The sequence below is a fragment of the Channa argus genome, chromosome 1 (assembly GCF_033026475.1).
Source record: "Channa argus isolate prfri chromosome 1, Channa argus male v1.0, whole genome shotgun sequence".
Taxonomy (NCBI): Eukaryota; Metazoa; Chordata; class Actinopteri; order Anabantiformes; family Channidae; genus Channa; species Channa argus.
Genome location: NC_090197.1, coordinates 21,903,864 through 21,975,952, shown reverse-complemented (window position 1 = coordinate 21,975,952; position 72,089 = coordinate 21,903,864). Strand labels below are relative to the sequence as shown.

Sequence of the window (72,089 nt, the reverse complement as noted above, 5' to 3'; positions counted from 1 at the left end):
TCTCATCAATCTGTCTAATGTAACAAACGGACTGGAAATGGCAATACATTCTAATTCCACAGTTTCAATGCCCAACATATCAAATAGCACTGCTTTCTCAGTTCTTTGGCATCCCAAGATACCACAGGAACCCTTTGGTTTTCATATTGGATGCCCCACTAGTAGCACCACTATTTGGCACCATAGTAACAATGGCGCTTGTTGAACCTCTCATCATGACAATCTCTATTACAGTTGTGGAAATATCACACACAGAGTAAGGGACAAAAACATCAGGGTTAGGGTAAGTTGAAAGTTACAATACATAAAATCAAAGGTTTAAATGCCTACATACAGTGAAAACATTGTACATGTAATAACATGTGCATACTATTGTGCAACATAAAATGCAAGTCTTGTGTCTTGTTGTACTGTCCAACCACCCCAAACACTTCCAAATGAGGAATTTTTGCTTTATATAATACATTATTGTTTTAAGTCAAATATTGTCCCTAGTCCCTAGGTTTCCACTGTACTTTACTAAAAGCCCTGTGCATCTCTTACTGATGTTGTATCCTATATGTACACAGCTTCATATCTGTTTGTTTATGTGTTTTATCAGTGCAGTACATTTATATCACGCAGGCCGCTGGAAAGATTGACTCCAAGCATGCCTATCATTTAATTGATCTCCACCAGGGGAAGATAGTACTGGTCTCAAGCACACACATAAACACATACTTTTATGCAAACAAGCACCCAACTGTGGGCACACGTGTACACACATACACACTCAGGATTAAAATCTAATTTTTCTCTTGGTTAGTGCCAGAGGGCGTGTGTGAAATGGACAGTGTCATTGCACAGTGATGTCCACCTCCCGATCTCTGATTGAATGGTGAGATTTTTGTATGTGTCTGTGTGCCTATGTGTGTGTGTGTGTGTGTGTGTGTGTGTGTGTGTGTGTGTCTGATCTGCAGGTCACTGACCGCAGAAGAGGGGGAATCTGGCTGGACTTGATTGAAACTGGCTGATAATTCCAGGGCTTCCCACTGAGATTAGAGAAGAGAGAGAGGGGGCGTGGTAAAGGTTAGAGCAGACTAGATGGAACCAAATGAATTGGCAATAGCCTGTTTGTCTCTGTGGTTGTAAAGGAGAGAGAGAGATAGTGTGTTTGAGTGTAAAGCTTTCATAAATGGAGGGGGGGCAGGCAGCAGAATGAGTGAAGGACAATATGAAGAAAGGGAAAAAAAAGTGCATGGATGTAGTTACTGTAATATTAGTGACAACAGTCTTCTGTGTCTGTCTGATTATAAGCTGTTGCATCAAATTTAGGCCAGCTACTTAGTTCTAAAGCTGTAGTATCAGTTTTCATTTCATTCAATTAAACTGTATTTTGTGTTACTGTAATCTGATTTGTTACTAAATAACAAATTATGTCTCATGGTCTCATGCATTTCTGTATAGATTACAACAGTTCAGCAGTCATTCACACTGAACTTTTCCCAAAATTGTTAACATACTGTTGACTGACATTTTATTAGACCAATTTGCACAGTCTGACATGTAATGCGTCTGAATTATCACAGTTTGATTAAGAGATGCCACTGTACACATGAATAAAGCACATGTACATCAGTTTAGAATTGTGATGGCAGATCATATGGTAATAACTAAATAATAATAAATAATAATATAAATAATAATAATAACTACAACAAAATTGTTTTGTTGTGTTATATTTCTTCCAGTCCAAATATTGCATGTCAATAAAGTAAATTCTAAAATAACATATACAGATATATTGATCACCAGAGTCTGATACTGCAGAGTCTGCAATTATCACAGTATTTAATAATACTTTGTTTAGTTCTACAGTGTCTTTATTAGTAGCAATGGACTAGGCTTATTTGTTACTGTTTATTTCTGGCACAACATTACTAATAGCAAAAAAAACCCAAGACCTGTTTAAATTGTGCCTTAACAAAAAGTTACCGTACATCATGAAATCAATCAGGGTACAGAGTACAGAGTATTTACATTTAGTCATTTGGCTCTGAAGATTTTCTCTAAAGCCTATTTCACATAAGAACTCCAGACACTGTCAAGAGAAATCAGACTTGGAAAATTGTCCAGAGAAACGTTTCACACATGTAACACACAGCGGGAGATCACGAGTGAGAAACATCCTCATGTGTAAAACTCTGCTCGACAGCACATACTGCAGGAAACAATGTTTTTTTACTGCACATTAGAGCCATCCATCTAATATAAAAAAGTTTTTATCACTCTAATGCAATGGCAGTCGAGAAATATTCTAAACATCATCACCACGTCCATTCACATTTGATCCTCCCGACAATTCAGGACAACGCAGCATGCACAAGCTCACGCACATAATATGAACATTGTACAAAATCAGAAAAGTGTCAGAGCATGTGTGAAAGGGGCTGTAGATTTACTATAAGTGCATTGGAAGTTCTGTATAAGAACTCTTCAGAGGAATAACTTGGAACCTATGTAGCTGCATTTAGCTGCTAAAGGCCACTGGTGCTTAAAAGAGTTTCAGAGGAAGTGAAGGAACATAAAGGGGAAACAGAATAAAGTAAGCCAACTGGAAGCAGAGAGGAGGAGATGTGTCAGGTAGAAAGGAACTCTGGCCTTGTCCTGATACAGAGGTCTCACAAGATCTATGTGTGTGTGCGAGGGTGTGCTTGTGTGTTTGTGTGTGTTAAAGGCACATTGTCCATTTGTTCTCAACTAATATCCCAGTCCAGGCTCAATCAATATGGCCTATTATATCCCTGAGGACAATACATTGAGTGTGAGGGTTCTATCACTGTGTGTGTGTCTGTGTGTGTCTACGTGTGTGTGAGTGTGTGTGTGTGTGTGTGTGTGTGTGTGTGTGTGTGTGTGTGTGTGCGTGTGTGCGTGGGTATGTTTATGACTAAGTGTCGTGTCAGCATGTGTCAGCACTTTTACCCAAATTGACTTACACATACATATGTAAATACTCCTGTGGTTGTGTGTTTGTTCATAGGGGCAGAGTTGCATATTTGCACATACAGTCCCACTCCAAACGTATTGGAAAGGGAAGGCCAATCAATATAAGTTGAGTTTTAGTTGTTTTTTTTTACTGGTATCTACACCTCTATATGTTAAACAACCTTTGCCTTTTGTATCACATTACCCAAATTTAAATGAGTAAAGTACTGGAACATGTCTCTGACACCCAGGGTGTCAACAACAATCTGGAACATCTAGAAAAATACTGGTGTACCCAGTAACATACATAGAACAGGTTGACATTAATGAAGTAAGCTCTGTGTCACTTGGAAACACTCATGGCAGTAATAGAAGTGCTTTTATTGGATTTTATTTTATTTTTAACCCAGATCAGCTTTAAACTGTAAGCAAGTGTTGGGAGAAATATTGCAGCAGCTGTTTTGAAGCTGACAGCTGTAGTCTGAAGATCTGATGGAGTACATGGCTCACAGCAATGTCACAGCGAATGTAAAAGCTTTATCTCTTTTCAGAAAAATTAAAACTCAGAAATTATACCGTCACAACAAAACAAAAATATAAAAACAAATGTCGTCCCCCTTTTTGTAGCCACATCATGACATGACTTTATGGGTTGACCTGCCTATACCAAGGCTTCCCATCTCCCTCCCTTATCCACAATTTGAAAAATTCATGCATCTTCCCAACAAAGAGCTGGGAATGATTAAACATTCAGATTTCAAAAAGGAGACTGAAGTGATCTCTCACTTTGGTGCTCTCTTTTTTATGTGTTTGTGCTCAATCCAAATAAGTGAAACATTAAGTTCAATGCAAGCAAGCATGTGTGTTTGTCTATGTGAAAAACAAAGAGTGAGACCAAGCAAAAAAAAGGTTGAAAGAAAAAACGCACGATGGGAAAACCAAAAAATAGTGACGGAGTTGTTTAGCCAAGCGGGCCTGTGAGAAGAGGGAACTGACTTGAACTCCCCCAGCTCTGGTGATAACGTGTGCAGGGGGAAAGGGAGAAGGAAAGATGGGTTGAATTCACACATTACTCACATTCACTTCTTTTGTAGGGACAGCAGGTGAGACATGGATGACACAGAGCAACACAGATTTCATATACTGTGACACTTGCCCACATACACACAATTTGATTTCTTCAACCTGGCATTAAGAATTATGAGGCTTATATTGATTTCTGTCTGTAACCGGAAAGTTAAAACATCTACAGTCTTTGCCTGCAGGTTATGGTGATCTGCGACTGAAAAAGAAATGATGAATGTGTCAAATTAATGTAGATTGATGAAATAATTTAGCTATCAATCTGTCAGAGTAGTCTAAGCCTGATATATCTTATTCCTTTTTCCCATTCATCTCTAGAGCAGTCCATAAAACAGCCATAGGGTTGCACTAGAAATAAGCATAAATGGGATTGCAGTTACTTTTGAGAATATTCCTCATACACTGTCCTGCTACTGTACAGTAAATATCACTATTGATTTGCACTGGCAAGTATGCATGTGATGGACAGCAGCATTATAACTACAGTATCCAGATGCTTAACAAATTAATAAGTGACTTTAAAAAATATTTGGGACATTTTTCTAACCATAACAAACATTCTTAGATTACTACTACCTTCCAATGAAATTATGCCCAAAAGCCAAAAGTCTCTCTTTGTCTCTCACACACACACACACACACACACACACACACACACACACACACACACACACACACACACACACACACACACACACACACACACACACACATACTTCATAAGGGTTGGTGCTGGTGATAGGTAACAAATATACAGTAAAAAACAGGCAAAATATGCTCTATGTTCTTCTTTCATTTTATGGTAATATTTATGTTAACTACAAACTGCAGAACCCTTTACATTGCTATACAGTATATTTTTTTAACTGTATAAGAAGAAATGGACATATTTATAGCCTGCAGACGAGGTAAAAATAATCCCTCGAAAACAGCTGATTAATTAATCAAATTATATGACTAATAGTAAAGAATTACTTTTTCAGTTTGCAGTCACTGTGAAAGTGGACAAAATGTTTTGTCTTCCTGTTACAGTAATAAATGATACAGTTGGCCTTTAATATCAGTCTGACTCAATGAAGGGAAACAGACGGACTAATGGCAGAAAAAAGCAAAAGCAGGCAAAGCTTATGTATTTGTGGATTGTAGGATTTGATTTGACATGAGAGAATTGGGTAATCTATTAACAGGCTGGCGCTATTTATCAGCCCAGTATTAAAGCTTGACGTCACATGAGCTGCAGAATAGTCTCAGATTACCGGGAATTAAGATTGGCTTTCAGAGTTTAATCTCATACAGGTGTAAGACAGTGGATAAACATTTGTTGTAATGTGTGGCTGAGATGAGTGACTTCCTGAGATGATCTTTCTGTCACTCTCCAACAACATGTGAGTTTATCCACACATGAGAACGATTCACAAAATTTTATTGGGGTATGCATACTTTACAAGTGTAGCCGTGTTTTTGACGTTCTCCCACTTTCTAGTAATTCCCCACAGCTTCAGATGACACTAACAATCCTAGACATTGTCAAATCATTAGTGAGCAGTAAATAGACTTTTGGAGTCTTACTTCCTATCACTGCTTACAGATGTAGAGCTGATCAGTGGTACGTTTTCATCGATAAGTCAGGGATCACTGCATTGTTCCATTGTCAGCAAATAATGTACATGCTAGGGATGCTACTGATTTTGTTCCAATATCCAATACGGTGGATGTTTTTACACAATTTACATTCAGACACTTGGTGGACAGTAAATGTAGTGCTATGTTTAGTAAATGGAGAGTTGTTTCAGACATAAACAGACTCAAACGTTACCATGTGAATTGAATTACAACATGCCATAACGCAGAGATTACTGAAATCCAAAAGGAACCAAAAGCGAATACCAGATTGCCATATAGAATTAGGTGGTGATGAAGTGTCATTTTGAAAAACTTTACAGTAGCTACAGCAAGTAGAGGGGCATTGTCACAGCAGACACATATGTTCAGTTCAAAAGCAAAAGCATAAGCCAAGGATATGTTGAGTTTTTGGCAAAATTGTAACTGAATTTGAGTTTAATATATCAGAGAGTCTTCACTTTCTACAGTCAGTGTTTTCTTGTTCTGTCTTCACAAAATATGTTTAATAATCAACCATTTTCACACTCTGGGCTGGTAGTGATTCATCAAATAACTGCAAACAAAAACTGTGAATGAAAGATGAATTTCTGAGCAGTCAGTGCAGAAATATACAGACTTTACTCAGGATTTATGTTTGAAATAAACATATTTTTTAAGTCTATAGATTTAAAGACATATAAAACTTACATGCAGAGAAAACAAATGTGTTTTATGTGTTTACACTATAAAATTATGAATACACATTTGGGATCATTGTATTGAGGTTAAAAAAAACATTTTCATAATTTTTGAAAGAAAGTGATTTGCCAGCACATTTCACTGGCTACATCACCCTGTCACATAAACCCACTAGGAAAGTTTGTAAACTACTCTGATGTTACAGAAGGGGCGGCGGGGTGGCAGTGGATCAGTTGGTAGAGTGGCCGCCCACCAACCATAGGGTTGGAGTCACACACCGCTCCTCCCGACCACATGCTGAAGTTTCCCTGGGCAAGACAGTGAACCCCCAAAAGCCCATCCACAGCCACGCAGTGCCAGTCCCAAGCCCTGTAGAAATTGGGGAGGGTTGTGTCAGGAAGGGCATCCGGCGTGAAAACTGTGCCAAATCAACATGCAGACAATGATCCGCTGTGGCGAGCCTGAACTCACAGGATAAGCCAAAAGGAAAAAACAAACAATAAAAAAACTCTGATGTTACAGACACAAAATGCCGATTATAGATATGAATAGGTAATAAAGTAAAATCATCGCAACATTTCATAATCCATAACATTCTCCTAAATTAACCATGTCCTACAAATCCTACATGTACAATGTAGCTTCTAAACACCCTCCTGTTCCCAGTGGCTGCGGCTGATAGAGTAGTGACCAGCGGCTGAAAGCAGTGGTGAATCGACTACTGTGGTTTACAGACAGGGCTGCATTGTTCACTGGTGAATGTAACAATAGGACCTCTGTCAGGAGGGATCATCTGTTTTCTTGGCTAGTTGGCCTGCTAATAGGGCTTCTTATGCTCTGTGAATGAGGCTGGAGCCAGGTCAGAAACAAAACAGACAAATAAATACACAAACAGACAAGCAAGCTGGCGTGGGTGTGTGTTACAGTAGACAGTGTGTGTGTGTGTTTCACTACTGAAGAAAGGGGTTTAAAACACAAAATATAATGTGTGTATATGTGAATGTGCAGAGATGCAGGGAAAACACTCTGAGAAAACAGCTCTGAATATCACTGCACATTCACCTTTAACTGGCTGACAGACTGGAAAAATTACTTACAAGCTTATTGATAAGAAAAGCTGAGATAGAGAGATAAAAAAAGAGAGAGAGAGAGAGAGAGAGAGAGACGCGAAAAAGAAGAAGAGAGAATAAGCACACGCCCAACATTTTCCAGGTCAGCCCAGATGCCCCAGGCTAAACTCGCCGTTCTGTTACTGTTTTTCCTCTCACTTTTTATTCTCCCCCTCTCATTCTCTCTCTCTCTCGCTCAGGGGCAAAGTCGAGCTGCAACAGGATTCAGCCGTTCCCACGGAGACCGGAGAGATGATGCTGCCATGGTAACGAGGCATCGCTTGCTCAAGCGGAGAGCTACTCCATCTCTCTGTATCTCTTTCTTTTCTCTTTTCTTCATATGTACTCCACCTCTCACCCATGTTTAGTACCTTTTGGATCAATCTTTCTTATGTTTTTATTTCTTCTTTATTCCTCTCAACAGGTGTCTCTCCACTTAGCCTTACCCATTCCATTCATTCTCCAAACTAAAAATATAATTAGACTGCCGCTGCCTGTCTAAATGCCATAATTAAACTCACTACTCAGACAACTGCACTTCTCGGAGAGAGAAGGCCAGGTCGTCACACACCTCACCTCATAACGTCAGTGAGTGGCTAAAAAGAGGAAAACATTTGGATCGAATCACCAGCTCAATTACACTCTCTCCATTATTTCAGGATCGAGGTGTCAGCAAAGTTGGAGTACACAGAATTCACAGCCAAGAACCGAATTCTCAGCAAATATTTACTGTATTGAGCTGGTGTGAAAATCATGGCATGTGGTCTGCACAAAATAATGACCCACAGTACATTTGAATAAATTCCAGAGTTGTGTTTCATTGATGAGATAATTAGAGTGATGTTTCAGGATTTTCTGCTCCCCGGTGTCAAAAATAGAAGTAAATGTCCTTTCAGACCAAAGCAAAGAAGTGTTTGCAGAAGAATACACACACGTCTCACAAATCTCCAGAATGCCTTATGCAAATCTTGGTAATCCAATTCCTGTTAGGAGCAGTGAAACATCTGCCACTCAGGTATTCATAAAAGTTTCAAAATCTTGAAATTAACAGATGGTGTATGATCTCAATAGAGAGAGACTTAGGTGAGATGAGGTGAAAAAACATCAAGCATTAAACCTGTGGATGTACTACAACCATATAAAAATTATGTTCCTGAGTAACTAAACTCCAACCGTAATTACAATTTTGTAGGGAAAATAATCAGTTCAGTCATGTTCCAATGCATTTTTTGAATGAATAAAGTGCTTTTATAAAAACATTTAATTTACAATTAACAAAGACGACAATCTTGTGTTAATATTGCCTAGAAACAACAATTATACATTTTACTATCACAAAAACTGAATATTGTACTACTGTGGTCAGGGAACATTTTACTGGTGTGTTCAATATCAATGTATTTGCAGCTTTCAGTTTCTGGTTCCTCTTTCCAACTAAAACATAAACGTTTTTCACATATGAACTCTATAATTTTTGTTTCACACATGTAACACAAAGCAGGGGATTGTCTGAGTCTGCTTGATTTCAGAGAGGAGTCAACACGCACAGGAGACACAAAATGATAGAAAAACCAGGCTGTGAAACAGTGTTTCCAGCACATAAAGCTGTGCTTAAAAAAAGGATGCTGAAAAAGTTGCCTAATAGAAATGTCGTTAACGTGCCCATTTCGCTTTAAATGCTCCTGACAATCCAAACTTTGTCCTACAGGGCTCGCTGGAAAAACTCTCCTTTGGACATTTGCATTCTCACTGCCTCTGGATAAAGTCTAGAGAAGATCAGGATTCCAACACACATGCAAGAGGCTATATACTGATCACAAATAACATAGTGAAAAATGTAGCCTTGCACTTTTACTTTAGTATTGAGTTTACTTCTATCACCTCTGCATACAGTTTATCACATTTTGGTGTGGATGGGGCTGTGTCAACAGGTTCTCATCCCACAGCGTCAGATATTGACGACCCCTAAGGCATCAAATTGTGTCGCTTTGTATGCCCTTTGGCCTATTATATTAATGCCACAAGTACCCTTTGGAGTTAGTATTGGACACTCCAGAAACGGCACTATTTGATGCCGTGGAACAACTAGATCCATTGATGCTGCAGGTGGAGTCAATATTGGACACTCCAGGGTCATCACCTTATGATGTGACAGGAACGAATTTATATGCATACAAAAAAACCCACTATATTAGTCATAGGAAAAACAACTTCAGGGTAAAGTTACGTTAAGAAACAACACCAATTAGGGTTAGGCACAAAGATTTCAGGGTAAGTTTAAGTTAGAAGACAAATTATATAGAAACAAAAAAACGCAACAAAAAGAGACAACAGCACACACGTGCGTCCTTAACATAGTAACCATGTGTGCCAAGTTGTCAAACAATCGTAAGTAAGCAAAAGTAAGCAACCACCCACGCTAGAGTCGAACCCCGGCCTGTATTTTGTTGTACCATGCACCATCCCCGTCCACCTCCCTATGACTCTTTTTCTAATCTTATTTTAAGTCATTGATTTTGACAGAAAATTTTGAAGTTACTGTTAAATACAGTCAAATATAATAATAATTGTATTTTGTTCTTACAAATGTTTATTAGGTGAAGTACCCGTACAATTTAGTTTACACACACAAAAAATTTAAAGTACTAATAAATTTACTCATAACTCACTATTACTACTTCAATCAATAAAATCATTCTAGGATAAATCCACTCTGTGTGTTCCATACAACACGTTTATTTTGGTTGAGCTAATTAATGTCACAATTTACTGCAACTTTGTGTTTTCTAGCTGGATTTACGAGATCAGCAATTAGATTGAAATATTACATAATAATATAAATATTATATAACATATAACTATTCAAACCAACTGCCTCAAAAATAACCGAGGAAAACTTATTTCTGTGACTTTTGTTAACGCAAACATCTGTTATATATTGCTCTTTGTTTTGTTCACATTGTCTTCAGCTGTGGTTTGTTAACCATGCCCCTATATGAACACAAACTATTTTCCTAACATCACTAAACTAAACAACAGTACAAAACTGGTAGATTTTCCATTTTTCTCCTCTTTCGCTTTCACAAGTAAGAGCGCTCCTTCTGTCGATTAGCTAAAATTATCTAGTGCTCAGCTCACACTGTAGTGCATTAACGTGAAATATATTTTTACGTGCAACAGTGCACTTTGAAAAATGTAATCCTGCCTTTTGTCCGTAGCAATTCTCAACAAAGGATGATTCAAAGGCAGAAAAAGGTCAATGGTCAACTGGACTTGGTTGATAAATTATAGGAGTGTGCTTTGAAGTTTTCCATTAGACTGAGCACCTTTTGGTAAATTACTGCCTCCTAGTGGTGAATTCGTGTAAGTGCCTCATTTGCTGCTACTCAAATGTTTTAAGTTAGCTTTACTCAGACTCAATAAGTAAGTAATTTTTATCAGGTTATTCACACTGTAATTAACTTAGTAACAAGTGCATATTATTATTTTTATTATTATTAAGTGATTTATCAGCTATAAAGTAGTAAAAGTCAGTATATCATACTGGCCATTCTACATGATGCCCGTCCTGCATTTCATGTGCATAAATATAAACTCCAGCAAAACAAACAAAACATTTGATTGCAAAAATACTACACTAAAACTCAATCATTCAATCAAAGAGAGAAGCTGTAAACTGCGTTTTCATTGACAGTAAGACTGATTAAAGAGAAGGTGTCAGTTATGTCTGGCCATCTACTTGTTTTAGACCAGGTGATGTTTCTTCCATGGAAAGACCTTCCAGGAACTACAATCTAAATCTGAAAGCTCCCATACAATGATTGAAGGTTGAAATACTCTTGTGCTTTTCCATTGACAAAGAGGACAAGACATTTATTAAAATATCACTGATTATTACTTAAAGCTCCACCGTTGATACAGAGCCTGCAGTGAGCACTACAGAAGACATTACTTCATCGAACCAAACAGTCGCTCCATGATACCACACCTTCACACTACTAGGTGATATTTAATTTAGGTTGCCCTTTAAAGATGGTTTTGTTTTTTCAACATGCACATATAGTAAAAGAAAGCCCCACTCCTCCATCATCATTTTCAATTACTTTGTTAGCATCAACCATCGGGCAGGCATTAACAGACAAACTGGACAGAGACATACGGTGTGTATGCTGAAGCATGTTGCCATGTAGATGTTTGAGCATGATGCTTGCTGTAAGGTCACTGGAAGGAAGTTTTGGTGTAAATGCGCATGACAGTGTGAGTCTGAACTTATAGATTATTTATATGGCTGTCAGGCACTCTCAGCATCACACACAGCAGGATGATGGGTGTATGGGGAGTCTTGGTGTGTCTGTCTGTGTGTGTGTGTGAGAGGGAAGATGAGAGAGGAATAAAAGAGAAAAAGAGAGAGTTTGAACTCATCCTCCGAAACCCCATCTTCACCTTCATTTGCAGTAAACAATGCCTGTAGCCTATTATTAAGTGATATGCGTACTGACAAGCCCTGTAGATGTGACATGTGGTCTTCACACACAAAAACACACACGCACACACACACACACCAGGTGTCGCTGAAAAGGTCAACGTTTTCTCTGTCAGTTCCAATCAATCAACCCTGAAGCATTTCGCTTGCTCAAATTCCTACGCTTCCTATAGATGATACAGTATAGTGGTCTCTGGGGTTTATTTCCCCCCAAAGCTGTTTACTGTTGCTCACTAATGGACTGTATAGATTCCTCCGTGTCCTCTATTTACTTACTCTGGATTTGTATTGTACCTATTACCAGAAAATTAGTGCCAAAGTTTCAGATGTCCTGCAGGCTTGTGTGATAGAATATGTATGTTTCCATATAACATAAGCTGTGTGTAGCTATTTATTATACTAATTAAAGCGAATTAACTTTGGATTTGAAAGGAGTTATATAATCAAAATGTAATGGGCAAAAACTGTAAGATTAATGCTACAATTTTATACTTTCATATTTTTTTTATATATTGCATGAAGACCATCTTGTGGCCCTTTGGTACTATGCTGGGGGGTGGGGGTTTGGGTGGGGAGTGCAGCTATAGAGAGACGAAGTAAAACTGGAACCTCTGCATTGCGTTCCAGAAATAAGAAAATCCCGTTCAAAATTTTGCTGAGATTTCTAACACTAATCCATAATGACTAAAACTCCAGCCTTGGAATGCAGCCTTTTTTTGAACAGTTTGTTGTGTAGCTCACTCGGCAGGTTAAGACAAGAATGATTATCTAATATAGATGTTTAGATTTCGTTTTCTAGTTGCCTTGATGGAACATCGTTTCCCACAGCTAGACAGAGGAGGTGAGTCCACTTGGATGGGTTGCAGTAAGTTTTTTTTTTTTGACTTTCTGTTCTGATGTAAATTGTAACAAAATCCTTGTGATTAATTGGTTATATTTAGCAGGGTTATCAATACTTGCCTGACAAAAAGACAAAGCATGCCAGAGCATTGTATTTCCACTGAATGTTTCCGCTAACTTGGGTGTTCACAGGTATATGGTGCTACCACTGCTGCAAACACAAAACACAAGCACACATTTACATACAAATCCATATTAATAAACACACCAATGCTAAAATGCACACGCATCGGACCCCTGCCAGGCGTCTAAATAAAAATCCGCCGACCACACCGGATGTGCATCATTGGTCGTCATGGCAACCGAGGAATATTCTACAGGGTTGCTGTGGCAGCAGCTTGGGGAACTCTTTGCAAGCCTGTCACTACTGTCAGGAAAAAAGAGTGGCTGAATGCCGATGATTATATCTGTTTTTGTTATCCCTGTGTGTGTGTTTGTGTGTGTGTGTGTGTGTGTGTGTGTGTGTGTGTGTGTGTGTGTGTGTGTGTGTGTGTGCGTAGTGAAGGGTCTGAATGACAGTAATACAGTAAGGGAGAGAGTAGTGATTTTGCGTAGGTGTGTGGGTGAATGGATGGTTTTGTAAAAGAGAAGCAGCAACAATGACTACAACAATGCCATGTTTACTTTGTATTTGTTGAAGTAAGACATGCACACGTATGTGAGCAGGATAGTGAGTGAGATGGGAGGCAGCGACTCATCTCAAACCAAATGCCACTCAAACCAACGTAGATGGGATGAGGGAATGAGAAAGTAGGACCCAGTTGCCATGGTGATGCATTCAGCTTTCAGTCGAAGCGTTCTTCTCCTGGGTGCTGTCAGCATTAAGTCTTACCTGCATACAAAACAAATATATGAACACACACAAGCATACTGCCTGCATCAACAGAAACCACCATAGATACTGTCAAATAGTTACAGTGGAAAACAGTGGAGAGTTCAGTGCAGTAAACCTGTAGCTGCAGGTTTCCGTGTCCGGACATTAAGACACTTAACGTTAGCATCAGTTCTTTCATATCAGACAGAGAAAATTGATCTGACTGTATTTGCATTCCCATAGCACCTTAAAGTGCATGTTTCCTCTGAACTGTCTTCAAAATAACCAACAAGCTTTATCAACTAGAGACTAATTGCTACACAGATGTCAGTTAAAATTAAGCTGTTATCTCTGCTGCTGCTTTCTTTAATCATCCGTCATTTTCGTTTGCCTTTCTCTTGCTCTTCATCCCTGTTCGTTTCTCCTTTGCTTTCTCCTGCCCTATATTCATACTCTAATCTGGTCCAGTCGGACTTCTTGTCTGACTACAGTAATCTTGTGAGGACAGATGGCCCACACACATACACACCCAAATGCATATTCACTGCACATTTGCTCTTTCAATCACCCACATTGGCCTGAAACTCACATTGCGTCATGTTTCACACCATTGGATATTTCGTATACATCTGATCTGCTATCCCTTACATTTCACGCAGGTCCTACTGTCCACCCCAGTCATGTGACCTGTTTAGAGAGGAGATGCTAATGAACAACAGGTCATCAAAGCTGCAAATCAATCTACAACACAATTCAGTATGAGTTGTCATCTTGCTGTGTCTTGAGAAATACACGCTGAATTGGATGGATGATTGGACTTGATGGTGTCTAGTTTTAGATAGAGTTTGATAAGATTTCTCTTTTTTCTTTAAATTGGAGGCTGATGTAATGAATGTCAAGTTGATGTGACGGTGCTGAATTTTTTACATTTTTGTGAAACATGTGAGGATACTCATGTCTTTTTGTTAGTAAGTTGGAGTCTGTGTTTGATTTTCTGTCATGATTCTGAAAAGCATCACCACAGTCGGTCAGGTAGTTCACAGTAGGTTAATAGAGGTGTACAACCTTAATTTGCCCCTTCTCTATCAAATTTGAACAATTTGAACCACTTTTCAGCCAAACTGAAGAAAAACTATTCTTGTAACCTATTGTAACCATTTTAGCATGGTGAGCACAAGCCTCGCAAGATGGCACCCTCCTACAGAGTGTGACGTAACTTCCCATTCTTTATTGACAACATAAATACTGTCCACTTTAGTTGATAATACAATAAAAACTCTATTTCTACTTCTTCATAAATGCTCAAACTGGTTCTGGACTAACATCAGGTTACTGCACGCTAATCACATGTGGATTGCAAAACCTGTCCAAAAATAACAGAGGGAAACAGGTTTATAGGCTGCTGACTGCCTATGGTAAAAAGGGGAACTCTATAATGTCAGAGGTGGAAGAAACCTGTTTAACAATGTTACATTTTAAAATAAGATCCTTGTTGGCCATTCTACAGATATGCCAGTCTGACCTGGGTAAAGCTTGGATATGCTTAAAACAAACTTCGACATCATCGACTATATGTAAAGGCAAAAGTAGTAATTACTGTTTCAAATGAATAAAATTCCTTCACAAGCTGTGATGGCAGAATGACACTTGTACACTGTCTACACTAGCTGCTGACAGTGGTTTGGTGCTGGACACATACATTACAACACAGTTGGTGTAAATTCAGAGTTTAAAATAAACTTTTCCATTGAAAAAACAATGAGTCAGAGAAGAAAAAGACATTAAGCACCTGAATGGAACACCAGAGTTACTGGAGTAAAATACCACAGTATTGGATGACACAAACGATTAGACTGTCAACACATGACTGAGGCTTTATGCATTGCAATAATTATCTTGATTTGCAACACTGACAAATTTACAACCCTTGCTCTATGTATGCGTGAGCTAAAATGTAACGAGTCACACACTGGCGTTTGGGTATTGATATCCAAAATCACAAAAATACAAAAAAAAAATCCCTTTCATTTTTTTGGCTAAATATGTTTATGGCTGTATATTGAGGTAATGAATGTATGTGGAGCATCATTATGCTGTTTGAATCTACTCATCTATCTCACCCCTCGATGTCTACTTCTCCCTGATTACCTTGAACCTTCAGGGAGGGGTTTGGTTAGGAGTGGAGATGAAAGCATGGGGGGGCATGATGAAGAGAGAAGGTGAAAACATAGATGAAAGAAGAGTGCCAGAGGCCAGAGATGGCCTTTACTATGAACTGTGATGGATCAGGAAGCTTGGACCGGAGCATTAAGATGAACAGGGTAGAGTGAGGAGGCCGCTTTGTGCCTTGTAGTACCTGGTGACTTAAATCCTACTTGGTGTCATACGTACCTACTGACTGAGGTCGTTGTTTGGTCGGACTGAAACCAGGAAGAGGGAAAATGTACTTCGGTTTGAAGGGAGATCAAATTTTTGATTATAGACACGCCTTAGTTATCACTTTGCCAGTGTTTACCATCTCTAATGAATGTGAGAATTATTTATGCTTCGACTGTCAGTTTGTAGTGATATCTGCCTGAGCTGCAAACACATGAGAGAATGCATGTTGGACGAAATGCTTTGTGATGATGTAGCCTTGATTTTTATTTTAATTTTTTATTGAAAACAATATAAATAGTAAGAAAGAAGCAGTACTTTGTTTTGTTATAAACTGTATAAATTAAATATATAAACTGTTTAAATGAAGACAAGTTTATTTTCATTATAAACAAAATAAAATAAACTAGTTTTTCATTATAAACAGTAGTTTATTTTAAATTCAAAGAAATTGCTCTGTTACCCAGCTACATTCCTATAGAAAGCAACAATGAAAATACCTTGTACCTTGACATTAATAAACTTATGGTTTAAAATAATAAAGTCATAGAGCAATTTTCTGCACAATGAGTACCTTACCTTATTTTCTTAATGATATCATTACCCAAATAATTCCATTCATGGAGGAATTTTACTGGACTATTTTCAGAATCAGTACTTTAAAGCTGCAGTGTTGAAGTGTTTTCTGATATTCTTTCAAGTAGAAATATTCTCCAAAACATATCTTAAAGTGGAGAGGTGTTGTCAAAGCCTCCAGTGACCCAGACTCATTAAAATAGGGAGCAGTGGAGAGGTATTAGGTTTTAAAAGATTTTGACTAAGGCTCACGGTTATAACCAATTAGAGATTGTCAAATATTTCAGCTTAACTGGTCATACTTGTAGCTTTGTTGTAATTACATAATGACTTATATCTTAAGGTTTGAGCAGAGAGGAGCAGGGAGAGGGATGACTGGGCAGAGCAGAGTAGAAGGATTCCGCGTCTCATTATACTGCTAGTTTGATTTCAGAATACTCTTTTCTAGTGCATGAAAGTAGTAGAACAACAAAAATAATATCATTAAAGTATCTTTTAACAACACAATCCATCACATAGTCAGCTACATTTTGTGTTCAAACCTTTGGGCTGGTTATTTCTGTGTGTTTTGTCAAATATCACATCTGCAAATTGTTACATGTACCCTCCCTTTGGTATCACATCAATTTTATTATCTATCAGTTTACCCATATGCAGAAAATGATGGGACAATAAAGCACAGTGATTTTTCCTTAAAACATAGCAACAAGCATTTACACAAAAGCCTATTTCAGAATTTAACTGGATGTTGCTCCGGTGCAAGTAAACACCACTGAAAACATCAGCGTAGTTGTCAGAGCAGGATATCAATGGTTGACAATATATGCAACATTTTGTTTTTGAATGAGAGTATGTGACACTACAAGAAAATTCCCCTCTCTCCCTAACCTAATCAGAAGCAGTCACACGTCACCACTATCACCTACCAACAACACCCACCTTTCCCTGTTGTTTCTTTTTAAAGCCCCTAAACACCCAAAATCCACCTACACATGTGTTTTTAGCCTGATAAGTGAGTATGTGATCAATATGATCAACTGATATCCGCCTTATAACAATTAAATGATTCTTGTAGCGTGTTTAATCATTGCACCACAAAACTTTCCCAGGCATTGTTAGGGGGCTTTTTATTAATTTGCATGCAGTAGGTATCCTGTTAGTAGCTTTGAACTGTTACAGTAATGTGCACACACTGTGTGAAATCAGTCTCATTCAACATGACCATGGAGTCTAATAATATTAAAAATGGTTGTTTTCCATTTCCCTGTTAGTATAAAAAAAAAAAAAAAACCTATTGAATTGGTTTACGTGATTATGAAAGCAAAGCAAAGTACACTGCAAAGTATGAGTAAAATACAGTAAGTAACTGTATGGATCAAATAGCCAATAAATAAATAACTTCATCTAAATACACAATTGACGGGTCATAATATTGATCACATTGTTCCAGTAAAGTCAGAGCAACACAAGAAAGACAGGAATAATGGAAAGAGGCACAGGGGATTTCTTTTTTAGTAAATGTATAACATTTGCGTAAATCATATCACATTAGTCGTCACTGGCAACCCATCCCCCATACGCAGCCCCATCCTTGATTTTAAACAATTTCCCCTCAGGGATTAATAAAGTGTTTTTGATTCTGATTCTGATTTAACTCTCACTTTCTGTCTCTAACTCTCTTCCTCACACATATACACTTACACACACTTGAAAACAAATGCAAGAAAAGGGGATCCTCTTATGGAAAAATAGAACCTGTGACATAGCAACAGATAGATAGATATGATGTAAACAGAGTGGGGGGTGGGGGGTATTTTGGGAAGATGGATGGTGTTTGGTGTTGGGAATGGGAGACGGAGGAGGAGAAGCATGTTGACAGGCAGCTACAAAGAGAGAGAGAGAAGTGGGGGTGAGTTCATATTGGGTGGGTGGGTAGGGGGGTGTATGGTGGGAGACCAGGCTACATGACGTTTGTTTCCATGGTGATGGGCTCTCTGTCTCCCACACGTAGGGAGATGGTGCTTTGATGTGTGTGCGTGTGTATCTGACTTATGTGTGTGTAATGGCATTTTTGTCAATAAATAAGTGCGCTCTTGTTGTCGGCATAGAGGGCATTTTATTGACACTACAGTAAAACCACAGCTATGAATGATCCCAGTTTGCACTGCCAAATGCTTCCGGGTTTTGCATTGTATCATACTGTAAACCCTTGTTTCCTTTTGGTGAAGTGAAATCTTGTGGTTATACGAATACAGTTGCCAAAAGAGCCACTACCTGAATTCAAATATAGGCAGCCTTTACATCTAGGCTTGTGCCGTAGATCGTAGGGGATCATTGAGGTGAAGTTTTACACATCTCTAACTTAAAATCCACACAGTATCAATATTATGTCTTAATTTACTGTATCTACTCTGAAATTTTTAGATAGGAATGCAGGACAGTGGAATTATGTTTATCTTTGGCCCGAAGACTTGGGCCTACAGTTGCCGAGCCCAACCATCAAAAATTGCAGCAATTTTCTCATTGATTTCATTGGCTGATTAATCAGTCTGTTTTCCACCTGTGTTGCAGCCATAGAGCCTTTCTACCACTGACGACTGTAACAATGGATAAAAAAGGGACTGAGTGGGCTGATGTCTTACCATTTGGCTTGGAAACAATATGATACTGAAAATAGAGCAATAGCTTGGTGTACTGAGACTAGACATGAATTTAGGGGTTCAAATTCATTAGTGATGTCTGTGTGGGACTCACAAGAGACATGTGTATGAATCAACATTGTATGTGCTTGTGTTTGTGTAAAGGGGTGCACATGTGTCTGTGTGTGTGTGTGTTAGAGAAAAAGGCTGATAGCTGTGTGGGGCGTGACCGGCATGGCGAGAGGATCCAACTGTCGCGCCAGATCAACCAAGCTGGAAGAGGGGGAGGAGGAAGAGGAGAAGGGCCAAGAAGAAGAAGAGGGGTGAAAGTGGTTTGGGAATAATGGTGAATTTTGAAAGCAACACTGCCATCTGGTGTCTGTAAATTTCAGAGTGACTCAACTGTGAGTAAATTTAGAAGAAATATGTGACACAGGGCTAAGTTTAGTGCTGAAAATATGTATACATACATTGTTACTCCATGTTGGTGTTTTTATATCAAACTGTATACAGTAAACACACACACGTGTACACACACGCGCGCACGCACACACACACACACACACACACACACATACACATTTCTCCATTCACATAACCAAACACTCAATTGAGCACGGAGGACCAGCATCATTCATTTGGAGGATTGGCAGATTTCCATGCCAACACTGAAGCAGATGATTCAGCATACCCACTCGTTTCACTCCAATGACTTGATATATTACTGTTAACACCCGCAGGATTCACCCTCCCTGCCTCTCTGTCTGTCTGTCTCCCAAGCAGACACCCTATGCAGTTATTTGTCTCAGCTCTTTCATTGAGTTCTTTCTGTGTTTCTAGCCAGGCTCTGTTTAATGAAGTGTCCTCAAATAATAGTTATTTTTCAGAAGTTAAGCCTAGGAAAGGCACATCACAATGCTACTGTAAAATAATTCATAAAACGAGATAAAGCATTAAGCTCATATATAAACTGAGCTGACATTGTGGGCAGCACCGTAAAAACAGGTTAATAAACCTATTGATCAAACTTGTATCTTCCCACGCTGTTATTTTATGAAACCAGGGAATACAAATTGCAGTATTATTGTATTTTTCTATGAACACAATAATGAATACAATAAATGGAGGAAAAAAATTAAAGGATTGTGCTGCATTTTGTTGCTGTTACAGACACATGTTAGGATCTATTTAATTAAAATTTAAGCATAATTAGCAGTTTAAAACTGCACCAAGCCTGTGTAATGTCTAAAATATCACTTGCACTCAGCAATTTCTCTTATCTATCAGATCATTGTTTTGGTTTTATGGCCCACAACTTTGCCTTAGAGGCTAACAGAAGAATATCTGTCAAGAAATGGTGCAGACTTAAACATAGCTAAAAGAAGACATGAAAATGGACTTAAAGTTCTTGTATAGATACAACAAGTATCCAAATGATCACTAAAGTTGTTTTGTGTCTACATAATTTGTTAATTGGTGCAACGGTAGCTCGGAACCACAGGGTCAGTGGTTCAAACCCCGATCCCGGCTATGTGTCGAAGTGTCCTTGGGTAAGACACTGAACTGCAAGTTACTCCTGGTGGGTCAGGTGAGAACCTTGCATGGCAGCCAACACTATTGGTGTGTGTCTCACAATGGGTGAATGGGAATCAAATTGTATTTTATATGCCTTATATAGTGCTTTATATAAGCAGCCATTTAATTGGCTATGTGGGAAAAAAGGGGAATTCATAGGCTGAAGGTTTATCTAAAACCACTGCTGACATTTATAATAAGCAGAGCCACAGATAACCACTAGAGAGAGCTCTAAGCCAGTCTACCATTAAAAAAAAGACACCTCAAGTCAGATACCCATCTGTCCTTAGAGACAACTCTGTCCATCTGTTAAATGTCCTTCAGTGTCAAGATTTAGACCATCCATCCGTAAGTGGAAGCTGCCAGCTGTAACTCACAGGATGAATGGCTGAGATCGTCCAGGATAAAAGTCACACACGAAACTTCACCATCTCTCTAAGCTCAAGCACCACTCAAGGCCAGTCCTGTCCATGGGATGCATTCACGGAAATAAATATAGGTTAGTGTTGGGGGGGGGGAGGAGGGAATTAAATGGCTAATTGTAGTTCACAGAGATAGTAACTACAACGTCAGGTGTCAAGTATCATTAAAGCTCATGATGTTTAAATTGTTAGATATTGTTCGAGTTCTGACGTATTTTAGAAAACAATTTTGGAGCTCCTTATACAGTAAAGATAAGAAATGGCACACTGATTTAAAAAAAAAATGGGTTTTTTTGTTTTATTATACAATATATGTATAATATGTATATTATACACTTATTGGAAATATAATAATATTTAGCATTATGCATTTTTTGTTTTTATTTTAGTATTACCACTGTAGTGTCATGCACTCAGTATCCATCATCCTTATTTGCTTGGATTATAGTCTGAATGACTGTGGAGCAGGAGGTCACACGGCCCATTTCACCATCTAATAGTGCATGAACATAGAAGCCATGCTCTGGTCATACTCATCAATGAGGTGGAAAGGTTTGTTGGTTTTACATAAACGCTTTAGGATTTCCTAAACCACTAATAGTAAACAAATATGGCCTCCAGTTAAATCAGATGTTGAGTTCAAACAAATTATCTTTAGCTAAACCTACATGTCCATTCCAAACTTTCATTAGGAGTGTTCCTGCTTCACCCCACAGTCCAAAGTTACGCAGTCAGCTTTTTAACAATCATCCAACCACCACAGACATGACTGACATCTGTATTTCAATGTTATGCTGCTTTTGATTCTAAAGTTAGAGTTACTCCATTACAATGACCTGATACCTTTACTCTCTATTGGCAGAATAAGGTTTTCACATACAAACATGATAGTTTGTATGTGAAAGAGTAATGTGCGTTATTACAGATTCTAATTTCACTTCCACAAGCCAAAAGATGAAAATTTTTCTTACACAGTAAGCAGTATTAATAAAGTTATAGTAGTAATAAAATTTCAATATGCAAATTGATATACCACATGGAAGCAGTCCAATGCATCATTGTATTCTCAATTAACCATAGTATTGTATAATAAAACAACAGTACTGATAAGAACTGCTCTACTAATACAAGTTGTTGATTGGATTGTAATGTTTAAAATGACCAAGTTAAAGGGCACAAGGTCAGTTTGTGTTTCTACATATCCTGTTTCCTGAAGTCAGAAGCAAATAAATGACACTGGCTTTGAATAATTACTTGGTGGTGGTTAAATAAAAGCAAGTGAATACATACTAAAGGTCTGAGATGTGATCTGTGGTCTGACCTTGGAGCGTTTAATAAACTCTGGAAACTGGGATTTTCCAAGGTAAGCCTTATGATCCGCATCTTGTTCTTTTTTCCATATTATGGCATGAGAGAAATGTAGTAATGACATGGTTTTATGGGTTTCCTTCATTATTCAGAACATAAGAATTAGACAGCCATGTGGTTTATGTAAATGTAAAGTCAGATGTATAGATTATCACTCTTCTTGACAATAACCCTAAAACCATTTCTCGATTCAAAACAGATTTGACTCCTTACTAATCCAATGTACATACAGCTGTCAGCTGTCAGCTATTCCTGAGATTCAACTGACATTTTCACTAATAGGAAAAACCTGGAGGAATTGAGGACAAAGTAATCTGTTCTGCATTTCACCATTTCCAGGATGAGTAAAGCGGTGCTGTTTTTTCTCACTCTCTCAGGTCAGAGAAATGTCAGTGTGTGTTTGACAGTTATGTTTTACTTTACAGTAAAACAGTATCCAGTGCAACACACGCTCTAAATATTACCTAAACAAGTGATCATTATATTAATCACAATGGTTGTATTTAAAAAATAATCCTTTGTCCATCAGGAATGTGTGCTTCATATACATTGAGGGTCAAATACTTCTACTTCGTGCGGAGGCAACTGACCTGGAATGATGCTTTGAATTACTGCAGAGAAATGTCTTTTCACCTGGCCACAGTAGCAAACCTGAATGAAAATGCGAAACTAAGTTTCATCCCCGACGTGGGAAGTATAGTATGGTTAGGGCTTTACGATGACCTTAGGATTTGGAATTGGGCAATTGGAAATGCATATTTCAACAATGATATAGATTTTGATAATTGGGCCCTAGATGAGCCATATGACACAAGGACAGTGGAGAGCTGTGCTTTGATGTCAACACAAGGGATATGGCATGACACACCATGTTCGAATCTGCATTCTGCAGTCTGCTATGATGGTAAGACTTTTCCTGTGCTTAAGTTGAAACTGTTTTATTAGAATTTCAACACCTAGCGCACTCTTCAGCAGAGCAATTAGAAAGTGCTGTTGAACTTATTCAAATACACTGTTTTTATCTGTTACATTCTGCAGTTCTTGTGCAATGTTTATGTTCCCTTCATACTTTATACACTAGGTGCCTGTAGGTCATATTATTTTCCATTTTCAATTTTACACGGAAGATAAGGTACCGACAAATATAATGCTAAGGTCCGGCTGTGTAACAACCACTTAGAACGGAATTCAAGATGTGCTTTTTTTATTCTTGGTGTCATTCTAAAATCATGTCACAGGATGACCAGTGGTTCTTATTTTATTTCTTATTTTGTCTTGTCCTTCAGAACAAGATCCATCCACATACATTTTTGTGCAAACTGATATGACTTGGAGCCAGGCTAGAGACTACTGTAGGTCCAACCACACTGACTTGGCCAGTATTACTACCACGAATGAGAACAACGAGATCGCCTCACTGCTGTCAAGCAGTGCCTGGATCGGTCTCCACAGAAAGCCGTGGGCTTGGGCTGACGCGAGTCTCTCTACTTTTAATAACTGGGATGACAACGAGCCCAGCAGCAGTGCAAAAAATATGCTTTCATGTGCCGGCGTCAACACAACCACACGAAAATGGTGGAATGCTGACTGTGATGAACAGCACTATTTTGTCTGTCAAAATGTGTCTTATTTCCAAAGCAGCACATCCACCGTTCAGCAAAAATCAAAAACCACATACAAGCTCAAGTTCAGCTCTGAAGCAGACTTGACCAACCCTTCTGCTCAACAACAAATTCTAGATCAGGTACAGTATTTGACCAATAACATCTTAACTTTCATGTGGTGACATCTGTCACAACTGATGTATTATCAGAACTGGATATGGGAGAAAAGCAGACCACTTATTGACTCCAAAGAACGTCTCTCGGTGCATACACAATACACAGAATCATTATTCTTCTGGGTTCTAGCCTTTAAAATGACCCATATTATCTTTACACTACTTTTACGGTCTTTATAGCATGTGCATAAGCAAACTCCCCAAATCACAACATACACATAAACTAGGATAAAATAAAATTATACTGATAAAATGATACTGAATGATAATTAATCAAATTCTGCTTAGAAAATGGTTAGAAAATGTGTTCACCATTTTATATCTGCTTCTTTTCCAGTTATTTTCTGTAAGGAAATTCTTTTAGGGCCAGTGTGCCTCATGCGCTCAAACGTGGAAATGCATTCCCACCAGTGGCCACTATGCCAAAATTGCATCACTGCCCAGCGCTGATCCTAGGGCTTGTTCGGGATGTGCTAGTCCTGAATGAGCATCGCCGTCTCCTAAAAAATACATTCCTGTGCAACTGCAAACGTGCTTATGATTTTGATAAGAATGTAATGAGTGAATGTTTATGTTTTAATGCCACGTATTTTTGGATTTCATTTATTAGTGTGTAGGACTGTTGTCAAGAGTGAAACTTTGCATCATTATTATGTGCCAATGGAGACACATATTTAAAAGGTTGTTTTTGAATGTTATTTCTTTACAGCTGCATGCTAAACTGAAGAATTATGAATTACCAGAAGTAAAACTCCACTGGGTCCAGACTGATGGACAGACCTTTCAAAAGAAAGAAAAGATGACAACTGCACAAGGTATTGCCTTTTTCTTTCTAAATAGGGTGACGTTTGCTTTCTCGATGAGAGTTAGACTCATGTAAGACTCCAGCCAGCAGCCACCTTATCACAACTGCTGGAAACATGGAACAAAATCTGCATAGCAGCACCTCTAAACATAATTACCTCATGTGCTACTGCTCTTAGTCAAGAAATAAAGCACAAAAGACCGGAAACAGCAAAAAAGCTACAAAATGCACCTAGCCTATAAATAGTTTGGTCATTTTACACCTTGGTTTTCATACAAATTGAACAAATAGTAAATAGCAAGTGAGAGTTTAGAGGTAATACTTGCCTTTCTGCTAAATTATGAGAGAAATATCTATATTTTCATCTAACTCTAGAAAGAAAGCCAGTATTTGTTATTTAGAAACTGTAAAACTGCTTCTTTAAACCACATATTTGATTTTCACATTTTCCCTCTTTTAGGATCATGTGGCTGAGCAGGTCATTGTGAAGAGCACATCATGGTCTTCTTATTAAATTACTATGTTTTAATTAAAAAAAAACATGTTTAACCAATACTGTAACTGCTATTGCTCTATATTTCATACATCATCAGTTTACTATGTTTGTTATGCGTGATTTATTAATTTATGTTTCTTTTACAGGATTATATTTTCCATATTTGACATAAAATATTAATTAACAAACAGATTTTTGCCTATGACTTCAGAGCATATGCTGTGTAGTGTAGCTTATAAGCATACTGTGTTTATGTAATATTTAAATGTTTAATAAGAGTTTGCTAAATCCTTAAAACATTTATTTTTCAAAGTTTGTTAATGCATGATGTTTGGTAGGATTTTCTGGCTTTGAAATGTGAGATTTTCAGCATCATATTTAACCATCAGCTGTGATTTTTAGCAGTTGTTCCCCTTCAATATGTTTTATCTGATTTTGTAGTAAAGACATTTATGTGTGTTACTAAATGTGGGGCATTGAACATGACCTTCAGCTTTTAATAAAACAAAGATATATACACACAGAAAGAGAGAGAGGGGGAAATCATTGCAATTGTGAATGACACATTGAAATCCACTGTAATTATTAATATTGGTCCAAATGCCTCTAAAACGTCTTTGATTTGTAGAGTTTCAGTATAATTGATTCAAACGGCTGCATATTGTGTGTTACACAGTAAAGATTAAATTTTGTCGGCCACTCAAGGTCAATCATTAATAAAAAAACTACTAAGCACACTATTTGTTGTGATGATTTGTGTTCTGATCTATCTGATGTTAACAAGTTATATGGGTGCTGGCCACACTGTAAAAATGAGCAAGGTTCCATTTAGTGTAAGACTGATTTGTGTGTGCAATGATACAAAGGGTTGAAAAATAAATAAATATTAAATAGAGATTATTACGGCTGTGCATTGCATTCACCAAAGGAAAAAAATTAGAGTCCTTATCTTGTAATTACAAGATGTGATCTCATAAACATGAGTTACAAAACTACGGAGCTCGTAATTATGAGATACAGGACTTACGAATCTCATAAATATGAGAATGTTTCCGAACCTGCCTTAGGTTAATCAGTTTTTAAGGATGTCTTTAGCATCACAGTAGTTCTGATAGTTTTCAAAACTTTGAAAACTCTATACTAAAACAGAACTGTTAATAGATAATTCGGCGGATTTAGCTTTTCAAAATGTCAACAAAAGGGGCAATAAAGTGAGGTTTAATTTGCAGCATTTAGTGTAACACTGTATGTTTCTTCTGAGGCAGGAATTGGAAGGCTACAAGTTTCCTTCATTGATATGAGGAAATCAGTGAGTTATCTGTACCCCTATTATGGTACAAAGCGAATAGTCAATTCGGCATATTTAATGTTGCTAAATGTAAACATATAGGCTAATTAGGAGGCCAAGTTGAAGCACACAGTGCAACTTTCTGTATCTATGGCAACATAACACTTCCTGTTTTTCCTCTCCCGAGTGAACACTTTTAAGGACCAATGTTTAATAATTTCTGATCTAGAGCTCAAGATGTGTAGAAAAGTTGCAAGGAACATAACATCATGGTTTAGTATAACCAAATTTTATTAATTCTCAATTGTATTTAGGACATTTAAAGTCTTACCGAATATGATCTCAAGTATCAATTTCTGTGTTTCATTTGCGACATTGAATTTTAGAAAATGTCACATTAAATGTTAAAGACTACAGTCTTGTGACCAACTTCGACAGGAAACAGGAAGTATCGTGTTGGCGTGGATACAAAGAGTCATACTGTTGGCTGAAAATGAAATCTCACCTAAAAGTCTAAAGTGAGTCTCCATTTATAGCCTATTTGTTGACATTTTGAAAAGCTCAACCCACCAAATTATCTATCTATCTAACCCTAACTTGCAAATACAAAATACAGATATTGTAATCATGAGAAACATAATTCATATTTATCGGATATGAGTTATGCATTTTGTCTTAAAGCATTCTGATAGAAAGCAGGGTTTTCTATCGGAATGCTTTAAGACGAAATGCAGCCTTCCTCAAATTATCATAAATTACTAGAACAGGGCATTTTCACAAGAAATTACGTGGGAAAGCTGTTAAGCTGGGAGACAGACACCAATCGCCCAGAAGCTGCCAAGAGTTGACAAATTGTGCATTTAAAGCTGCAAAAGTAGAGCCAAACAGTAAAATGTTGAATGGGTGCAAAAGACGATGAGAGATAAATATGGACAAAAGGAGAAACAAGATTTTAAAAAAAGACATTCAAAGTTCAAAGAAAACAAAGGATTCAGTTAAAGGACGCCTACACTGATTTTGAACTTGCTTCTTATGGTTTTAGATCGGGTAGTACATAAATGCCATTAAAATTCCCGTTGACTACCCTACATCAAAGTATCCCTCAACTTTTAGCTAGAAAATGCCTCCAGATGACATCACTTACAATTGGTCACAGGCAGCATGGTGGTGGAGTGGTTAGCGCTGCCACCTCACAGCTAGAAGGTCGCGGCTTTACAACTACTGTGAAGAAGCTGACATGAGCTTTGTGACTTACAATACTTTTTACTGAAAGCAGTAATATAAATATTCTCCAAAATATTACAACACTTGAATGAAGAATACATTTGCAATAATTTTGGAAGTGTAATGCTAACAGACACCCCACAGTCCTCCCCCACCCATCCTTAACCCCCCAGGAAGCAAAACAATCCACATCCTGATTATATGTCAACAGTCTCCATGGTGACCCTAGAGCCATCGGGAGCATAATATGAGCCACCAAGCCGACACATAGACAGAAACACACTTGCACACGTGAACATGCACTCACACACCAGCAATAATCTCTTTGTGACAAAATTGGATTTCCTGGTAATTATAATTTTTTTTTCTGTTAAACTTCAAACAGCTCTTGGGGACAGGATCGAGCTTATGTTTCTCATTACAAGCACTGTGTGCCAGTGTATGTTTTATGATAATGCACAACTCCATGTGCTTGCATAATTGCATTGTCACTGCAGTCACGGAGCATTCAAAATGGTAGTCGCTCACCCAAGGCTCGTCTTCACCTGCTGACAAACCTTCAGGCATTGACACCTAGTACACAGGCAACAAAAAGACAGAAAATTGACAAAGTATATTATGCAATTCTAATTCAACTGTGCTGTCAGGTGGTAAGAAAACATATCTGGGAAGACCTGAAATGAGTTCTCATGTCCCACGTGGCAAGATAGAGCACAGCTGATAAATCAGAGCCGCCGTTTTTCCAGTATCTACTTTACACTGCTACTATATCACAGGTTCAATAGAAGGATGAACAGGAAACAAACAAGAAGGCAATAAAATCGGTGAAGCCTTAATGCATGTGTGGCAGAAAAAGCCACTACCGTGTCAATGAACAGGAAAAAACCTATAAAGAAACAAGAAAGTTGATATTAAAGCTAAGAAATGAGCATTTTTACATCAACAAAGGATCAACTGCGTATTTGTAAGTTAAAAATGTGTTACTTGGAGTGATGAACCTAGTGGATGTTTTCACTTGACTTAACTCAATGGAGCTTTTTAGCCTCTCTAAGATAATTGTTTCCTTTTCCTTTTCAAAACTGTTTCCAACAGCAGGCAACTTTATCTGCCAAGACTACACCATCTAAAAAACTTTGATAAACCCAATATACACTACTTGTCTAGCACTTAGCAGCAGAAAGACAAAGTTAAAGGAAATACAGTTAAATCTTTAGCATAAATATGAAAAAAAAATGAGTTACAAACGAATGCTTTGTACAACATTCAACTAAACAACTTTTTTTGATAATATGCTACTGCAGATACTGTGTTTTCGGCAAGTTGCAAGTTCATACATTCACCTCAGCGAGTTTTAGTTTGTTTGTTTGTTTGCTTTTCACTTCAGCTCAGTCACATCAGTTTTTTTTTTAAACCTTGTACAGTATGTTTTTTGGCCCTGCTTACATATAGCAGTCATCTAAAATTCATAGAAGCACATGTGGTTACATACAGTTACATCACTCTTCAAGTTTAGAGGTGCTGGCTCAGGAATTTATTATGAACACAAGGTTCTACATAAGTATGGAAGGATTGTCTGTGTGCACTTCAATAAATCATGTTGCTGCAATGAAATGTCTACATTTTAAGGCTTTGTTTTGGTTGTGGTTAATGTTTTATAACTCAATGTTCTGTCCTCCTAAGTGACAGAAATAAGTCTGACAGTGTTTCTTTGCAGTGGGAATGATTGAATTACAGACTATACTTAAATCTTTACTGTTTCTTGAAGCAGAGTGGTTTTATGAGTGAGTGAGTGCCTATAATACCTGACTGTGGAGGAAAAGGCTCCTTATTTAACTTGTCCCTAGTCAGTTCTCCCTCTTTTCAAAAGCTGTAGGGACAACTGATGTGTTTTCTCCCTCTTCCAATAAGCAATTCAATAGAAGGCCCATAATGGCACTAGTAATGGATTCCAGTTGACACCAGCTCAATCACCATTAGATATAAGCTGTTCTCCAGCCCCCTCTCTGTTTCATTTGTGTCCCATAATGAATGTTTAATGACATTGTTTAGTTGTCATTCAGACTTGGTATTGTGATTTCTTTTTTATTCATTAATGTTGTGACCGATTATGAGTTTAATTGAATATTGGCTCAACACACATGCTCATTAGTGAGTGGAGTTAATAAGGTGCAAATCACAAAGTTACTTTTCCAGCCGAAAGTCTGTTGGTAGCCATTAATGTCAGCCAGAGAAATGGTGAGAGTGCCGGGCAAACACCCTCAATAGCAACCAGTGATGACGATGAAGAAATAAAAACACTCAGTCCCCTCTACAAGTATTGGAACAGCAAGGTCCCCTAATTTCCGTTTGCTGTACATTTTCTACAATACATTATATTGTGGAGTGTATGCCGTAGTGCACAAAGTGTACACTGGAGGGGATTGTTGCTATATAACAGAGCAAACGTCTTTATTAGAAATTTGATTGGCATTTCCTGGCAACAAAATTCATATTTTACCTTTATTTTTCTAACCTGATGCATCAATAAAAATGGATGTAAGTATAAAATTTTAAAATGATGGAAAAAAAGAACGAATGATTTGCCATCTGTCAGAAGGAACTACTCCATCACTGTTCTTTAGTTAAAGCTAAAGTGAAGGCTGATTAGGTCTTATGCACCATCTACGTCGAGCAAATTTACCACAGAGTCATTGCTCTAAAACACATTCAGGTGCTTCTGGCTTCATTACCAATACATTAGCTTCCCTGCAATTAAGCCTCATTTCACAGCATTTTACGCAATCATATCTGATGAGTGCCGTTTGGAGCTATCATTCAGCACCTCAAAAGCTACGCTGTTTTCATTTGGTAAAAGTCAAACTGTGAACTCTTTTTTGATGGCATGCAATCTGCTTTAGTGTCACCTTTCACTCCATAGCTGTTTGACAAAGAAAACACTAGGAGAATCTGGGTGTCAGAGCAGGGGTATTTCCGCTCACAATACTGGTAATTGTTTTTTGTCTTTTAACAAAACTGGTAGATGAATGAGTGCAGCTTTGACGTGGATGGATTTGTAAGCGGATGAAAACATATTTAAATGAGGAACTGCATGTAATTGGGAAAAAATATTTTTAATCTTGCCAGAATTTAGATGTACCTGCTTATTATGAACACACACATACATACACAGAAACACACAAACTGACACATTCAGTCTGAAGAGTGAGGTGACATTACATCTGACTCTGACGTCACTTAGAAGAGCTTCTTGGTGTGGGAGTCCTGTGGAGGCACTGGCAGATGTTATCAAAGGTATATTTTGACATCATGGAAATTTGGATGAAATCTGCTTCTGTGAAGCCGCTAACATCACAGTCCCATCACTCCTGGCTCCAACTATCATTTGCTTATAAGTTTGTTGGCTTCTACTGCACACCAACTTCAAAATGAAATTGTAAACTTTCCCATCAGCTGCATCCATACACAACGTAATGCGTTATCATTCTTCTGCGCATGCGGCTCACTTCAGAGCCATGGCCAGTTCACATTGGAGTCTAATGTATGTCACAGTTAAACAATATTGTAAACAACCCCAGAAAAAAATAGATCTCAGAAAACAATCTCAATTGAGTGCACTGCCAACAAGTTAATCCACATCTACATCAACATCTCCAGTCCCTGGGGAATATTTAACCAATTTAAGGACATTTTTAAATTCCAGATACAGTATATATAGTACTTAAAATAATTTAGTACTTTAAGATTATTGTCTTGCCACTTTTATTTAAGCTAAGGATGTGAATACTTGCACCAATACACCACTGGAGAACAATGCATTTATTTTGTTTCTACCCCTTAATGATAAACTTTACAGATTTATGGTAATTCTCATTTTAAAAAATATAAATATCCATGAAACCTCTTTATGGGTAATGGTTAGTTTCAGGAAAGGGACAAACAAACTCTATGCGTGTGTGCCCTTTCCTCCCAGGCTATCTACTATTTTCTTAAAAACTGAAAGAGAATTTTGAAGTACAGAGAGAAACAGAGAAAGAAAAAAAGAAAGTGGAAGAGGAAGATGACTTTGTGTGTGACTCGTGACTAGAATTTTGATCACAACTTGCACACACGACACACACACACACAAACACACACACCCACACACACACAAACACACACTCAGTCCACCCACTGCTCATGGAGCCATTGTTGTGAATAAGTAATGGCATCAGATGTAGTCCCAGAGCTGTTACCTTTTTGATGCCTTGCTGCCAAATATAGAGCCAGTGTGTGCAGGAGCAGAAAGAAGAGAATTATTACATAACAACTAACCTCTACCACTAGACCTCCTTCACCATAGTACAGAATGAAAAGCACAATGGGATACACTGTTGGTCCTTTAATGACTTTGATCAATTAAATCAAATATGGGTGATTTGAGGGGATGAGGTAGTAAGTACATACAGCATAAGTTTAGGCAGAACATACTGTGGAGTATGCACTCGCATCTACTTTTGGACTAGTTGTCAGGTACTAAGCCTGCTCACATTCTCTATATCCTGAATATTTTGATCCCAGTTTATTTAAAGGTGAAGCAACCAGATAAAGAAAATGTGCTATGATTTACTGAAATTTTAATAACATAAGTCTATGCTGTATGGGCCCAAAGAGGCCACAGATGCCTGAAGAAATCTTTGGCCTGGGAAGTACCTTTCATGGGAATAAAGGAGAAGTTTTCTGACAGACTTAACACTCAGGCATCTCTTCAAACAAGCAGCACTCCAGTACAATTCCACCACCCTCTATGACCTCAATAATAAATACATAATAAGATTATCACCTTTCTGACAGTTTCAACTTAAAAAATGAGAAATTAAAACATTGTAAAAGTAAAATTCATGGAAACTGTATTAGATTGCATTAGATTGTACACTGCTTCTTAGTCACACTCACACTGACTTAGGAGCTGCTATGCTGCTGGCCAACATTCACTGGGAAAATCTAAGTTGGGGTTCAGTGTCTTGCTCAGGGACACTTTGACATGTGGCCAGAGGAGCCAGGGATCGAACCAACAAATGCAGGATTGATGGACGGGCGCTCTACCTTCCTGCACCACAGTTACCGCCACTAGCTTATTTTTGTGATGCTCCTTTTAAAGTATCCAAATTATATTGAATATTGAGTTCTTGCCATACATGTGCACAATGTATCATATGTCCATGCCAGTGATCAGCTCGCCATGTGCAACTACTGTTTTCATAAGTTTTGTAAATGTTTTCTATAATTGCTGACTTACTGGCAATAATACACAAACCCTGCAGATATAATGCTAATGGTTTGTACTCCTGAGCAGAAAAAGCATCCTAACTGCAGCTTAATATAATACACTTTCACAGACTTTCACATCAAGACATTTTTCCTACTGGCTGCACCGTCACTGCAGTGCTAATGAAGGAAACACTTAGCGAACAGTGGGACCATTAATGCTCAGTGTCTGCTGGTGATGATGATGATAATGATGATGATGAAGGTGGTGGTGTGTGGATGTTTACTGAATATGTAGGCTTAATCCATGGTATTACCTCTGCTAAATCCAGCAAGGATGGTTAATGTGTCCCTGTCCCCTCCTAATGAGAGCACACAGGCAGTAATGTTTAAAGCCTGAAGCCAAAAAAGAGAGACGGAGAACCGCTGTAGTGGTGTGTGTGTTATGCTGGTGCTTGTGTGTCTTTCTGCGTTAGGCCCATGTTGCAAAGAGATTAGACATTCAGAGTTCGCTTTTGCTCAAGATGTTGCTCATTGTCAGCCACTGCTGGTGTCTGTGTCTTGAGAGACAAAGGTGGAGAGATACAGAGAGAAGAGCGGGGAACAAGAGTCAGGATTATGAAAGAATCCATTTATCAGATATATGAGGATGAAAGTTGAAAATTTGTTTTAACTCAGTGATGCACCACGTTGACAAAGCAGAAAAACCACAGATAGATACAGGATTGATGCATGATGGACGGAGTTTGTGACATACAAACACAAACACACACAGGGTCTGGAAGTGTGCATCAGTACTGCAGTTATTTGTCAAAGCCTCACCTCCCTTTTTTCTGTCCTCGTTGCCTTTGCATTTCAGCTCTTCCTCATACACACACTATGATACACAAGCTGGCCTGATGGTGTTACCGATTGTCCGATTGTGTGGGAATGACAGAAACCACAATCTAGTTACTGTTAAAAGATTTTTGAAACCAGATTAAATCAAAGTATTGTGGATCCTTTTAAATGTACATATTTGCTAAAATGACTGCATATTTGGGCAGCATGGTGATGGAGTGGTTAGTGCTTCAGAGTCCCTGGTTTGAATCCTGACCAGCTGTGGTCTTTCTTTGTGGAGTTTGCATGTTCTCCCTGTGCTTCCATGAGTTTTCTTCTAGGTGCTCTGGTTTCCTCCCACAGTCCAAAAACATCCATGTTAGGTTAATTGGTGGCTCTAAATTGCCTATAGGTGTGAATGTGAGTGTGAATGGTTGTCTTGCCTGTGTGTGTCTCTCTGTGTTGCTCCTGAGTTAGACTTGTGACCTGTCTAGGGTGTACCCCAGCTGGGATAGGATGCAGCCCTCCCAAAACCCTGAACAGGATAAACAGTTACACATAATGGATTGATGTAGCTGACAGCAGTGGCAACTTAAGCAGCAATTACAGACAGTTTGTTGATAATTGCTAGGGGAAGGGGAAGGAGAAAACAGCTGTCAAAAATGTCATACATCTATATCTTTGACTGCAATTACAGCTAGGAGGCAGATAAGAAAGTATTTTCAACTTGGTTCCTTGTAATTACATTTTAAATATAATAATAATGTGAACATAACAAAAGCTCCAACCTCCTAGTTACTGTTATTACACCTGGCAAGCCTTCCATTCTCACACAGAGGCAGATACACCATGTAATTTATAAAAGAGGGGGTCTTACATTACTGGCCAGTGAGTGTTGTACTGCAATCCAAGTGTCAAGCAAAGCCCACATACAAAGAGGTGTGTCGCTTTCTGTACAGACAAAAAGCGATTACACAGCTGTGTTTCAGTTTAATTTTACTCCTTTTTAATAATATGTATTTGTTTATAAAAGTCAAATGAAAATAAAATATATGAAAGCTACACTATGAGTGAAATCTTCAGGCATATTGTTTCTCTCTTTATCTTATCTTATTGTATTGTTTTGCATTGCATCACAAAACTGTATGTTAAAATACCAACATCAGTCAAATTTTATCACAAGCAAGATGAAGGAAAATACTGTTGGATCCAACTTAACATTAAATGTTAGCGGGTGTACTGTAAAAATATGTTTTTTTTAATCTGATGATTTCAGGTTTGTTAATGATGTAATGAAACATGTTTTTTAGGGTGTCGATTCTCTTTCAGAAAACAGAGGCTAATATCACACGATATCAGCTATCATGTTCTATGCCTTTAATGCTTTCACCAATTTGTAAAAACACTATCCAAATTGTAACAAGTATGTCATAAAATAAAACTCAATATACTCTAGATTCAATATGCTCAATGTGCATGCTTTTAAAGATATGTCTCAACAGTTGCTGGTTGACTGAAGGAAAGATGAGACTTTCTCTGTCATTTTAATGTAAGGTGATGCAAAATTACTCCTAAAACTAGCATAATAACACATCAGCTGGTAAAACTGTTCTTTTATGATCAAAAGCAAAAAAAACTGATGAAGGCATGTACAAAAGTAGAAAAGTTTGCATCCCCATTGATATAAAAGAGTGTTTCAAGGTTTTGAGGCCTGAAAGGGGTCCACATGGGGTTCCCCTACCAAAATGAGGCATGTTTCACAATAATTAAATTCACTGGAGCATATCCCATTAGAGCTTGAATCAGGACGGATGATTTAATAATAGACATCGCCATCACCACTATTATCCTGCAGATGCATTTCAACAAGTAAACACCAAATGAATCAACTGTGACAATTTCATGTGGGGGTGCAGATATAAAGATTCCTTAGGGTCTCATCTTAGTTTAATTGGAGGCTTGTTCAAGTTTAGGGGAAGATTTGTATAAATAAAATGTATAAATAAAGGAATATTCAACATGTCTCAGCTTGAATGTGAAGATAAAATTTCCATGATGAGGACTGTGAGTAACCTTGCCATACAAAGAAACACATGCGCACATGGTGGCAACCAGGTCTGAAATGCCATTGCACCTGAGCCCATATCACCTCTGTTAGATGACAAAAGGGTTTGTTTGCACCCTCAGCACTGGGCACCTATGTGTGTCCTTGTGGGAGGAGAGACGCAAGGGGATGCTAAGAAAAGATGTTGACGTCACAACAACGATCAGTTACCTCTCTCTTTCTTTCTTTCTCTTGCTTATACACACATCTCCTATCTCTGCCTGTCTCCCCATCTTTATATATCCTTGTCTCCCTCTGTTTGAAGAGGACAGTCTCTCTATTCGTTGCCAACATTTGAACACTTAAGGAAATAAGCTGCTGCCTTCTTTCTGCTGGTCTCTGTTGTCACAATCACACACTGCAACTTGACCAGAGAGGCAGCTGGAGCAGTGGGTGTCCACTTAGAATGCAGTGAACGGTCAATATCCACAGTTATTTTTACGGTGTTTGGTTTTAATGGCCTGTACTGTGTCCCTGATGCTGCTGCTCAGTGCAATGTTTAGTTTTTCTGTGCTGGAAGTCTTGACCTCTCTGACAAAACTCTATTAGTGTCACAAACACTGGCTCATATTCTAGCTGTGTTACTAGTGCTATGACTTTAATGAAGAACTGTTCTCTGAAATGAAGTAGTACGCTGATGTCATAGTATCAGCATTTCTAGTAGTTTATATACTAATTAGACATAAAATATGGCTACTACTCAGATATATAGGTACCAAAAAGGAAAATTAAGACTGTCAGCATTGTCCTCAAGCAAGACAATGTCTGTTCCTGGAAAATAGAATAATTTTATCCCAATGGACCAGTTCCAAATTGTTGCTGAGAACACCAGAATGACTACCCATTCACTGAGCTAGTTACACATACCATTTAATTGCAGGCCAGCAGCCACCTTACAGCAAGCTTCAGGTAAAAACTAAGGAAAAATCTAATAGAGCAAGTCTAAGCAGATAATGTTTTCCTACATATTCCTCATTTTGATCTATTTTGCACCAAGTTGGTCTGTCATTATTACAACAGTTTTTAGCCATTTTTATATTTGTGGTACACCAAAATGCATGGGTTATTAATTATCTGATGATGATTATCATACTGAGTAACAGGCCTGATGAGTACCATGTCTCACAATACACACTGGTTTCTGATTCATTGTTAATAGACAAATATTGTCTATATGTATAAAAGTAATATGAGGAACACTGGCTTACTGCCCATTTTTTACTTGTCGGTGTGTGATTTTCATTACCAACGGCAGATTTCCTGTTGCACAATTTAAAAATTTCACTTGTTTCAAGAAGATTCTGATTCTGTGGTTTTATATGCAATTGGCTGATAGATGAGGAATAAACGTATAATAAACATGGTGCAGAGTACCTGCTCCTGCAGTAGTAGATTGTAGAGACATAAGATTGGTGAGCTGCTTCAGTCCTGTGGGATCTGCCTTAAAATGAATGAATTGCATCACCAAAGAGAAAAGGGACAAATATTTGTGAATGAAAGCAGATTTGGAGATGTCAGCAGCTCCTCTGTGAAGCATTTTTTTTAGAATAGCAGCATGCACAAGCGTGTGTGTGTGAGTGTGACTAAACAGTATGTGACATTGCAGAGGTGCCACTATGCAAAGTTGAACGGGTTCAGGTTGGCACTGGGAGACATGAGCAAGCTAATGGGCTGAAACTTATTTTATTATCTCTATATCATATTTAAGGCATACAGTGTAATGAAACTGTTCCAGCTGCAGATGGAGAGTTAACAGAAAGAGAAGGTGAAGAAATAGTGAGCAATGCCATTTCAAAGCAGCTCCAGACTTGCTCATTCCCTTGCATCTTCAGATGGATTAAGGCCACTTCAAAGCCTGTTTCTACTCCATCAGCTACCCTTTAGTTCCCCATAAAGCACAGAAAACTCTTTAGGCAAAATGTTACCTGTGACCCTTCAAACTCCAGTGGAAAATAATCAGTTACAAAGTGGTCACAGTAAACTTTTGATTGGTGCAAAATTACTATACTTGTATAATATTATCAGACTTTAATGGAGTGATTTATAACTTGATTAGTTTTATATACATTTCACAATGAGTTTTTTTTTAATGTGGTGCAAAACTCGTCTTAAAGAACTAGTACTATGGTCCTTCTTGACTCATTGTTGTAAATATTGTGTGTATTTGATCTTTTATGTGCCTAAACACTCAGCCTGCTAGCACGTGGCGTAGGTAACTACTAGCTCATAGTTATGATGCTGATAATGACCATGAAAGGTGGCAATGAAAATTGCCCATGGTCTGTTCTGGCACACAAGCCAAAAGGTTTTCTGGTATTAGTTGTAATGTTTCCTCTCTGGGCCCTAAGAGTCTATGGGCTTGAGCATGTTATATGCAAATATTGCAATTACTGTTTATTCTCATAGGCTCACTAGCAATTTGCACAGCCACAGTGTATGAATACCATGTTCTTTATTGGTTGAGTTTCTCCAGCACATTATGTAGTTTAGGAGGCATATCTCTTACTATCTGACACCCACATCGAATCTGCATACACTTTTTTTAAATTATTGCTCCAAAGACATTAACCTCTAATGGAAATTCTCCAAAATATAAATCTCCTAACAGCCACAAATAGGTGAGACTGCAAAGTCAATTTTGCATGCTGAAAGTGCTAAAATCAGAGGTCATTGCAGGAGATTTTGCTCATCTGAACCTAAGTTGAGTGATAAAACTGTCAGTCGCTGAGCAAAGAGATATGACTGTTGTCACCTAAAATCGTTCTTATAACCTTAAGCCAAAGACAGTGACGAGCAAAAAGGAAGCGAGAGCGCAGGAGGCACATCTGCCTCTTCTCATTGAAATGAAAGACACATTAAAATGTGTTTGCTAGGAATATTAATCATATATCGATCTGTGTAATTTATTGCCAACTCCTGTCCCTTGGTCCCTATATGTGCACGCAATAAGCGTCATTCTTCTACATATGCAGGAGTTAAAGTGATCCCGTTTTATCCTTAATAATGTTCACATGTACTGTAGGATCCAGTTTTCTCTTTAATGACTGGACATATATTGCTTCTATCACTTCTAGCAGACCATATAGGACTCCTTACATTACAGAAATCACCCACAAATCACTTTTTCCAATAACTGCACACACATAGGTTTGCCCATGATGTGAACCTCAAATTCCTTACTGTATCAAACCCTACAGCATTTCCTACATTTTGAAATCACTCCCTCTCCATAAACTAATGATATCTCTGCTCTATGAACTAATCCAGTCAATTCAAGCTGATTCCTGGAAGGAAATTTAATCAATGTGCATGGATGACTTGGATGACAGTTCCGCTGAGGAAGAGCGGGATGATGTTCTTCAGAGTTAATTCATGTTACACATCAGTCCCCTGATGTGTGAAATTTTTCTCTGCATTTATTGGATAAAAGGCCGACCTTGCTGAAGTTACCCACAGATAGACCCAGTCTGTGACGACCCAAGTCCTGTCTCTTTAATTCACATGCTCTAGTCATTTTAGGTTTTACATTATATGTCTGAGACAATGTTAACACTCTTGAGAAATCACACACTTTCTACACTCCTATACAGTAGAAGTTACTCCAAATTCCTCCGATTTGTAGTGTTTGTAACTTCATTGATCCGACATCTTTTAGTGCTAAAGTGGAAGTCGCCTGCTCCCAGCCTATACCTTACAGATTAAAGACTCCACCATTCTGACCTTGCACACAACTGATTTAAATTGTAATGTTCCACCTTAAATCTAACTGAACTTGGCAAGCCAAAGTGGAAAAGCTTTCCTTTTTCAATGTTCCTGAGTAATGCTTACCTCAATATTGAATGCATTCACTCTGTCACTCTCACACCAAATATGGTGAATAAGCTATTTTCTATTTGCTGTAAAATGTTTAGAAATCAAGTTATTATGCTGCAATGTTTTATGTCTAAATATTCAGATTTTATGCATATGTTATATTTTCTGTGATGCATTTTGTGTGGGTTCTTCCTTTACAACATATACACATTTAAACCTGTTGATAAGTGTCAGGTGTGGCCAGAGGCATTATTGTTTGTCGTCCCATTTTTGGGAGCGTGATATCTCAGGAATGCCTTAAGGGGTTTCTTTAAAATTGGCACAAATGTCACTTTCAGACTAAGGAATTAACTGATTAGAATAGGCTATGAGCTTCAACTTGATTGGCTGGCAGAGGCATGCACTTCACTACCACACATTTTCATTAATATTGGAATTGCATATCTGGACAATGATGTTCAGTGTTTGCTCCCTGTTTTTTGTTAACAGGAGAATTATTAGTTTGTTTGACTACTGACCCACGTGGGTGACGTGTTTCTTCATTGTGAATGACCCCAAATGCACCAAATCAGCATAACATCTATTCATGTTCAATATACTGTATCTAGTGGAATTAAAATGATTACAAATCAGTCTGGGCAATATTTTGTTAACATTATGTTGCTCACATGTTTTGGAGTGTGGCACAAATGAACAAGCTGCAGGCTCAGCCTTAAATCTATTGCTTTCTAGTAATTTCGAGGCCAGATCGCCCCCCCATGGGCCTGATGGCTCAGTGGGTAGAGTATTTGGTTGGGATACAGAAGGCCATGGGTTTGAATCGCCCACCAGGTGTGGTCCTGCCAAGCCACCAAAGGGGCTGGTCCTGAGCCCGGATAAAAATGGAAGGGTTGTGGTAGGAAGGACATCCTGTAGAAAATAAACATGCTGAACATGTTCTGCTGTGGTGACCCCTGAGGGACTAGCTGAAAGCTATTGATCTATTTTCAGCATGTGCCCCCAGTCCGGTCACCCCAATTAAACATTTCTAGATCCGCCCCTGTGATTAAAATATAATTTAGAGAGGGAAATTATTCATAAAGAAAAAAATGGGATTGGGTTGCTTTAGCAATTACTGAATATGCTACGAGTAGGAGAACATGATATAAAAAATTCAGACTGACCCTCAATTGAACACTTGTCTGTTAGGTTTTTGCTTGAAAGCACAATTTTATTTGGTCAACATTTAAATTCAAATTATTATTTTTTCATTAAAATGAATTTGTTTCTTCAATAAACATTTATTTTTGTCCTATCCCGTGAGTTCAGGATGTTCCTGACGCAACCCTCCCCAATTTCTACCGGGCTTGGACTGGCACCGCACCGCTTGGGGAGGGGAGTGGACTGTTAGGGGTTCAGTGTGTTGCCCAGAGATAGCCGGGAGCGGGGATCGAGACACTGACCTTGTGGTCCGTGGACAACTGCCTTTCCAACTGAGCTACAGCTGCCGCTACAACATTAACGGTTCGATGTCTACATAAGAAAACTCTTAAAGTGCCACACTCCGAAATTTTCAGACTGAAGGGGGGGGATCTCAAAATTGTTGAATAAACAGACACCAAATATATCCCAACTTACTAAAAAGGTACATATCCTCATAATTCGAAAAATAGATTAATGTTTTTGTACTATGAATTTTTAATAATCAAAGCAAATAATTAATTGTCAAGTCATGTAGATGTACACTCAAAAAAGTCAAAAAGTGAAGTGTTTGATTTGCAAACTGTAATTATGTTTGACAAATAAGAGTATAATATGTTTGTTGAGCTGTAACGATGGATTCATGTTTGTTGTAAATAAATGAAAGAAATTTCACATGAATGAGATCAACAGCTGTTGATCGAATGAGCGTGAAGCGTTTTAAAACAACGAGTCGTTACTGCGCATGTCTATAGCCACCGGAAATACGTAAGCGCATCAACTGAAAGTCGGAGTTGCAGAAGGAAGTGGTGTGTCAAAGAGGGTGATTTGAATCATCAGGCATCCTTGAACTTGTTGGTAAGTACAGAATAAATAATTGTTCGCATGTAGTACTGTGGGATTGTTGATTAGTAAAAAGTAGTTATTGGACACATTTGTAGTATTTATTAGCAATATTGATTTGTTTAATGCTACCTTTAGCCTTACGCACATGTTACAGTCTTTTGCTACATTCCGAATGTAACTTTTTTATCTCTGCCATACTAGTTATTTTTGTGTTCCTAAACTGTCGGTATCCTAAATTTCTTTCTGCTGACCATACGATATTTAAATGTGGCGAAAAACGAAACAAGCCGTGAGAACTTTTTGAATTGCCGCGCTACTCATTACATATGTTGTAGAAGTGGCCGGACAGCATGGGAGAGCATGGAGGGTCTAGTTCGGTTGTGTATGCCCGTGTATGTATATCGGGCATCGGTTATACGCTAAACAATCTTACTTAATATTTGTGGCACGATGCCATATAACGCTTTAAAACAATCACATTGAAAAGTGAAATAATTGGAAAGCTGAGATGTAGACTTTAGTTGCATGCACTCTGTCTCAATAATTGATTAGAAGCTTGGTTAGAAGCTCTGTGTTTTGTTTTGTTTTTTGTTTGTTTTTTTTAGTATTAAAGAGAAAAAAAAAAAACTTTCATCTTCTTTATCAGATTTGCATCGTAATCTAAATCCTCCCCATGCTCTTTGTGAGCACTTCATACATGGTAAGTCAAACGTAGTATAATATGTAATCAAATTTCATGATACAATATAGCATGAAAGTTCTATATCAACCATTCTTGAACACATTCTTTTTCCTTTTCCCTTTCTTTCAGTGACGTGTATGTGGCAGTGCAGGCATTGTGCTACAAAGCAAAGTTGTAGGTATAAATTACTGAAACACTACAGACTCTGCCAATATAGTGGAAGCAGCCGTCATTATCTCTGTATATATTTGAATTGTCCATGTACATTTAAGACATGGGTTGCACTTAAAACACATGTTTATAGATCTCATCCAAGACATTTTTCACAAAAAGCTTCAAGCTCATTTACTTTTCGATGCATGTTATGTGAACGCACAGACATTTCTACGGAGAGAGACTTTTTCCTTCACATTGGAACCCATTTGAAAAACCATGAGACAGTAAATTGTGTATTTGCTGGCTGCTCATTCAGGACAAATATTTTCAATACTTTTTATTCACACAAAAACAGGAAACATAAATTAAATTCATTCAAAGATTTTAAAACAAGTGTAGCATGTTTATTAGACAGTTCTAAAGATGTAGGACCTGGTTGCTCAACTGATGTATCATATTCTCAGGTTGAACCTGAATCTGTCTCAGAAAATGATGTTGCGGATAAAAATCTGCCAAAATTGATAGAGAAAAAATTAGCTGCAATACTGCTGAAACTTGAATGTGTCTTTCACACTCCAGCCAGAACAATAGATGAGCTATTGGAGGAATTAGGTTTTTTGCTCAGTTCTGCATGTGTGCCAATCACAAAGCGTACGGTTACCCAAATCTTCAAAAGCCATCATCTGCAGGTCAGTCAGGCTGTTACTGATGAACTTGCGAACTCTGTGTGTGTTTCTAACCCTGTGGTTCAAGTTTTGGGAAAGTGTGGCCCACTTGCCACATCTTTTAGAAGGAAACAGTACTACAGACTCAATTTTAATGTTGTAGAGCCCATTGAGTATTTTCTATCTGTAGATCGCAGGAGGTCATTTCAGTACATTCCCTTATTACAGTTACTGCAAGAAATATTAAGCCACAATCACATATTTGACAAGGTAATTGAGGAACAAATAGCTCACGGAAATACAGAGAGTTTATGTGGTGGTCAAACTGTGTACAAGTGTTTTCGAGATGGTGAGCATCATAAAAACAATAGCTTTCTAGCTGTTCAGGAGTTGAGGATCTTCATTACGCTCTATATTGACGAGTTTGAGGTCTGTAATCCTCTTGGGACATCACGTAAAAAACATAAACTTTGTGGCATATACTGGGTCCTGGACAATTTGCCTCCTGGTTCTCATTCAGCTCTCTCATCTATTTATTTAGCAGTTCTTTGTAAAAGTGAAGATTTAAAAACATTTGGGTTTGAAAAAGTGTTGGATCTACTGTTGAAAGACTTAGTAATCTTGGAGCAACATGGTGTCTACATTGCTAAGTTAAATAAATGTGTTAAAGGCACTGTGAATTGTGTGATAGCAGACAATTTAGGAGCCCATGGTCTTGCAGGTTTTGTAGAAAGTTTTTCTGGAGAATACATTTGCAGGTTTTGTGTAGCAAAGAAATCAGAAATTCAGTCATTAACTGCTGGTGTTTTTCAACTTAGAACACAGGAACTTCATCAAGCACATTTAAAGTCTGCCCTGGAAACTGCGAGTCTGTGCTGTGGTGTTAAACGGGATTGTGTTTTAAGTAAGAATCTCAAACATTTCCATGTCACTGCAGGCTATCCCCCAGATATTGTACATGACTTATTTGAGGGTATCATACCAGTGGAGCTTGCACATTGTTTAGCTACTTTGATCTCAAAAAAATACTTCACATTAGATAAGCTTAATAACTTGATCCAAAATTTTGACTACAAATGGGGAGATAAAACTAACCGTCCTCAACAGATACCACAGACTTTTTCAGGAAGGAAACATATCGGAGGAAATGCCCACGAAAATTGGGCTTTGCTTCGATTATTGCCTTTCATTATTGGTCCCATCATTCCAGAGGATGAACCAGTCTGGCATGTCATTTTGGATCTTAAAGACATAGTGGAGCTTGTTGTAGCCCCTATCCATTCTGATGAAGCAATCTCATATCTTGAATGCAAAATTAGTGAACACCGCCAAAGATACAAAGAGCTGTTTCCAAACTTAAATCTTCTGCCAAAGCATCATTATTTAGAGCACTACCCTTTGATGATTCGCCTCTTTGGACCTCTTGTTCATAAGTGGACAATGAGGTTTGAAGCAAAACACAGTTTCTTTAAACAGATTGCTCGCCATACCAATTGTTTTAAAAACATACCCGTCACACTTGCCAAGAAACATCAGCTCATGATAGCCTCTCATTTACAGTCTTCTGATCAAAGAACATCTCTTGTGGTAACTAATGCTTCATCTGTGCCAGTTGATGTACTGCAAAATGACATTGCAATTGCTATTAAACAGAGATTGCCTGTTGAAACTGATGTCTTTATGACCTCAAATGTGTCATACCATGGTATGAACTACAGCAAAGGGATGATAGTTGTGCAAGGACAGGTTTTTGGTCTGCCAGAGTTTGCTGAAATATTGCAGATCTGTGTTTTGCCGGGCAAGATTCATTTTGTAGTGAAAAAGTTAACTGCTTGGTATAGAGAGCACTTCAGAGCTTATGAGTTAAGCACGTCACATGTGAAAGAGGTTGTTCTTATTGAGCATGGGGAACTTGTAGATGCCTACCCATTAGCAGCCTATTCAGTTGGCGGCAAGCGTCTGGTTGCACTGAAACGATATATTGACTTTGTGCAAAAACAGGAGTAATGTTTGTAAGTATTTACTTTTTTAATTTTTACGTCCAAAATGACATGGTCAATTAAGTCTCAAAATCATCATTTGTGATTGAACATTGAATCCTATTGGGTTCCCTGTAAACTGTTAAAGCTGACACCACAGGTAGCTCTATTTTTAGAGCTACTTTAAATACCTATATATATATATATATATATATATATATATATATATATATATATATATATATATATATATATATATATATATATATATATATATATATATATATATATATATATATATATATATATATATATATATATACACACACACACACACACACACACACACACACACACACACACACACACACACACACACACACACATATATTAACTTTAACTTTTTTTTCCTTTTCTATTTAGGCCTACTACAGTGAAAGACTATGGTCCCTGTAAGACTGAGGGTCATCCTTGATCACAATGATGCCAGAAAGCTCATTCTGCCAAGAGGGTTTCCAGACTCTATAGAAGAATTGTGCCAGACTATAAGGACAAGTTTTGGATTGCAAGAAGAGATTCGCCTTCAGTACCAAGATGCAGACTTTGGGAATGAGTTTATCAATTTATCAGACATTTCTGAAATAAGTGACAAAGCCAATCTTAAAGTGATATACCTGCAAAAAAATGTAGTTGAAGATGCCACAACACATTATCCAGTGGTACCTGGCCCATCAGACACCTCATCAGTCTCCTCAGAAACGGATAATACAGAGCCTTTTTCATCTACATCTACTGAATCTTCACCATCTACAAGACACTGTGTTTGGCCAAGTGTTTTCACCATTCCAGGTTTTAAGTATGATGCAGCACTTGAACTTGAAAGGGCAAATGCCGAGTACAAGAGAAGTGGAACCTTTTTGAGTCCGTCACCAAAACTGAAATCACACATTTTGGAGCGATTGGCAGAAGAAATCATTAAGTTCAAAGCTTACCCAACTGACAATGATTTGAATGATGTTGCAGAGGCCCTTGTTAAAACTCATCCTTGCTTGAGAGAACAGGGATCTTTCAATGGCTGTTATGGGTGGAAGATAAGTCTCAAGTATAAAATGGCCAACTTCCGGACCAAACTACGAGGCCTTGGGTGTGCTGAAGTAGAGATAAATTCATTGAAAAACAAGGCCACTGATAAAAGAAGCCTAGCAGCATTGAATGTGAAAAAACCAAAAAGAGCTGAAGTGAACTACTGTCCAGAGCATCCAAAAGGAGAAACCACTGAGAGTCTCGAACAGGAGAGAATTGCAATGCTGTCAGAATTTAGAAAGAAAAATAATGACCTTATAGTGACCGAGAAAATGGAGAAGACTTTCTCATACAGAAGACAAGAAGTTCTTCAAGGACAACCCATGATTGCAGACTTTAAGAGCAGATGGCCAGCACTCTTTACTGCAAAGGAGGTACATATCCTGTATTACATTTACTTTAATGTGTCTCATAATGTGCTCACCCAAGAACATTTAGAAGAACAGAAAATCAAGTTCTAAAATAGGCAAGAAACGCGTCTTCTATGCTAGTTCTTTTCATTCTTTAGTATACACAGTTAACTTGTATTGTTGGTTTTTCCAGATTGATAAGGAGTTCATGAGGATTTCCACTGTTCCCCTACTCTCTACATTTTTTGCCGAGCTTGACCGATACATTCCACGATTGACGGAAGTCTTTAGGTGTAAAGGCGGTATAGCTGGAAAAAAAATAAGACAGCTCATGCTTGCCATTTCTAAGGTTTGTGTTATGCTTTTTGTTTTTTCCAAGTACTGTTGCCTTTTCATTCACTCTTATACATTTTCTTAATTTATTTTCTGATCCCACAGGATGACAATGTACATACCAGAAGAGCTTGCATCCTTAGGTCTTTATGCATCTACCTGAATGAAGACCATGAAAAACTAGTGAAGGAATATCTGGTGAGTTACACAGAAAATACCCACACACCCTGTACTTCTGCTGTTTAGTTTTTTCTTTTCATATTTATATTATTGCTATTTGAGTGCATTGGTTCTTCAAAGCCCTCCAGAGATAGTAGAAAGCTAGAATTTATCATGGGAGAGATTGCTAACTGGTGCATGTGTACTCCCTAGCAACTGCATTGGGTAAACTTGTATAAACCAATACAGCTCGGTTTTAAATACCGTATTTACAAGGTTATATTTTCATTTGTAAGCAATATCACTGTCAAAGTGATATTTCTACTATGCATTTATTATTTAGGCCATAGCTGGGGGTTTGTGTGAGTGAGGTTTTATTTAAGATGACTACAGCAGTTGTTAATGCCTCAGTTTTAATTATTTGGAATGCATGTTTCATTAAATGTTTGAGTCTGTCTTGCTACACTTCATCTTATGTGCTTAGATGGTATTTCATTTTTCAAATGACCCCTCTTGTATTTAATCCCACAGGACACAGACCTTGAGGCACATAGTAACATGGAGCAAACAGTGATGGGAGTGTATGTCATACTGAAGGATGGTGCGCTGCCTGACGATGACCCACATGACATTGGTGTCCTCATTGAAGGTGTGGAAGTACTCACTGGCTTGGGGAACATTGCACTGGCTTGTGCTCTGTTATTTGGACTCATTTACTGTTTGGACCTAAGCTACCCAGCAGAGCTCAAATGCACTTTTGAAGTCTTACAGAAGCTCTTTCTCAATCTTGATGGACAAAGGTTGTCATCCAAGGTTCAGTTTCTCAAAAATAAGCTTCTTGAGTAAATGGCCTTGAACAAGACTTAAGTCAAACAAATGCACTTTTTTAGTTATGCGTCTTTGACCTTCAAGAGTGAACTTGAAGTTCTAGTTTTTGTATTGCCACAATGGAGTTTCCCCATCTGAAAGGTTTTTTTTTTTTTTTTTTTTTTTTGGACAGAATACAACAACACAGGGACGTTTATTTTAAAAACTTTAAGGTTAGTGGTCCTCAAACACTAATGCATTTTAGTTTTAAAGTTACCTAAAGTGGCTATACTTTTTGTTTTGTTTTTTAAGGCATTTTTGTTGTATCTTTAGACTGATTATTTGGTACCTCAGAGTAATTGTTTTTTTTTTTGTTTTTTTATTGCCCATGTGTCTCTTGGGTATTTTGTGTAAAATATTTTAAATGTTAAAGTACTCTTGCACTCAATTCTGAGTTTACTTTTATAATGGGCATGTTTTTAGCTCAGATGTTACTGAAAAGGTTTGTTGAAGTCTGGAGACTTGAAAGACAAATTTAATGTTTGTTTCTGTATTGTTGGTAAATGGCTTGTTAAAAAAAACACTAAATGTTTTTGTTTTAATATCTAAATGACCAAATTCAACATTTTGCAAGATACATAATTGGTTTCTTAAAGCCACTACAGTTATGAAATTAGAATACAAATACTCATTTGCAATTAACTTTACTAAAATAGTAGTTGGACTCTGGTATTTGGCATGAACCTGCAAGCACTCGCATCTCAGATTAATAATAATAAAATAATAATACATTGAAATAATAATAAAATGTAGTGGCTTTGGCAAGTTGTCTTGCATGTTGGTACCCTGTAAACACTGAATCAACTAATGTGTGTAATTTGCTTAACTGTTATTTACCCCAGCTATGTGTTAAACATTGAAATTGGATGTACATCTTTCACATAATACACAGTGTTACTGTGATCCTAATTTGTGACCTATGACAACACACAGTACAACAAATGTATGATATGGTCCTAAGGGAAACAAGTCATTGTTAATGTATGTTTAGTCAATTATTGTAAAACAGTTTTTGTTTCTATCTCTGTATTTTTGTGTAATTTGACTAAATTAAATCTAATTGAGACAAGAAAACAGGCTTGTTAGTTCATTGAACAAAAGGGATTTTAGGGGAATGGACAAGGATCTAAGAAGTTCATTTAACAAGATTGAACTTTGTTGTGCTAAAGTGGTTTACTGATGTAGAGCGAATTAGAAATACATTTACTAGCCTAACCAAAAACAAACATTTAAATACAACAAAATGATAATAGATTGGATGAACATGATAAAATTATATCTTATCAACAGCTATATGTAGCGTTCAATTAACATGTTCAAGACGAGCTGTGTTTACTTGGTTTGATTAGATGCATTAAAGGTGCTATGATAAAATCATGTTCATTGAACATTTTATTTTTTTGAGTGTAGGCTTGGGTTTCTTTTATGAATGTTTGGCCAATACCTTTTTAAGCAACTTGGCAAGGCGTGCTGAAAGTGTGTGTGTGTGTGTGTGTGAGACGGAGAGAGAGAGAGAGAGAGAGAGAGAGAGAGAGGGACATTAGCTGTGGCGGCACGTTGCACTCTGCAGCACTTGCGCACTCCCTTTACGCTCCGCTTTACCTCTCCGCGTAGTAAAACCCTCACCACACAGCCGCTGCCGCTCTGTCATCGCCAACCTGCAGGACACCGAACACCGTATCTAACTCCATCACCTCTTTGGTTCCCTCCCTCCTTCCCTCCTCTGGTTGCTGTGGCGCTTCAGCTGCAGCATCCAAGTTCAGGTGATCCTCGTCTCCGGCACAACAAGTTCCCTTTTCTGCCACCGACCGGGATGCTTGCTCCCCCTCCCGTTAAATGGGACGCTATAAATGGGCCGCGCAGTATGTGAAGGCTCGCTAACAGAAGCAGGAGGATGGATAAACCAGGCTTGTCTGCAGCGGCAGAGCCGCTGCTGCTCCTGCTGTTCATCCTTTCGGTGTCCTCCGTTAACGCCGGTGAGTTTATTTTTTGTAACCACAGGTGGAGGAGAGATCATCAAGTAAACATGATATGATGGTGCACTAGATGAGCAAACAACACATGTTGCTGTGCACTATTAGGCTGTAGTTTGAAGCACAGATGTCTGATGTAATGCATTATAGTGCAGCGGATACCTTTGTAAGAACACCAGACACACGCATGAATGCATGTGTGTACCAGCATCAATATTGGCATCAGCTCCATAAGCTTTGCATTTCCAAAAATGGCTGACACAAGTATCAAGACTATTATTGGGCTTTATAAGCCAAGTTGTTGTTTTTTCAGGTTTGGTGGAATCCTCTTGAATTTGAAGTAAACAGTCATTTGAAAAGGAAAGATCATATTGTGCAGCTGGTCGAAGAAAGTTCTTGATTGTTGAACATGTATTTAGGAAAATCCGAAATGATTGGTGGATTAACCTATCAGTGGATGGTCAGAAAGTTTATCTGCAACATTTTTTTGTGAACTTGTCACAGATACTAAAACAAACATATTTAGACAAAATTGCATTTGAAGGTATCACCTTAGCACCTGGAAAACTGTAGTAGTTATTTTTCACTATTTTCATTTTTTTTAAGCTTTTTTAGCTGGGCAGCATGTCAGGGAATGAGATTAATCAAAAATGAGGTATTGTTAGGTCACCATATAGCACACCTCTAATTATTACGCATATTGATTATATGTTTTTCACAAAATTGCATCTTTCCATTCTGCAGTGGCTTGCTTTCAAAAGAACATTGATTTCAAGTGTAAGGTTATGGGAACTAGCATCCTCATGATAAGAGAGGAGTGTGGCACAAAGAAGCCCTAATCTTAGTGATAAGTGTGTGTGGGATTTATCTGTACCTCAAATTTAGCTTCCTGAAGCTGCGGTCAAATGTTGTTTTGAGATTCTGGAGCCAGCTTTTGGCTTACTTGGCAACAAATTGGTTTAAGAGTGGATCCTCTCTGCTATTGGGTTGTTTCTGTGTCTCTCTCTCTCTGTGTGTGTGTGTGTGTGTGTGTGTGTGCCTACTTGAAGAGAAACAGTGGGACAACAGCTAGTCAAACAAGGATTCAATGTACCATGCACGTACTTGAACACACATTTACTCTGTGTCAACAAACACACACATAGACAGCCACTGAGAAAGTTTGTTGCCCATAGAAAAATTGAATTCTCTCCAGTTTTCTCCACTGTATTCTAATGATTGTGTTAGCATTGAACAGAGATCGGGGGAGACAAAGAGGAAAAGAGACTACATTCTTCCTTCTGTTATTTGACTCTCCTATGTAGTCTCAGTCTAAGCGTACAGTACTTGCAGATGTTTCAATCTAATCTGCAAAAAAATGACCGCAGACTGCAGTTTTAGCTGGTGTGCAGGGGAGTACAAAACAGAGAACAAGTAGTGTAATCGCATCACATAGTCACATTATATATGGAGTTGGTACAGTTACAACAGGCTGTTTCTTTTTTATGAAAAATGATCAACACTCATACAAAGTTAAAAAAATTATGTATTTTGGGGCAACTTACATTGTTATGACAATATGACAATACAACATGAAACAAAGGTTCTCCCCTGCACGATCCAAATTGTGTGGTTTCTCAACTTGTCAACTGCCAGAAAATGTAATATGAATAATGTATAATGTCTGAGTTCATAGCATTTACTCTTTCATTAACCTAAGAAGTTGATCTTGCTGTGTTTTGTTCTGTTCAATATGGAGGAAACTGTCCTGAATCAATAAAAATGACACCAAACTACCTGATGTGTAAAGGCATTGTGAATACAGAACTGTAGATACTGCTTTTTGATCATATAACTACTGGAAATCAAAGTAACAGTCAACCGTGTTGGGCTCTTTTATGATCTATGCCAACTTTATAAATGCAGCTATAACACTACTTTTCGTATTGAATGTGTACGCAGAGAATGTGAATCTTGACAGATGCGATACACCAGTCCACCAACAGGGGGCTCTAGATCCAATAAGGTAACATAATGTGCGAATCCAGCAAAAATAAAAATAGCTACAGAATGCATTGATTTGCCGATCTCATCAACCCATATTTTATTCACAATAGAAAATAAACAATATATCAGATGTTGAACCAGACATTTTACCATTTCATGGAAAATATTAGCTCATTTTGAATTTGACGGCACCAACGTATCTCAGAAAAGTTGGAAGAGGGTAATGTTTACCATTGTGTATTATCCCATCTTCTTTTAACAACTTTCTGTAAACGTCTGGAAGGTGAGGATACCAATTGCTGGAGTTTAGACTTGTTGTCTGATGCAACCAATATTTTATCCCAACCTTTTTGGAATTGGGGTTGTACAGTAATTATAGCCCCAGTCTTCACTGCTTGACATGGAGTACTGTAGGGATGACATATCTTTGTTTGGCAACCTGTGATAGCTTGTGATCTTATTTAAAATCAAGATGTAAAGGTGAGTTAGGAAGTAGATTAGTCTGTTTTTGGCATGAAGATGCTTTATGCTCCTGACAACGTTTGGAGTGTCATTTAGCCACTTGTTAAGCAACCACCTTTTTAAGACACTTAAAAGCTCCAAAAATGATTATAGCTGCTTTAGCAAACAGCTGGAGGTGAAGGTAAAGTATGTGGACTTCACACATGTCTGTGTGTTATTTTTGTTCCCAGACACTAACCTCAATGACAGTATTAAATACATCCTCACAAGTCACACTTAAATCATATATCTGTGGCAGAAAAAAGGAGAAAATTGCCATGGGTGAGAATGCATGAAAGTGTGAGTGTGGGTGACAAACCCCAAGACAAAGACAGATGAGAAAGTGTGTAAGTTGGCGGAAAACACCAAGAGACCTTTGTGTGGTTAATTGTGCCTGGTATTATTGAAAGAAGATTAATTTGTAAGAGGGGGAGAGAAGGCAAGGAGAGGGAGCAAGAGAACACAGAGCTCAAAGAAAGAGAGTGATTAAGATGCAGGATGTGCTGTTACCGTTGAAGAATCTGTTGGATGTATCACAAGACATAAAGACAAAATATTCACAAGCTGTCTTTGCATGTGTGGTCTGTGTGTATCAGACACCCTGCTGTCAGCACCGCTCAATGTGACCATCAGAGAAGTTGAGGTCAACTCTGCCATAGTAACGTGGGAAATCTTGGAGGGGGACCCCGTCATCGGATTTGCCATCACCCAACAGGTACGTGTAGAGGCAAGCTGACAACAAATTAATTCAGGTGTGTTCAACTGCTGAAGTGACAGCGAGACGTGAGTTATGTGAAATGAGAGGGACACGGTTGTGAATCTAAGAAGAACCTGAAATTAGTTATCATAGTGTGGCCCACTGATTTGGCCTGCTTGCCGACATGATCAATAGTTGCAGCAGCAGCCGTAGGGGCTCTGACACAAAGCTCACAGAGGCAGCACTTCAAACCCTCGGTGCCAGGTTGCTGCAGAAATCATGCTCTTTCTTGTGATTCTAACATTTCCATTTTCAGTGTAATCCACCCTTTCGAACCATTAAACATCCAGAAATCCAGAAATCATAGTCAGATGATCTTTGCAGCTCCACAATTTGCCTGAGAATCATCATATATATCGTATTGAAGTATTCATGTGACAGCTGTCTGTCTATCCCTGAGTACATTGCAAACCCAAGTTGCTAACAGCTAATTTTGTGTACTTTTAATGTTGCCAATTCACTCTAATGCCAACAAATATAGTCTAATAAGAATTAAAATAAAAAAAAAAAACTAGTGACAACACCTATTCATATTATTATTTTTTCTTTTTGGACCATCAAAACGTCTTTTCAAAGTCGCAGAATGTTGAATCAAAATGAGGTGGAAGGGATAGGAGCCTGTTTTCAGCTTTGTGTCTGAAAGGAACCAGACTATCAAACTTTTTAAAAACTTTACTTTTCAGAAAAGAAAGGTCCAGGTAAGGGATTGTAATATTTTGACTGTCAAATAATTGTTCATACGCTTTCAGATACTTTTCAAATGCACATTTTGTCTGCATGCACTTTTAATAGGAGAAGTAATTCTCCTTAATTGCCTGGTAAATAAAAGTGCCCCTAAGGAGACTTGCTCTTGATATAGCAGGAACCAATTGACCTGAGCAAGCAGACCTAGTTGGATAATAATGTACATTTTGAGCAGTGTACAAGGCCAGAGAACCACTGTGTTTCTTTGAGCTTAATTACATTTCAGGGAAACCCCTGGAGGCTTTAATTTTATTTTTTCCCAACCATTGACCAAGAGATGAATGTTTGCGTTTGCACTATATCAGCCCTAACACGGGTTAGTTTGCTGAATTTTCCTAAATAAAATTGGACTTCGGTCAACCAGAAATCTGCATTTTACAATACATTTCTGCTAACAAGTAAAAATCTCTTTTACATTGCCTTGATGGAATGGGAATATGTTTTATTTAATCTATATTTATATGTCATATACACAATTTGTATCCAAACCCATATACTACTTTATCATAATATAAAAAAATCCACCAGTGGCTTGATGGATCAGCTGATAGGTGGGGATGGTGGGGCCAAAAAAAAGACTGAATTTCTATCCAAAGATCAATATCTTAACACATTACACGGAGCCTTTTTGTCCTGATTTTTCTTTTTCTACTCTTCTGCTTCACACTGGTCCACAGAAGAAGGATGTACGCATGCTGAGATTCATCCAGGAGGTAAACACCACCACACGGTCCTGTGCATTGTGGGATCTGGATGAGGACACTGAGTACATCGTCCACGTTCAGAGCATTAGCATGGGAGGCAGCAGCCCCCCCAGTCAGCCTGTTCTCTTCAGAACGTCCAAAGAGTCAGAGAAGATGGCATCCAAGAGCCCAGGTGAGGGACAAAATTCATATTTTGAAAAATAACAATTCAATCCATGCATGAGTATAAAAGCAGAGAAACTGAAGCACTAGAGTATGAAACATTACATTTACAAATATACTCTATCTACACATGCTCATAAAGACAGTCATAGATTTTAATTCTAGCTTATGAACACTGGCAATAAAACAGAAATAGTATTATGTTTCCAGGCTCCTTTGGCATGAAGAAATGGTTATTTGACAGTTTAATAAAAACTAACACAGAAATAGCTTTTTAATTGTTTGTGAGAACCATTCCCCACCCCTCTAAGATTGTATTGTTTTCATTCTCCTAATGCTGCTGCAATCTGAAGCGGCTCGCAGTACTGCCAATTTTATCATGTCCGACCCAGTTACCACTGCTTCAGCGGGACAGAGCAAATGTTAAATACTCAGCAACAGCAAGGTGATAAGAGAGGAAACAATGGGGCATTAGGGAGCAGTGTACATGCTCTATAGAAACACGTTGTGGTCCCTTTTGGGGGAAAAAACTGAAGAAAATGGAGTAGGTTCACCAACTGACATTATGCTAAAAAACTGAGGCAGAAAGTGAGCACATGTGAAAAGTTGATGCTCCACATGCAGGAGCTAGAAATAACGATTATCTAATGATAATAACCTAATGATATTTTTATCATGGGCATTAGAAGTGACATGTGGAAAGCTTGTGGTTGTGCTGGTTATCCTAATGATTACGGTGTATAAAAACACTCTGTTTTACAATGTTGCTCATGTTTTTGTTTTGTTTTGGAAATGCCAAAACTGTATCAATGTGTAGCTGCACCAAATGCAAACTGTTTGTTAAGCTTGCTAAGATACGATTATATAAAAGGTCACTTGCTCGTCATATTCACAAAGGTTTGGTGTCTAAAAGATGCTATGAAATACAAAGACTCAGTGTTAGATAGATATATTTATTGCTAAAGCTATATTTTGCAGTGTATGTGAAGCCCTGTGACAGGTGTTTAGTGTGACAATTTGTTTCAATGTTGAGGGGCTGAATCGTTTTGTTTGCTCAAACTTTGATGGAAGTTCCCTGCATGCAAATTGTGCGCGTGTGTGTGTGTGTGTGTGTGTGCGTGTGCGGGTGTATGTGTTCATGGAAGTATTCATTAGCTGTCCTGATTAAATCTCCCAGCCATTACTGCTCTCCTCCCCTTGTAAGTGGGTATTAATCAGCCTGACACCATTTAGTATCTGCAGGCACAATGTTTCACAACACACAGCGTGTCTGTGCTTTTGTTCGTCACTTTACCATTCTTTTATTCTGCATCTCACTCGGTATCTGCGTCACATGTTCGATGGCAGCAGAAAATTCCAAAGAAGCTTTTATACTATTGTACTATTCTGGCTAGTGTTGATGTGCAATGTTTTTTTATGTTGGTCATTATATTATAAAGAGATGCAAGAAAACCACCAATTCTCTAAATCAGTCCTCAACAGAAGTAAGATATTACACAACCTTCTCACTGTACCTCCTACAGAGCATGTGCTTCAAAAACGTTTGAATTGTACTGTATACGTATTTATTGGAGTTTTGGCTCAAGGTTTTCTGGGTAGAACAAAGAGCAAACTGGTGCATTGGCTCATAATCAATTCCAACTTTGGAACTTGTGAATAATGATTCAAATGATAAGTAGTTGAATATAAGTAAAAGGTACAGAAATTAAATGTAGTGCCAAATTTGTAATTTTCACTGAAATCTGTAGCCAAAAATGAAAGCTGTGATTAATATATATATTTTAGCCTGATTAAAGCTACTTTGGTTATTGTAGCTGTCATATGCAAAGAATGGCATTAAAGGTTCAACAGAGCCACCAGCCACTGTCGGGCTGACCACTCTGATTGGCTGTTCAGCTTATCCAGTGGACAGGAAGTGACCATGGTATAGAGTGCTGAAGGAATAAATGCCAATGAGCATTTTTACCCTTCAGGTTCCCTCGTTCATAAGTCTGTGGGGGTTTTGAATTGGTTCTTGGTTAAATAACTGAAATAAGTTCTGTAGTTGAAACAAGCCAAGAGATTTTCACACTTTATGACATAAATAGCTCACACTATTTTCGCTAAATGCTAAATGAGACTACAGAAGTTGTTGGGAAGATTAAACTTCATGATGCTGAATATAAGATAATATAAGATAAACCTTTATTTGTCTCACAGTGGGGACATTTCTGTGTTATAGCAGCAGAAGAAAATATGCAAATGTACAGCAAGAATTTCTGTACAAGATTGAAAAACAAAAAAGTCAGTATACAGTACAAATGACAGCAGCAGAAAGAAAAGACCTATGATATCACTCCTTCAGGCACTTAGGATGTAACAAGGAGCTGCTTAGAGATGTCACTGTGTCATACATGGGGTGAAATTCATTCTCATGGCTGCCTGGCTACCATCCTTACTCCCACCTCCTGTATTGTGTCCAGGGTCAATGCCAGGATTAAGCTGGGCTTCCTAATTAGGTTACTCCTGTCTGCCATAGAGATACTGCTGCACCAGCAAACTACGCCATAAAAGATGGCTGAAGCCACCACAGAGTCAAAGAAGGTATTCAGTATTGCACCTTGCACTCCAAAAGACCTGTCTCTTCAGCAGGAGTCTAATCTTCCCTTTCCTTTAAAAGGCATCTATGTTATTTGTCCAGTAAAATGTATGGTTTAGATGAACACCCAGGTATTTGTAGTAGTGCAATCTCTCAATGTCCTTTCGCTGTGTGTCCACTGAAGTCCACCACCAGCTCTTTGGTTTTCCCTGGCAATTCAATTCAATTCAATTCAATTCAATTCAATTCAATTCAATTCAATTCAACTTTATTTATAACTTTATTTAACAAGTAATCTCAAGGCACTTTAGAGAATAAAGTCAAGACTAAAAAGATGTATAGAGAGAACCCAACGATTCCCCATGAGCAAGCCCTAGGCAACAGCGGAGAGGAAAAACTCCCTTTAAGAAACCTCCAGGCTCAGGGTGGGTGGCCATCTGCCTTGACCAGTTAGTGTGAGTGGAAAGTGCAGAGACAACAAAAATCAACAAGAAAACATCGGGCAGGTTGGTAGGACCAGTAGCTGCTGAAAAACACATAGCTCTAAAGTCGGGGACACCTCCAGAAAGGGACAGAGAGAAGGAGACAGAGGAGAAAGCTAGAGATAGCTAAAGGCTCTGCCTCCCATTCCACCTTTGGAAATTCTGGGAACCACAAGTAGGCCTGCATTCTGAGAGCGAAGATGTTTACTGGGTTGATATGGAACTATGAGGTCTTTTATATATGATGGAGCCTGACCATTCAGTCTTTTATATGTAAGAAGCAGGGCTTTAAATTCTATTCTAGATTGAATGGGAAGCCAATGGAGAGAAGCAAGTGAAGGTGAAATATGATCTCTCTTGCTAGTTGCAGTCAGCACTCTTGCTGCAGTATTTCGGATAAATTGCAGGCTCTTTAGGGAGTTACTGGGGCATCCTGAAAGTAGGGAATTACAGTAGTCCAACCTAGAGGTAACAAATGCATGGGCCAGTTTTTCGGTTAGCTCCTAATTTTTAAAATGTTCCGTAGGTGGAAGAAGCCTGTTCTAGAGATTTGTTTTATATGTGAGGTAAAGGACAAATACTGGGCAAAAATAACTCCAAGGTTACTTGCAGTAGCACTGGAGGCCTGAGGTATGCCACCTAGAGTACAATATGGTTGGACAGCATAATTCTGAGATTTTTGGGCCCAAATATTATGACTTCAGTTTTGTCTGAGTTTAGAAGTAAAAAATTGTGGGACATCCAGGCCTTTATGTCCCATCAATCCACAAAGTCCTGGATCAGTTCCCTGTACTCTCTGTCATCATCATCTGTGATCAGACTGACAATGGCTGAGTCAGGTGCAAGTGAAAGGTTTCTGCAGGTGACAGGTTTCTGAGGTGAACATGAAGTCTGCAGTGTATGGTGAAGAGGAATGGAGCCAGAACCATTCCCTGCGGGGTCCCATGGTGCAGTCAACCATTTTCGACTTGCAGTCACAAGCCATCACATACTGTCGTTGGTTTGTAAGGTAATTCAGCATCCAGGTGGTGAGGTGTTGCTGCATTCCCATGTGCTCCATTTTATGAAGCCTCATCTATTCTAAAATCTGTTAAGCCATGTTTAAAATTTGCGATAACAACTTGCAACAGGTCCCTATTAGAAGAAAGGCTTTAGTGGAGGAGGTAATCATGCAAAATGGTATTCAAATTATTGGAAATTGGAAACTCAATAATGGTAATGTTAAGGTAATGTAACCATAGTTTTTTTTAATGCCTACTACCTTTTTACTACTGGCAAATGTATTCAAAAATCATAAAGTGGTTTTCATCTCTGATGGTTATCTTGCTGAGCTAAACTACTGTTTATCACTGAGCATATTTCTGCAATAATCCAAATATCAATAGAAGTATCCCACAGGCTTTTTGTCGATGCTAACTTCCCTTGGCCTAAAAACCATTATCACTCTTTTAACGAGGCAAATATAATTTGTAACTTATCAAATACAGCGTATCCTCAGTTAGAAGAACAGTAGTGTTCAAAAGTCGTAGGCCACATTCAACTTTGCTGTTTAAGCAAGTTGCAGTGACAGTCCATATTTATTTCTAGCTCTGTTTAATAGGATCTTAGCAGAAAATACAGGAAAAATTCTTAAATATAATTTAGCTTTCAGCTTTCCGCTTGGGATCATTGTTATGCTGAAAAATATAACTATTTTTAATCAGCTGCTTTCTAGAAGGAATACATGATGATTTAAACCCTGTCTGTAAATTTTAGCATCAACGATCCCATCAATTTAGACAATATCACCACCACCACTGGCACACAAAGCAGAAATAATGACAGATCCTTCACCATCCAAAGGCTGCCAGCATTCATTCTTCTATGTTTCTCAAACTCTTCGCACATATTGTTTAACAATTTCACCACTATAATACTATTTTCCACTCATCTTTACTCCAGTCTTATGAAATTTATTCTATCCTCAAAGGTCTTTCCTGATCCAAGGATCAACTTGGCATCTAGATGATGCTGCGACATACCAAGTCAGGTCCTTGCTGGACTTCTTCTGGTCTTACAAAGATGAAATTTGAAGTAACTTCTAATCAATACTTTCTTTGTCTCCTAGTCTAATTTTTGTCACAATGTAATGTTGCTGTTTGTATACCCACACTCTCAGGTCTTCAGTTTTCTCTGCCTGTAATTCAGGAACAGAACTTACATGCTAATTGGCCACAAGCTGCAGTCTGTGCAGTGCCACTTTTGGGCCTAGACAAAAGGCCCTCACAGATAGACAGGTATGTCTATAAAAGCTGAGTAAACAAAGTGAAGCCAAAAAATGAAAAATGTTCACACATACGCCAAGAGGAATATAATGTCCCCAGTGACTTAACAACCACTCAGCTGCTGATGACCTCTTACAGGGTCAGTGTGCGGCATCAAAACAGAGAGACAGAGAGAAAGTAGTACTTCATGTTTCGTCTTAATGAGACAACAGTCTACAGGAGTTCTGCCCTAACAACAGACACATATAACCACCCCTCTGTGAGAGCCTCAACTTGGGCACAGAGGGATCACCATGGCAACAGAAGACCTAAGAACAAGTTGGGCCAGAGAAGCACTGTCATCCAGGACCCATTCAGACACTGAAAATGAGGCCGTGTCCTCAAGTGACCAGACTTAAAACTCAGCCCTCCCTTCATGTAACAAATCACACAAAAGCTTTAAGCTATCATGTACAAGCAGGAAAAGGTTTCTGTTGATGTTATATGTTCTTACATTTTAATACACAATAAATAGTTGTTCCGCACGTTGATTTGGCAGGAGTTGTTTAACCGGTTGCCCTTCCTGTTGAAACCCTCCCATTTTTATCCAGCATCAGGACCGGCACCATGGTGGCCCTTGGAAGCTGGGCTTGGCCATACCTCGTGGGGTGGGATTCGAACCCGCAGCCTTCTGCATCTCAACCCAATGCACTACTACCACAGCAAAATACTGTTATACGTAGTTTAAGTTTACCACCAGCACTATTATACTAGTGTATAAAATTCCTTGGAGAGTATTTATATTTAACCTCAAAATGCATCACAGACAGTGACAGTGATATGTTTATTTTGTTTGTTCAGTCCTTAGGTATTATACAGGGCTAACTTATAGGAAGCACAGCTGGCTTGAAGAGGGAGATGGTTTGTTGCGGGGAAATGGGGAAAAAGTGAAGCCTGCTGTAGGTTCCAGAGACTGGGAAGTTGTAGTGGAGTGTGCAAAGCTTTAACTCTGTGAATAGTGTTATGCTGTGGCTGCCGCAGTCCATTCATCAAAAAGAAACATAGAGGGGTAACAATCCAGCTCCCCTGTCTCTGTGGACCTCGCCTCTCACTTTACTTTAATTACACTGACCAAAGCGGCGAATTTACACCAGGTTGCCTCTCTGCTCTTCTACTGCACTTTTTCATTCTTTTATCTGTTGCATGTGTGTGTCTTTGTGTGCCTGTTCTTTCTCCAGACGAGGTGACAATGGAGGAGTTTGGTCAGGCTGCCCAGCTGAGGGCTGGAGAACTCATCATTATTGTAGTGGTGCTCATCATGTGGGCAGGTAATACTCCTCTTCAGCATCACACATTTATCACCCCTGGCCTTATAGCAAATGTTTTTCCCTGCATAAGGGCAAAATAATTGGGAAAAATAGTAATTGTAATATTAAAGGCATGGTTGCATTAATGAAATCATAACAAAAATCCCTCAAGAAGGTTTGAATAATTAATGAGAATTCATCCATCAGGCTGTGTAATAGTCACATATACCGTAATATAGTCTGCACACAATAACCCCCCCCCCCCCCCCCCCCCCCCAACCCCACAAACACAGACACACACATGCATATTTTCTAAAATAATTCCAGCATCCTTGAATATGACCAATGTTAGCAATCTTAGTTTAGCTTGTTGCATGCCTGCTAAAGTTTTGTAGTTAGCAGACAAGGCATTGTAAAGGTGAGGCAGATGGAAATACTGAATCGGATCATTATGTTATATGAAAGGTTGAGGGATTACCAAAATAAAAAAATAAGAAAAATAAATATAATATCAGTACCTTACTCTTACTACTGAGATTATAAAAATTCTGCTCACACAGAGATTTAACTTATTAAAATTGTTTTGCTGATGGACTATAACATTCCCCTGAATAAATAAACCATCTGGAAATATACTTGTGCAGACTTGTGCAGGTCAATAATTGCATTTTCATTATCACATACACTGTTTGTGATTCAGTCTGTGCAAGTACAAGTACAGTGTTCTGTACTCCATTCTTTTGCTTTAATTCAGGGGTGTTTCCTACAGTTTCAGAACTCTGTATAGTTCTAGTTCATTAATTACAATAAGATAGCATAAAATGTGTACATTTTATCTCAATGTCCACTTACATCTGCAGCTTTTGGTGATATCATGGTCTTCAGCATCAGCAGATGCTCAGTTGCCATGAAATTAATTAAATTTAGCACTCGTTCTGAAGCATTTACTCTTTGTTCTTTTAAACATGAAAATAATTTTCATGTTTAAAAAAACATCCCTAATCAAATAGCTTTGATAAATTCAGAGAAAATTTGTGTTTGAAAATATATGATTTAAATAGGCAGCATTGAGCGAAAAAGCTCAACTGTGACACTTTCCAAACACTAATCTTTAAAGAAGTAGATTTTTGAGCATTTTTGTAAATACGCTTATCCAATTTCTTGCTGAGAGTTAGATCATAAGAGCGATAACACTCTCATAAATATGCCTGCATAGGTTAGCTTAGCACAAAGCTTAGCAAAAATCTGTAAAAACAACTTAACTGGTTAAGTCTAAAAGTAAACAAACCCCACTTACCGTGACAATTAAAGCAAGCAAAAAGTGCTAATTGTCTGAAAAAATCAAATGTTCACTCAACATTAAAATGCAAATGTCAAAATATTAATTTAACCTAATTTTAAACAGATATCCTACATGACATGATGTGACGTGACCATCCATCCATCCATATTCAACACATCAGCACTGATGTCCTCAAGCAAAACATAAACCCCCACAAATCTAAGGTTACTGCTGCATTTCCATGAGTGATACTCCATGACCTGGGATTTTTTTGTGGGATGGCACAATGGTCCTGGAAATAAATTTAGACCCTGTTCCTCCAGTGGTATTGCAAGTAGAAGACCTACGTTTCTCAAAAGTTCCTGGTACCTGTGGGAAATGTTCAATTATGAAAACGGGCCTTATAGCATAATATTGTGACATCTGTCATTTAAAAAAATAATTACTAGTGCACTTTTCTCCCAGGGGTCATTGCCTTGTTTTGCCGTCAGTATGACATCATCAAAGACAACGAGCCCAACAACAATAAGGACAAAGCCAAGAACTCCTCAGAATGCAGTACTCCTGAGCACCCCCAGGGGGGACTACTGCGCAGCAATGTCTAAGCCCAGGCCCTGCAACGCCTTCTGCAATAACTGAGTACTCGAACCTCAGGACTGGTGGGGAATTTTTTTTTTTTTTTTTTTTATTACAGATTTTTGGTAGCAAATCCAACACGCTTTTTATTTTCTGCAGTTTTGCAGTGCCCACATAGAACACTTGATAATAGTAGCAAAAGTAGCTATGGGGAACTTGGCTTAGCAGAAAAGGAAACAAATGACTGAAACCATAACCAATCTTTATAATGACTATACTTTTCGTATTGACAATATCTGAACTATTATTGTCTTTTGTCTCTCATCATGTACAGTATCTTTATTTCTTTTAGACCCTGAGACCAACAGAAAGCCATTTTCAGACCTCACTGTACTGAACAACAGATTATCCATTACACAAACTCTGCTCCACACAATAACTCTGAACTTGCAGGATCAAAGGCTGCAAACAAACACGAAACAAAGAAGAACGAAACTGCATTTACTGGACACTAACCAATTCTGTGTGGACACAAGACATAGAATATCTGAAAGCACCAGTGGGGATGTAATTTCTTCTCAGCAAGAACTGCTTTATTCCTACGGTCTGGTAACTCTTCATCAGCGGCAACATATCCCTGGAGCAGGTCATCAAACATGAATGTCTGAACGATTTGTTTTCAACTTCAGGTTTGTATCACTAGTCAGAGATGACAGAAATAGGCTGCCTCACAAGAATAGCTGGCCTGTTGGGTCCAGGTATCAGTGAACACACCATAAAACAAGCTAAGCTGTGTTTTAAACCAAGAACTTTCTCTTTTTCTATCTGTCCATATGTCATTACCACCTTTCTGTCTTTATTACAGTGCCCTGTGTAGCAGCTCATCTCTTCCTGTCTTTCAGTGTTGGTGTCTCTCTAATAAGCACATTGCAGTTTGGTGCTCCTCCTGTTGTGATTGTTTGAGCCCTCACAATCCCAATCTTGACTACATAATTTTGTTATTGGGTCAGAAATATTGCGCATTGAGTCTTGTCTCCCGCTTTTCTCTCTCTTGTGTCATCAGTTCAATGATGCATCTGTTTTTCTGTCTCCTCTGCACTGGAACCTTAATCCCATGTCAGTTTGGGGATAAAAATCAATCCCTTCTTTACAGCCCCTCCTATTTGTCTTTTATGAATTGGATGAGTCTGTCTGGATACAGGCAGCCATGACTCAAAATTTAAGGATTGACCAAACAATCTTTCATCCATGTTTGAAATCCAGAGGGTAACTTTATAGCCAAAGTTTTTAAAAGACTGACTTGGGTGAAAAATGATTTTGGCTGATAAAGACGGTTATATATTGATATTGATTTGATGTCCATCACTGCATGTTCATCACCTTATGCTCTTTGTAGTCAGAATGTGCAGAGCATCAGTTCTATACATGTATACGCTGTGCAAAGTTTGGCTGGGTTTTCCATCGTGGTTGTGGCTGACGACAACACATCTTCTAAGCGATGCCACGCCGTAAAAAAACACAGTTGATCCAGTTTGTTTGACTGAACCTTGTTTTGAAATGTAAACTATTTTTTTGCTAATATTGCTGACATACATCTTAAGTGTGCACAGTCGTAGAAAATACAATATAACCCAGTGTAAATCTGATCACACAAACTGCCGGCACTGCAGTACATAGTCCTAATGACTCCTATTAAGATGGAAAGTTACATGAACGTGAAGTCATCAACTAGACTCATGTTCATTTAAAGATGTATGTCCAGGCACAAATGGACATTCTTCAGAGTACAGTGCCTAAAAAAAGTATTCATCCCCCAGAAGTTTTCACCTTTTATTTATATATTTTTTTACAACACTGAATAGTGATCAATTTAATTTGTTTTTTATTAAATTTATTTATGGGCATAGTTAAATCCATCATTAAAAACTGAAGGATTGTGACACAGCCCAGAGTCGGCTTTCCTCAAAAGCTGAGTGACTCTGCAAGAAAAAGTATGGAGAAACTCATGACTCCTCTGTAGGAGTTTCTAAAGTGCAAGAAACTCTGGTTTCTTTATCATTTGAAAAAGGACAAATTACATCTAAGCAAGAGCTAGAATAAGGCACGTGGGAAACTCTGAAGTCAAGTGGAAGAATGTTCTAAGGTTGGATAAGACCAAAATTGAGCCTTTTGACCATGGGATTAGACACTATCACTGGTGATGAATGTATGCAGTGAAGCAACAGTTCTCAAACGTTCTCTGCCATCCACCCCCTCAGAAGCCTAAAATAAACAATAGGCCCTGCTAGCATCTGGGTCTTTTAATTTGTTTATGAATTCATTCAACTCTAGCCCACTCAACATTTCCACCCCTGCTCATCCACAGCCCACCTGCAGAGACATCATACCCTCTCAGGGTGTTGTCTATAATGCTGGCAATCTCCTCAGTTTTTCTGTTCACTCAGTTTCTTCCTAGACAGTGTTCCAGCTGGAGCAAAAACAAAAATACTGAATATCAGCGGTCTAATTTTTAAAAGCAGAAACAGGTGGATAATTTGGTGAATGAAAAATCATTTTCAGCCCCAGTTCTTTAGCACACTTGGACATCGCATCATTAAAGGAGAAGTTACAGCATAGCAGAAACCTTTCCACTTATTCAGTTTCCACTTCATCAAGGTTTTATCCAAGGGAGCAAAGGCCTTCATCAGAATTATCCAGCTCAAGATAAAGCTTCATTATCTTCTTTGTGGATTCCTGTTCAATTATGATTGGGTAGCCAAATAATTGCAAATACATTGGACTCTAGCCCTTAGATACATCTGATGCTCACTGAGTGAGTTCAATAAAAAGTCAGGCATAAAAAAAAGGCTGTGTAGCTGAACTCAGCAGAGTTGCAGCCATATTAGAGATAATGAGTGAATGTCTGAATGCCTCGCTGGTTGAAATGACTGCTAATCAGCACCACATATACACACTCTCCCACTTTCTGGATATATCATTGCCCTGTATTGAGACACACGGCCGTTACTTTTCCTCTCAGTCATCGGCTCTGGTGGCCCAAAGCCCCCTCACATTTTCTTCCATTATTCACCTGCTCCCTCCCTTATCAGCCTCCCTCTTCCCTCCTCTGTCTCCAGTCATCCTCATCTGCTATCATTCGCTCATTTATGACTTTACCCTCACTTTCTTTTCCTCTGTCGAAATGCTCTCTTTCTCATACATCACTCTTCATTACTTCCATACACCAGTCTTGTTCTCACCTCTCCCCCCTCCCAGCTCTCATCTTCCCGGTTTCTCATTATATCCACTCTCAAACTGCTGTTAGCCGCCTTTCCCTTTCCACATTAGCTCATCTCTTTCTCGTTCAGCTCCTGCCCACCCCCTCGTCCTTGCTCCCCCGCTCATTTATCACCTTTTTGTTTTAGGCTTTTTACACCTGGTAAACAATTTGCACAATATAGACTAATAGGAGGAGGAGACTGAAAGCATCAATGTAAGAAGCATTTTAAAAAGCATTAAACACATACAGTTTCTAAATGTGGTAAGAGCAAAACTCAACATTTGCACACCAGCCTATGTTATCTGAATATCAACGGCCTTTAGCTTGTCCCTTCACGGGTCACCACTGTAGTACGTGTTCCGCACGTTGATTCAGCATGAGTTTTTACGGATGCCTTTCCTGCTGCAACCCTCCCATTCTCTCCGGCACCAAGGTAGCCCTTGGTGGCTGAGGGAGGCCACCCGAATATGCACTGGTATTTGCAGAACAGTTAATCCCCATCCTAAAAGTTTCTCGTTTTTGACACTAAACATGAGAAAGTGATGAAATAAAGCCTCCTGAGCAAAGTAACACAATAATAACACATTAAAGAGTAACTTAAAACACCATGGAAACCTTGTCTTCAACTGTTTTCCAGGTGTAAAGTACTATAGGAAACTGTTATATCACTGAAACCCAACCTGGTGTTGAATTACTTTTTAATTTAGGATAAGAGTAAAAAAACACAGATGAATTCATGCTCTCAAACCAAAGGGTGGGTGTAAAACAAATTTGTCCAGAAAGAAGAGAGATTAAAAGAATGACTGTGTAGAATGAATAAGTGGCTCTACTAACTCAATCTGGTTGTAGAGTGGCTAGAAGTCATCTCACAATTTTTCCATATGCATAAAGTGAGACAGAAACTAAAGGAGCAGACTTGTGATTTTTGTAAGCATTCACGAGGCCAGCACTGTAGTCACTTTTAAATTACAGGAGCAGTTGCAAACCCAGTAGATGTTGGAAGTAGACGTGCAGCTGACTGAGTCTGAGGAAGGTCGAGAGGTTGCTGTTGCTCAGTCTGCACAGAGAAGGACTTCACTCAGTACTGTGGTATTTTCAAAGATTCCCTCCTCTTCAGTTTCCTTATTGCTGCCTTGTGGTACATCTTTTTTCTGTCACGACAAAGAACAGGACAAACAGGATATTGGGTATTTTCTCCTCATTAAGGACCTAGCTACAGAAACACAAATATTTCCAATCTCTCTTAAGAACTTGTAGGATGCTTCTGTTTATGTGGTCAGTATGCTTCATGAGAAATATTTGTTGTATGGTTGAATAGCTTCAGAAAGCCCCTCCACTCACACTTTGCCAACATTAGACTAGGTTCTGCATCTGCCGCTCTTTGTAAATTTCTGTCTTTAAACATCATCTTGTAAGACTCCCCCTACCTTTCTGTTGTTGATTTGGAGAAAGCATTGCCACTGTAGGTTAATGGAGTACTGTACTTACTTTAAATACCTGTAGCAGAGTTTGCACAGGGCCACTGGAAAGCTGTTCATGTATTTATCGTTGCTAGTTTTTCCAAATTCTGTTGCTTGCTAACGAGATTTAATTTCTCCAATAGGGCCCTTTTTTCATTTATATCTCTTTCCATCTCTGTCATATCAAAAAGAATAAGCAGGTGATCCATTCTAACCACTCCACAGGTAAGCGGACCGCATAGACCACAAGATGGCACCAAGTCCTCTAACAGTTAACCGTGTCAAGTAACTTTCCTTTTTCTATCTTTTAACATAAAGTTGTGCTTGTGTGCAATTAAATCACGTCACATGTGGATGAGGCTAGCAGCTTCCCTTTACTTCCATTCGTTGTGCTAAGTGATACCTGCCTCTTTTCAGACCTCTGAAATACCTCACACTTCTCTGGTTTGACTCAATTTGGCTGGTGTTGGACTAACAGTCAACCAATAAGAGCTTTGCAAGAAGAATAAAGATCGGGAGTTTCATCTACTTAACTAATTTTCATATCGGGAAAAACAGTGAAAGGAAATTTTCGCTACAATGGGAACAAGCAGCAAGATGAGACTGACACACCATCAGTCCATCTACGGAAACAAGGACTTTGTCATAACACTTTTAAAATTGAGACATCAAACTAACTGACTGACCAAAGAAAACACAATGTATATGTTTTTTCCAATTTGTTGCCAGACACATTAGAAATTTTTTCAAAAATATTTCTCAATAAAGTGGCTAATTAGGGATAAACATAACTGGAATCACAGAATATTAATCTGATATACTGTAGTGGGTGATAAAGTACAAATATGTTGTGTAACTTTAACGCTACAGAACTTGAAGTGGTAATGTTATAATGTGCACACACAATTTCAAACAGTCACTCAAGTCCATTCTCTGGTCGGCTGTGATCCAAACTGACACACTAGGGGAAGCAGCAGAAGGCAGCCATGGCCCAGACAGCTCAGTCTATGTCTATCTGTGGCTGCAGGAGCCCACTAAACAGCTGCTCAAGGTGAACATCCAACGAGGCATATGCAACTCTGGTAGGCAGAGACCAGGACAGAGACCTAAAGACATACAGAGAGAGAAAGACAGCGGGACACAAGATGAGTCAGAGAATCAGAGAGAATAAAATTGGGAGTGACACACATGGACAGAGAGAGAAGATCATTACACCCAGCTGTGTTTGCAGTGTCAAAGCTCCACGATCAGTACAGTGTAATGTGCTGTTTGAATGTTAAGAGGGTGTGAATCTAATTCTGAGCTTTAGAGCTTATTACTAGAGCAAATATTCACCGATTATAGTATTTGGAATCGACAACCAAGAAAAATTACCTCTACAGGCTCTGAAACAATATATCTGATTAACCATTGTTGCATATTGTGTCTGTATAGCAAATAAAACTGTATTTGATGCAGGATATTATATTATTGGTCATAATTTAAGCGAATCATAAACCAAGACCGAATCTTCTCTACCTATGTTTGGTCACTTCTCAGTCTGCGGACAGGATTAGCTGGTTTGTTTGTGCCTTAGAACTCCATTGTGACCAGACAGGCTATATATAATTCTTCATTCCAAACATGTGGTTGTCATAAATATTGTCCATAGTGAATGAATTACACATGTGCAGTGCAAGGAAATGCTGATTCACAACATTGTGTCTGACTGATGTGTGTTTTTTTTTTAGTATATAGAGAGTAAATAAAGATCTCTGGCACAGATAAGTAAGCTAATCCAGGCTGCTGTCTGACACCTAACCAAACATGATTGTGGAAGGTACAGTTAATTTAGAAAATGAGCAAATTTATCCTTTAATAATAATTTTTTAATTTGTTTTCTATTGAAGTGGAAGATATGTTATTTAAATCAAGTGCTTGCTCATTCTCATAATCTCTGCAAAGTAAGCTGTGTGTATGTTTTAAGGCCTGGTAAAACTATAAGATTTAAGTAATGTTAATATAATAAATAATCCGATAGTGCAGTTTGTTCCGCTACCACATCATGAGTATCTCAGTAACCCTGGCCTTAGAGCAAACTCCAGCTTATCTAATCTCCATCTCGAATAGAAGGCTTTCATCCGGTTGAATTCCTGTCATTACCACTCGCTTGCTTGTACTGTAGACGACTGGATAACTGACTAATGAGAACTTTTAATAATAAGCCTAAGGTCCCACACATAGTAAAGAATGGGAACATTTACTTTTGGCATATATTTGTACTTGTATGTCAAAGCAGATAACCAAGAAGCATGGATTGACAGCCAAATAATGGAGCCGTGATTTATGTAAACCATGATGTCTGTGTTGAACCATTTCGATGTTCATGGGATAAAACCTGTTCATGAGGGCTAGCATGACTCTGCAGTTGTTCACATCCATGGTATATATAAAAATATATATATACATATATTTACTATTTCTATGAAAATATAAATGTCTAATTATGTATTGACACATAAAAGAAATAAAATATTTTCAATGCACCATTTCAGTGTCTTGGTGTTTACTGTACATTCTATTAGTTGATGGGAAAAGTCCTAAAAGACATTATAACAAGATAACTAATTATTATATTTTATTACAATATTGGTACTAATATTGGTTAAGAAAACAATCTCAGTACATTGCAATGCTTTATAACTAAATGGAGTTGTAATCCAAATGTGCATGTTCAAATGTCCCTGTTGCCCTGTTGGCAATGTTCAAAGTGCATTCAAATGAAGAACATGTGATGTAATTCAAAGGAGGCAGTAAATGTAGCATAAGGAACTAGCCTGTTTGGGGTTTTTTTTATACTTCAAAATATACCTGCAAACCTCAAATTGAATGAAGACAGGATGTTCATAAAAAAGAGTACAATGACTTGCAAATCCTTTTTGAACTATATACAATTGAATACTCCACAAAGAAATTTAAAGTTTAAACTGATGTTTTTTGCAAATATTCAGTCATTTTAATTTGAGGTCTCTAATAATATCCAAAACACCTCGGACAGGGGCAAAAAAAGACTGGTAATGTTGAGGGTTGGTCAAAAAGGTTCATGATTGGGTATAAAGGATCCCTGAAAGCCGCAGTCATTCATAAGCAAGGATGGGGTGTGGCCACTTTGTGTACAACTGCATGAACATACAGTTAAAGAACAGTGTTTCTCAAGGTATAATTGCAAGGAATTTAGGTATTTCATCATCTACAGAGCATAATATCCGTAGAAATCTCATCATCAAGTGCAAGTTAAAACTCTAAAACGCAAAGCGAGCCCATACATCAACAACACCCAGAAATGCCGCCGGCTTGTTTGGGCCCAAGCTCGTCTAAGATAGACTGATACAAAGTGGAAAAGTGTGCTGTGGTCTTACGAGTGCACAGTTTGAATTGATTTAAATTGATTTTAAAAGTTCAAACGTCAGCATCTGTGATGGTATGGGGATGTGTTAGTGGGTAACTTTTAAGCGCATCTTTAAAGGCACCATTAATACTGAAAGGTACATACAGGGTTTGGACCAAAATATGCTGCCATGTACTAGCCTGGCCTGCCTTTTTACATTTTACAC

The 72,089-nt window shown here is 38.3% G+C and overlaps 3 protein-coding genes across 11 annotated transcripts; all 3 read left to right on the top strand.

The window, feature by feature from the left end:
* Positions 1–22,548: 22,548 nt before the first annotated feature.
* On the top strand, positions 22,549–25,867 carry LOC137102345 (secretory phospholipase A2 receptor-like). Its single transcript, XM_067481781.1, has 6 exons — positions 22,549–22,605; positions 22,810–22,987; positions 23,140–23,514; positions 23,897–24,354; positions 25,100–25,205; positions 25,656–25,867. The coding sequence occupies exons 2-6, from the start codon at positions 22,951–22,953 to the stop codon at positions 25,667–25,669; spliced, it is 990 nt and encodes a 329-aa protein (XP_067337882.1). The 5' UTR covers positions 22,549–22,605; positions 22,810–22,950; the 3' UTR covers positions 25,670–25,867.
* A 16,040-nt stretch (positions 25,868–41,907) lies between these two features.
* LOC137128806 (sterile alpha motif domain-containing protein 3-like) lies at positions 41,908–48,610 on the top strand. Of its 9 annotated transcripts, none has more exons than XM_067507407.1 (8): positions 41,908–42,220; positions 42,855–42,908; positions 43,020–43,068; positions 44,530–44,615; positions 46,114–47,147; positions 47,317–47,472; positions 47,562–47,654; positions 48,147–48,610. In XM_067507407.1, exons 5-8 carry the CDS (start codon positions 46,134–46,136, stop codon positions 48,459–48,461), a joined length of 1,578 nt encoding a protein of 525 aa, XP_067363508.1. In that variant the 5' UTR covers positions 41,908–42,220; positions 42,855–42,908; positions 43,020–43,068; positions 44,530–44,615; positions 46,114–46,133; the 3' UTR covers positions 48,462–48,610. The 9 variants fall into 9 exon arrangements, with proteins under 9 accessions (XP_067363508.1, XP_067363479.1, XP_067363498.1 ...); XM_067507378.1 differs by having other exon boundaries at positions 44,530–45,723; XM_067507397.1 differs by lacking the exon at positions 44,530–44,615 and having other exon boundaries at positions 43,020–43,064.
* Positions 48,611–50,028: 1,418 nt separating this feature from the next.
* On the top strand, positions 50,029–71,018 carry fndc5b (fibronectin type III domain containing 5b). Its single transcript, XM_067507346.1, has 6 exons — positions 50,029–50,458; positions 53,539–53,657; positions 55,121–55,319; positions 61,851–61,940; positions 63,667–63,860; positions 64,130–71,018. The coding sequence occupies exons 1-5, from the start codon at positions 50,377–50,379 to the stop codon at positions 63,804–63,806; spliced, it is 630 nt and encodes a 209-aa protein (XP_067363447.1). The 5' UTR covers positions 50,029–50,376; the 3' UTR covers positions 63,807–63,860; positions 64,130–71,018.
* Positions 71,019–72,089: the final 1,071 nt, after the last annotated feature.

Coding starts and splice junctions, on each gene's coding strand:
- fndc5b (XM_067507346.1), top strand. CDS start 50,377: ATGGATAAACCAGGCTTGTCTGCAGCGGCAGAGCCGCTGCTGCTCCTG. Junction 50,459..53,538: donor GGTGTCCTCCGTTAACGCCG/GTGAGTTTATTT, acceptor TGTGTGTATCAG/ACACCCTGCTGTCAGCACCG. Junction 55,320..61,850: donor GATGGCATCCAAGAGCCCAG/GTGAGGGACAAA, acceptor TTCTTTCTCCAG/ACGAGGTGACAATGGAGGAG.
- LOC137102345 (XM_067481781.1), top strand. CDS start 22,951: ATGAGTAAAGCGGTGCTGTTTTTTCTCACTCTCTCAG. Junction 22,988..23,139: donor GTTTTTTCTCACTCTCTCAG/GTCAGAGAAATG, acceptor TTTGTCCATCAG/GAATGTGTGCTTCATATACA. Junction 23,515..23,896: donor TTCTGCAGTCTGCTATGATG/GTAAGACTTTTC, acceptor CTTGTCCTTCAG/AACAAGATCCATCCACATAC.
- LOC137128806 (XM_067507435.1), top strand. CDS start 46,134: ATGGTCCCTGTAAGACTGAGGGTCATCCTTGATCACAATGATGCCAGA. Junction 47,148..47,316: donor CACTCTTTACTGCAAAGGAG/GTACATATCCTG, acceptor TGGTTTTTCCAG/ATTGATAAGGAGTTCATGAG. Junction 47,473..47,561: donor TCATGCTTGCCATTTCTAAG/GTTTGTGTTATG, acceptor CTGATCCCACAG/GATGACAATGTACATACCAG.